This window comes from Urtica dioica, chromosome 6 (genome assembly GCF_054948205.1).
Source record: "Urtica dioica subsp. dioica isolate 48M chromosome 6, U.dioica_male_clone48M_v1_H2, whole genome shotgun sequence".
Classification (NCBI taxonomy): domain Eukaryota; kingdom Viridiplantae; phylum Streptophyta; class Magnoliopsida; order Rosales; family Urticaceae; genus Urtica; species Urtica dioica.
Window position 1 is genome coordinate 9,652,595 of NC_142761.1, and position 72,089 is coordinate 9,724,683.

Sequence of the window (72,089 nt, forward strand, 5' to 3'; positions counted from 1 at the left end):
GACGAAATGGTAAGTAAAATAGGGTTTGTCATCATAGTTGCACTGTGGTAATATCGTGACCTTGATTTTTCTCATTTTTTTAAACTGGTTTTAGTTACTTGTGCTTTTTTTTTAATCTAAGACCAACTTCAACCCAAATTTGGTGTGGGAAGTGACACATTTAGTGTGGGTTTGCTCCAACCCACATCAAATTTGGTGTAGATAAATAGTTCCCCACAAAATTTGCATTGATTTTAATAAACTTACATTGACCTATTTTTGTCGCCAATAATTCTCAAAATAATAACAAAACATGCACAATTATTTATCATGATTAAAAGCAGCTTCCATTCTTGAACAAAAGCCTATGACCAATCAAATTAGGATACTTAGGCGTGTTTGGGCGAGAGTTGTGAAACCCCGAAACTTAGCCATCAAGAAATTAGAAATTTGTGATGTGAAATCATAAATTTAGATTATTATTTATTATGGGAATTACTCTCTTGATAAATTACTTGGAAATATATTTCTAAAGTAAACTTATGTTATATAAAGAATAGCTTGAACTACATGATTTGTGTATACACTTTTACAAATGCCGTGTATGTGTATTTGATAAATCAAAGAATTTATGGTTAGGATTAAGTTTTGATTTCTTTTTCATATTACTTGCAATAATTATATTTTCTACTTTAGGAATCATGATGTGTTTTCTATTTCAATGAATTAATATTATGATATATGTATAATATTTATTTTATATATAGGGAAAGTAAAAAAAAAAAAAAAAAAAGTCATAACGTACTAATGGTATCATGGAGCAATTATGACAAAAATATAATTGTTTTCAATTGCTTAAGTTATAAGATGGTTTTTAACGGATTGTCCTTTTATTTTGGGAAGAAATCAAACATTTCCAATTCTATATTTTGTTAACGTGTGACTTCCTTAGCATTAATCCGAGAGAATTAATGTATAGCTTTATAGAGAAATAGAGTTGTTTCAAAATGATTCCTTAATTCTTTTGTCAGACTATTCCTCTATCTATCTTCCCCTTCTCTATGTTCCATCTCTCACTTTCTCTTCCTATACATTTTTTTTAGAAAAAAAACCCCTAGTGATAAGGTAGTCTATCTCCACGTATTGACGTTCTCCATCATTAGAGACGTATCTCTTCCACCAATTAAGAGGTTTTGAACCGAGTAGAGCGTTTTAGCCGTTCACGATCAAAGATCGTAATTTCAATCCCCAGGTGAGAGCAATCTCACTACAGCACGTATTAGTTTTAAATAAAATTATGATGGGTTTTGTGATTCATGACGTGATTGTTTGATAGTATTATGTGGTTTTGTTTATAGTTATAAGCCACGTGATACATGATATGATATGCTTAAGTACGATGATATGATTTATGAGTTGTTATATATTATGCGATGATTACATATCTACGTTTATGAATTTTAGCTTATGATATGTTATGATATGATAAATGATGATGATGGAGTAATAATGACATGTTTTTAAATTTATATGACATTATGTATGTTGATGTTTGCGCATGTCTTTATGCTAAGTAAATTTATGTATGATGTATGAGATGCTAGTTAACGTTTTCTATTGACCTATGTTATGTCTCATATGCATTGGTAAGCTATGTCATGTTATTTTTTTTAAGTTAGAATCATGTCACGTCTGATGTTATGTATGATGGTTATCTATAGTACATGTCATATTTGCATGTCACCTAAATAATAAAGTGAAAAGATAAGCAAGAGAGTCGTACCGCCTCGAGCTATGGAGGTCTGCAAGGAGAATTTTCCGAGCCGACTTATGGGCCCAAATGGGGAAACTTCTCATATGTTATAAGTTCATAAGATTGAGCTAAGTATGGGACCTTGCAACCCCATATCTTTGTTTCCAAAGTGTACACTGAAATTGGTACAACTACTCTAGGGGAGCCCCGAATAAAATATGATAAGATTTATGTTAAGAAAGACATTTTCACCTTTAGAATGAAAATACTAATAATCGGTTCATGCATTGCATTACTCATCTTGTTTTGTGAGTTTTATATTGTTCTCGCTGAGCGATAGCTCATTTCCACGAAAATTTTACGTATGTGCTGTAGGTAAACAACTTACTGCTAAGTGATGAGTATGGACCAGCGGCATCGATAGCAAGAGGGTCGGGTTATGGTTGCAACTACGTAAGAAAGACTTCCGCTAAGCATAAGATAAATTAGATTTAATATAATTTCTAAAATAAAGTGTTAATATAGATTAAGTAGTATGTTATAGTTTTGTATCATTTTATCCCTAGCTTGATTAACAAATTTATTATTATTTATTTTCTATTAAGTTGGTATTAAAATACCAGTTTTCAAGTAAAGGTCAAAATATTTTCAAGTCAAAGATTTACCACGACCAAACTTAAAGTTTAGTTTTTATTCATTTATTTGTTATACTTTTGACCAAATTATTTTGATAAGGACTAGTATGATTTTATTGTTTTATGGTATTTGAGAATATATGTATTAAAATATATATATATATATATATATATATAGATATATATAATCCGCGAATTTCCAGATTTCGATTTTGTAAGAGTATAATATGATAGAAAAAAAATCCTCATATTGTTTTTATACATAATTTTGATAAGTAAAAGAAGTAAGTAAAGTAAGACGGTCTGGGAATCCGGGTCATCACAAGAGTAGTACTAGGATGAGTGCCCTCCCGAGAAGTACTCTTGTCGCATCCCTCCTTTTGAGTTTAATAGTCCGTAAAAGATAATTTAATAGTCAGTATATCATTTTTTTTCTCTCTAGAAAGAGAAAACAGATCTGAAACTTGCAACTTAGGGTATAAAAAAAACCCATTTCTTGCTTGGCTCGTCGCCGCCCCCCGGGTTGCCGGACGCTCCCTGCTGCTAGGTGCCGACCTGGGGGAGCCCAACCCCATCCTTTTCCTTCGGCTAGATTCTTTATAAATTTTCCAACTCATCTTTGTCATCCCTCCTCCATAGTAGCTATTTCCGCACCATCGTTCACGGTGTCGATGATAGCCGGAATGTTGTCCCTTCTTGGTGTTTCCATGTTTTTTGAGGCTGCGGAGCTTGCCGACGAATGCCGAATCTTCTCCGGTCTATGCCTGATCTCCGACCGCCTTCCATTTCCCTGGTGCTTTATGTCTTTCCTAGCTACTTTATTTTCAGGTTGGCGATGTGGAGTTTTGTTGCCGCTTCAGCAAGTGGTCACTATCTCAAGAATTCTGGTGGTCAAACCCGCGTTCGCCGGAAATATTTATGAGGCCCATCAACCTCGGCATCACTCTTCTCTACGACGAGTTAGACCTTCTTTTGGGCCTTGCCTCGATGGTGGTCCCCAACACTAACAACCATTGGCCATGGCTGAGGCCTACGTTGCGACACATATGTTGTCAATGGTGCCCACAAGAAGAGTTGTAGTCTTTATATTGTACATTTGATATAATAAAGTCTCACGAAGACTCTTGCTTGTAATTGCTTATTCATTAATAAAAAGTTGAAATGTTTATTCATTCTTCGTTCTCTGTTTGAAGCTTTATGATAAAACACTAGTCTTTAGTCCATAAACAAACTTAACAACTTACGAAGAGACAAATGTAGATTTGGATGAACAAACTCTTCGTAGTTTGCTTAAAACGATATATTCGCAATCTAAGGGTCAAAGGACTATTGACCTCAGTACGATTGTTAGGAGAATCTATGATGTCTGGTTATGGGGCATTGAGAGTTGGAGACTCTATAGTTCTTCTAGGTATCTTCCGAAGGTACTGAATCGACCAGTGCACTTCTAGAGACAAGATAAGAACAAACCATTTAACCTCTTATGTCTCGAAGTCACTACGTATGAATTGCATCGTGCTTACCTTAATCCTGAAATGAGACATGCCATTTCATAGCTTACGTATTCTCATTTGAGAAAGTCAGAGTTCGGACTCACTATGTGATTCCGAACAGGACCTATTGATGAAGTACCAAGTTATGAAGATGTCATGAGTAACTTTGTGAAGTTCTCATAGATATGGAATTCATGTACAAGATTGCTGAAATGCAATGTATATCACCTCATGCTTTGTTCCTTGGAGTGTGAATAAATGAACTGGCCAGTGTCCAAATTGAGTCCTGACTCTTTTGGATGAAACAATGTGACTTGTTAGCTCCTCGTCAATACATTGTTTCTAACTTATTCAGAAGCGACAAAGAAGTTGAGGAAATAACAGCTAGAAGGGTAAAATGGTAATTTTTGTAAATCCCGACTAGATGATGATATTCATGAAGGGTAAACATAGATTATATTCAGTGGATCCGCTCATCATAATTTGGTTGAATTCTTGAGTAGAAAATAAATTCATTTGAACCGAGAGATTTTCATTGTCAACTCTTTAGTGGAGTCAGTTGGCATTAAGCTAAACTTGGAAAAGGTTTGTGAACTTTTGAGTCCAAGTGTTTAGCTCAAGCTTGGTTCATTTGGATCCATGAGGTCACTGTCACAAATCATATCGAGTAGGAATAGTTAAACTAGAAGCTAAGTCAAAACAAGAACGAGACAAGTTTTACAAAAATTGTCAAAAGGGTAAATTTGTGTTTTTGGACATAGCATGAAATGAATGTCAATAAATTTTTTTGACATGGTCATATGATGGCCTAGATCACTTGGCCATGATGTGTTCATTGGGCCTTGTGGATTAATTTCATTTCATAGAATTTTACTTGAAAATTTTCAATGGGCTTTTCTTATGTTGTCATGAACAAGTAAAGAAAAATCTAGAAAGGCTTTCTAGAAGCCCTTTGGCCGTCCAACCCAAGAGAATGGGAGACTAATTTCGTGCAGCCCAATAGAGAAAAAGAGAGTTTATTTCAACCCAAGAGAATGGGAGACTAATTTCGTGTAGCCCATAGAGAAAAAGAGAGTTTATTTTGTGCATTAATGTATGAAGATACTTGCCAAAAGAAAAAGAGGAAACAAATTTCCTCTAGCATAAAAGTGTATTTTCGGCCAACTAAGAGAGAACAAATGAGGAAACAAATCCAAGGACTTGCATGACATGTCATGAACGTCCAACATGGGTAGAAAAGAGGAAATAAGATTTGCTCATGAATATATGATATTCTATAGAGAAGAGGAAACTACCTTTATGAAGGTAATCCCTCATAGAGACCTCATTCCTCTCATTTTATTCATCCAAGTTATAGAGATGTAAGAGCTTCTCTCTCTAGCTTGGCCGACTCCTCTCTCTCTCTCTCTATTCAATTTTGTTTTTGGTTTTGGCACCTAGGTCCTCATTTGACCTAGTGTTTTAGCTCTTCGACTTCAAGACTTGTTCTTAAGTCGTCGTGTTAAAAGTGCCCACACACTAATTCCTTTCTTTCTCGAGTGATTCTTATGATAGAAACTTTCGTGGTTGCTCGAGTTTGCGAGGAAAGAGGAAATACGTGTTGCGAGGGGAGACGAACGTTATCAATCTTTCGAAGGCTCATCAACGTTCAAGCGTCTAAAAAGGTTAGTAAACTTCTATGCTCATAATAGTTTTTATTTACATGGGCTTGCTCTTTGTCTAGGTTAGTAAAAACGTTTTACTTGTGACAAGAAAATTTTTAAAATTCCGCCGCTTACCGAAGCGTTACACTTTTTCTTAAACCCTAGATCAATTCCAACAACATCATCTATGATCGAGGCCTTCTAACACCGATGCTGCCCCCGATGGTGTGGCTTGGCTGCTTCTAGGATGCCGACTCTGAACCCCCCCCCCCCCCCCCCCCCCCCCCTACTTTCTTTGAGTTGTGGGTGATTAAAGTTGGGTTGTTCTATAAGTGTAATTTATATTTTTTTGCTATTTTGTTTGGTTGAACTGCTTTTTGGTGTAATTGTTAGTTTAAATTATCTATTACACTACTACAAAAATATTGATTGAAGGCGCTTTATAAACACCATAAATGACTAAAGACTGCGCTTTTTAAGCGCCGTCTTAATGCATGACGTTAAAATTATTAGACGGGGCCTAAAAAAAGTGCAGTCTAAAGATGTGCCACGTCGGAGCCACGTAGAATTTGGGACGAGTGGGTTTTTAACGGCGTTTTAAGATAAGCGTGGTGTATTCTTTTAGATGGTGTTTACAACAAGCGCGGTCTATCCTTCTCCGACGTGGCACCCATGTGACATGCTTGTAGTTGTTCAGTTCTGACAGCATTTATATATAAGCACCGTGTGATGTACTTTTTTTTTAATATACAAATTTGAATATTACCAAAATTTTCTGCACAAGTGTAAATATATCAAAATCCGAACCCAAACATCCCATTACACGTTCAAACATTTCTAATTACCCATTCAATATTTCCAAAATCAAAGTCTACCATTCGTATTTCTAGTTGGACCAAATATCCGAACCAAAACATACCAAAATAATTTCAACGTGTTCAAAACGAATAAACGTGAACCAAAATCATACTCACTATACATTTGACGTTTTGGCTTGGCTTGCGTGTTCATACGGTGTAACAATACTTGGTATCATTCTTCTCGATACGCCTCTATTGCCTCATCCGTATGTCTTTTAACTTCTCAAACTAATAATATGTAAAATAATTTGCTAGTGACAGTAAAAATATATTAAGTATTGAATATGTATATTTGAATGTGGACATACCCTCTTGCAATTTTTTTTTTTGAAAATTTAGACTAAAATATATATTAATTCATATACTACTTTAATCATGTGCATACCTTTGCAATTCTCAATGAAAGTTTTTTCTTACCGACAAAGTCATCGAATGCTCTACATGCATATATAAAAGTTATTAAAAAATCATCATAACTTTTGGATTTAAATTTATAATTTAAATTTTAATACTTACAAGTCCACTATAGTATTCATGGAATCAAGATAGTATGTCGTGCACTTGCTAACATCTACCACCAGGAGTACCCAATGAAAGCCATCAAAAAGTTCATATGCCTGTCAAGATAAATTTAACTGGGATTAATAAAATGTTTGAAGTCTAATTACTTACTCATAATTATAAAAAGATATTTGAAGTCTAATTACTTACTCATAATTGTTAGTCAAATAATTTATCATAACATTATTGCAACAATCAAACATATGAAAAATAACATAACAAAATTTAGAAATTGAAGAAAATTTAACTCAAAATGGCAGGCCGAGTAAGAACGGGGTCGGAGAGTATGAACACACTCAAATCACACAAACACAATGGTTCAAGAACGCTGTAAAACAATCAAAATAACTTAGAATACTAAAACTTCTAATTATTTTCGGCATATAAGAACATAAAACATAAGAAAAAGTTACAAACCCTAAATCAAGGTTGGAGGTAACGTTAGAGGCCAAAGACAAGAATCCAACACTTCAAAACGGTTCGGAATCCACACTACCATCTACACAAACAAGAAATTTCAGAAATTTTCAAGTACTTGAAAGAGGAAAAAAATGCACGAACTTGGCCGACCGACGCACAAAGCACAAGAACAATGAGGAGGACCGCAAATTAGGGCGCGGTCGGCTAGGCAGCATGTGGTCGATGGAGACGGGTGAGGACTGATGACGTCAATGAATTTTTAGGGTTAGAGATATCCCGAGAGAGAAAGAACTAAGAAGATGAACGCAAGAATGAAACAATGAAGACGAAGAGAGAAATTCGAATAAGTTAAAAGTCTGACATGCCACGTGTCATTGTCTAATTCGATCGCAACTATAGACAACGTTTATGCACATGCCAGTGTGACGACGTTTGATTGGCCGGAAAGAAAAGATCGCGCTTATAGGTAAGCGCCTTCTATTCTTTTCCATGACGCTTATAAAAAGGTCTACGTGTTTCATTCCTATTCGTTGGTTTGAAAAAAAAATACATTAGACTGCGCTTTTTTCATCAAATGGAGTATAAAGAATTGTCGTGAAACACATATTTTCTACTAGTGTTATCTTTAGTGTGTTTTGGCTATGAGGCCGGGTCCACAGTTCTTTGGTGGTTTTGTTGTCCCAGAGATGTCATTCATTTATCGGGTTTCTAGTTCGAGTTTTCTGTTGGGTTTTTGGTCGTACAGACACTGGACAATCTTTCTCCACAGTTGGTGGTCCTCAAGTGTTTTGATCCACGCATCAACTTCTGAGGGTTTTACGAAAGAGCCAATCAGTTGCTCGAATTTCAGTGTAGTCAATCTTTAGTTCGCCAAAAGTTCACACATAATGTGCGTTCATTCGAATCTAGTCGTTAATCTTTGTTACCTTTAGGTCTTATTCTTCTTGGTGGTAAGATGTCTAATGTTTGTATCTTTGAGTGTTATGCCAATTTTCTAATTGAAAGCTTCGAGCTATTATTAAAAAAAAAAATCAAACTAAAACTACAAGACCTAGAGACCAATTTTCAATCAGACAGAAATCTTCAGGAATGGAAATGGGTTCAAAATGGTAACAATCAGCCACAAGCACTGAAAAACTTATTGACTTGCTTAATGAATTCACACAACTTGCTTTGCCAATACATTGCTATTGCTTGATAAGAACCAAATTGCTTATTTTGGATACAAATTTTATTCTTAAGCAAGAGAATGATCGTACCAAACCTGTTTTTCAAACTTTGAATTAGTCCTTGCCTCGCCGTCTTCGCTTGGTTTCTCGACCACCTCGCCGGAATCAACGGATCGCCGTATCCTGGGACAATGACAGAGAGAAAATACGTGCTAAATAGTCAAGGTAAACTAGATAAATTTCTAGGCATATGTGTCTGAAAAATCTCATATGTTTGTGATTCTTGCGATTCCTATCAGTTATCTTCATAATCATCTTCTTCTGTTTGTTTTTCTCTTAGATAATAAATACGTCAAAATTTTTAATTCTAACCACAAGTGAAAATGTGACGACCCGACTTTTCGGACCGTCTTACTTATCTTACTTTTTAAACTTCAGAAAATTTTAAAGAAAACTTAGAGGAATTTTTTTTTAAAACACTTCGAATGAAGGCGAACCAAAATTTTAAAGATCTTAAAAAGAAACAAAAGCATTTAAGAAAAAAAAAACATGAAGATTGCATAACAAGCATTTCATGAGAAGTAATTAACCAAAATTGAAAATACGAATTTGAAACAAAGCATAATAGTAAACATACTAAAACATAATCCATAACCTAAATCTCAACAAAAATATAAAACTCTTTGAAACTTCGAAGTAAATGCAAATAAAAACCTTTAAAAATTATTTCTTAAAAACTCATAGCGGAAGACTTATTTCTTAATAACGAAAACAAAACTTGAAACTTTATTTCTTAATAACTCGTAGCGGAAGACTTAATTCGTGAATGGAAACCATGACCCAACCATCTCGCTATCGACACCGCTAGTCCGCCTTGCTCAGTTCTTTGCAAGTTGTTTACCTACAACACAGACACAAATTTTTTTCGAAGAGATGAGCTTACGCTTAGCGAGAAAAATATAAAGCTCACAAAATAAAAAGAGTAATGCAATGCATGAACCGGTTATTAGTATTTTAAAACTAATTGATGACTTGATCTTTCTTTTCTTGATTCTATCAACTTTTAGTTCGGGGTGCCCTTAGGGTAGTCGTACCAATTTCAGTGTACACTTTAAATACGAATACGTGGGGGTTATAAATATAAAGTCCCACACTTCGCTCTATCTTTTAAACTTATTACCTAGGCCCGAGAAATTTCCCCATTAGACATCGGCCCAAGAAACTTCTCCTTAATACCTCTCGAGGTAATACGACTCCCTTGCTTATCTTTATTTTTTTCACTTTTAAAATAACATTACATACTGATATGACATGTACATAAAAACTTTCAAACATACGCTCATACAATACATGATTAAAAATATAAAACATGTACATTCTCAAATCTACTTTAACTTAACACTGCATAGTTGGCCAAACATAAATCCAACTACTACAATCAATCACACAATCAAATAAAGAAAAACATCACCAACATATAAAGCTTTAAACAAACTATAACATGAATTACAACTCATCATATTTAATTTTGAACTAATCTGTTTTGTAGTGAGATTATTCTCACCTGGATATCGAAGGTTACGATCGTAGATCGTCGAAGGAAAAGGACGCTCAAAACGACTCGGAACCTAATCGGGATAAAAAATACTACCGAGGATCAGCTAAGGAAAGGATTCAAGACATACTGTAGGTTCTGGAAATTTTCAGAAACGACATTCAACGTGAAATTACGAAAATACCCTTGGCTATTAGGGTTTCGGTGAAAACTATAACTCTGAGAAAACTTCTGTAAAAAATTCCAGTACGTATAAAACATAATTTTGATCACTTTTTGTAAAGGCACTACGGTCAAAATAATTTATTAAAAATAAAAGAAATGCTAAAATCTAACATTAAATTTTTTGCGAAAAAACTGTCTGCGCACCATTTTTAAAATAATCAGAAAATATTCTGTATTTCATAAAAATATTTTTTGATTAAAGATTTAGATAGAAGATTTTAAACCTAACTTTTTCTAAAATAATCAAAGCAAAATAAAAATTGAATCCACAGTAAACGTTTAAAGTCTGAAAATCGGGAATAGGTCTCAGGTCTGCGCACTGATTTGAAAATAATTGGAAAATATTCTTTATTTCATAAAAATATTTTTCGATTAAAGATTTAGATAGAAGACACTTAAACCTAACTTTTTCCAAAAAGAATCAACGTAAAACCATATTTTTTGGAACCAGGGCAAGCGTTTTAAGAAACCGTTTTCAAGGAATCCGAACCAGATAGAAAAGAAAGCATACCTAATTAGAGCTACGAATTTCCAAACAAAGAGGGGGATGAGGGAGTGAGAGCAGAGAAGAAGCGTGAAAAGAAAAAGGATGAGATGTTTATATATGGCTTAATTAAACCCTAAAAACCCTAACCAAAAACTCAAACCGTAATCCTACTTCTAATCTTAATATATTAATTATTATTATTATTATATATATATATAATATACACGCTGATCTTATATATATATATATATATATATATATATATATATAAATAAATATAAACGTAAGATGACTTATATAAATTATGTTATATAATATAAAGTAATATGTATATATACTATTTATATATACGTTAATTTTAATTTACTATAATATATATATATGTAAAGCATGTATATATATACCTAATTATATATATATATATACATATATATATATATAAATATAAACGTAAGATGACTTATATAAATTATGTTATATAATATAAAGTAATATGTATATATACTATTTATATATACGTTAATTTTAATTTACTATAATATATATATGTGTAAAGCATGTATATATACACCTAATTTATTTATAATATATAACTTATATATATTATAGAACTTATTTGTAATGTCAAGAGTATATTAAATTCAAAAACACTCTAAAGCACACATAAAAAATAAAACTTCAAAAACTACCACATAAATAAATCATTCACTACTACTTTATTAAAAAAAAATTACTAACGTCACTCGAACATTAATATTTTAGTTTTTAAATTAAGTTTAAAATTTGGGATTTCACAGAAAATGTATATAGTAAATAAATATTTATTTAGCACGTGACTTTTCCTAGTATATATGGTGAGGAGATGGCAAAGAATGTAATTTTTCTTTCTTCTTATATATATATATATATATATATATATATATATATATATCACGTTCATTAACATAACATTCTATACTAATCATTATTTTAGCATCTAAATCTGATTGTGTAACTGGAAATGTTAATGTAGATAAATATAAAATAAGGCGGAATATTCATATCCAAATCAATAGGTGACATTTTGTGAAATATCATAGGTTCGAGCCCCAAACAATTAATCCATAATAAAATTTGTAAAACCAAATCAATAAGCACTTTTTAGATCCTATTCTTAACCCTGCAAAGACCAAATTCTTAACCATTTATATTAGAGAAAGAGAAACCCACGCGGCTCAAATGGAAAGAACACAGCTTGAATTTCCTGCTTATGCCTTGAAAATGTAATAAAATTCCAAATCTATTCTCCGTTTTTTTTTTCATGTAGAAGTTCATGTTTTCCCACAAAGAAAATAACAAAAAGAAGAAGAAAAAAAAAAGACAACAACAAATGGAGATAGTGATAAATGTGACATTGCCAAAAAGATCCACAAATCTCCTCAACTAGAGGCCGCTTGTTCGATTTTTCGAATAGAATCCATCAGAGCTTGTTGCTCTGTTTGCCTCGACGGTGTCAAAACAATGTCGTTCCAAATCGAACCAGGCTGATATATAGATTCCGGATCCGCATAAAGCTCGTAGATCGATTCAGCATCCGAATTCAAAGTGCTGAATTGGTTCAGACATCCGATTTCATCGGGGTCAACGAGCAGCTTCTTAGATCCATCTTTCCATCCAATGAGCTGTGAAAAAAGAATATAATGTCTGCTTAGCGGATTTGGTTACCAAAATATCACATCTGTTCACTTTCACTCGCGATTTGGTACACCATTAGGTACAACCCTCAAAAGAGATATTATTAATTAAAATACAGGCATTTATTATATGGTTGGGGCCTTGGGGGAGACTCATTAAAGATGGATACGACAAAAATAGTAGAAAATAAATTTGATTTATGGTTAGTTATTGACATTAACATAAACATGTCTCAAAATGATACCTGTGGTGGGCCTCCAACAACATTTGTTGAATACAGCTTTGCATTATCAACAAGCGGACAATACTGAGTAAATGCACTCGCAAATCTCTGATGGGATTTCAATTGAGAATTCACCCTCACTGCTCTGCCAATCATTATGGCCCTCCTGTTTAAGCACGTTTAAAAAAAAAAAAAAAAAAAAAGAAGAAACCCTATCACTAATTGATCAAAATTTATGGTACGACTAAAAAACAATGGATGAAAAAGAAAAAGAAGACCTTATTCCTCTGACCACGGCCATGTAAGGATCACAAACAACGCCAACCAACTCTATCCTGTAAGGCTTCATTCTGTTGTGCCCTTCCTTGGCATCTTCTTCCTCTTGGCTGAGCTGTTCCCAGTAATTCTCGGTGACGGTCCCGTCCTCGGCCACCTTGTAGCCGACCCCCATGCGGTACCGGCGCATGTGGACGTTCCTCGCCATCGCTATCGTCTGCTCCACGAACGGGACCCACGAGAGCGTCCCGTCCAATATCACATCTCGCCCTTCGTTCAGCGCCGTCACTAGAAGAGACGATGCCGCGTCCGTCGATGATTGGTGCACCTAAGAATGCATATATGGTACGAATTCATTGGAAAGAGCGATAGAGAGAGAGAGAGAGATGGGATTTCTTACCAACTCGGAAGTTTGAAGCAAGTCGTTGTGGTTACCCATAGACTGAAGGGCTTTGTAGATCACATCGCTTTCCTTGAAAGCATCTGCCTCTACCACCACCGCCTTCTCCGCCGCTTCTGACCAAAATGCGCTGTCATCGTCGGGAAACAAATTTATTAAGCAGCAGAGAGAGAGAGAGAGAGAGAGAGAGAGAAATGCTGATTACGAAAGATTTCTACTAGAGAAACCATAACATGCCAACATTCGCCCTTACCACTAGACCAACTCCTCGTGGTTAGAGAAATAGACATTTCGACTGTGCTAATTTTTTACTTTGTATATGGTATTCTGCTACGGTTTTGCTGAGTTATGTGACAATGGTGAAACTTCAAGTGTTTGTTATGGATCGTTAAATTTCTATCAACCGAAATATAAACGAAAGGAAATACAAGAGTAAACAAATCGGACATTGGAGACGTCCATGCTCACCCCAACGAATTTCTTCCACCCGCTAATCTTTCACAGACCATTTTCACACCCTTTTCAAAGTATTCTACATCTAACTCCTAACTATCCACTTATCGTTATGGAATCCGACTATTTATGTTCCTAAATTGTTGTGCCAAAAGTCTAAAAGTTAAACATATATATTACTCTTTGAGGATGTCTTTGAGGACGGTGCTCTTGCCAGCGCCCATGCCACCGCCCATGAGGAGCAAAACGGGGCTGCGATCGCAGTGGGCAACGGGAACCATCACATCGTTGCTCGAGTCTCCTCTATTGCTGCTTCCCCCAATCACCTTCATTTCTTCCACCAAAGTCGAGAACACCCGAGTCACCTTCAAGTTCTTTGTCACCCTCTCAAACCTCTGTTTTCTGTCCCACCAACAAAACAAAACACGAAATCTCACATACCTCGTAAATACTTTTTTTGACTTGTAAAATAATTCAACAAACTGTTAGGATTGTGAATGTCTGGTGTCACTTTCTGTGTGTCAAGCTTGTAGGGTCTATATGGTCACCACCACTAATTTTTGTGACTTCTGGTTAAATCATGTGTTCTGTGCCTTATCTATAGCACACTCAGACTTTCTTTATAAATGTTTTTTTTTCTATAAATTTATAAATGATATACAGCATCAAGAATTCACGAAATTAATCACACTTCTTTTTTTTCTTTTTTGAGTGAAGATATTTTTTTGTTTTTCTTTTGAAATAATAACAGTATTACTTATTCTCACCACTGAATGAAGAATTGCTGTTTAGAAAGCATTTGGAAGGGACAATAGTGAATGCCTCAGCAAAAATTAATATAATCAGTTTCTGTCTCTATATATCTTTGGCTTAATTACTAAGCACTAGAAACCCTAAATTCCATATCTAAATTTAGACATACCATATACGAATAGTAAAACACTTACCTAGTGGCTTGTAAAACAAATCCCTTGAGCTTTGTCTTCTTTTCGGACTGTTCATTAAAGATCTGCAAACGATACCACCCAAACAAACACAAAAGTGGAATCACAATCAGCTAAAAACGACACTATGAAATTGACAAAATTAGAAATCTGGACTTATGAATTGTAATAAAACCTGGCTAATCATGATCGAGGTATCGCTCCAGTGAAAGGCAAAGTAGCTGAGAATACACCTCTCAAACTCTTCAATCAACTTAACATACAGAGAATCCACATCTTCTTCATTATCAAAGAATTCATATATTTTTTCTTCACATCCTTGGGGTTTTCTCAGATACTCCAGAGCTAATTTGCATAGCTGTGGACACTCATTCCCATCTGAAAATCCCAGTTGCCTAGCTAAAAAAGAAAAAATAAAAACACAAAAAAATCACTTTTTTTTTATTTTATTTTTTTATAAACGTTACAGATTGGTCAAATCCGAGAATCCAGTCTCAAGGTTTACCATTATAATGGTCCTAATTAGTTATAATTATTGAACCTCTATAATTAATACGTACAAATCCACTAGATTTTTAAATCGTTTCCTACGAAGGAACTTCTAAATACAAAACCCAATTTTGCGCTCTCTCTCTCTCTCTCTCTCTCTCTCTCTCTCTCTCTCTCTCACACTTTGTTAGTTTTTTTTACAAAGGGCCTTTTTTCACGCCACCCACAAATTACATTTAAACAAAATTGAACCAAACTAAAAACACGCACACACACATTGTAACAATAATACTAACAAAAGACTAAAAGTTTTATTTTGGTATAAAGAGATTCACCACACAAAAATGAAAACCTTACCGACGAAATGAGAGAATCGCTCTAGGTTGTGGCGACCAGATTCCGTTTTATCAATCTTCGGAACGTACACGTGGCGATGTCCCCCGGCCAGCACCGTCACCGGACACTGAGAAACGCGCCTCTGCTGATACCACGCGCCGGCGACCGCCCCGGCGGCGGCGAGCCCCGCAATCGAAGCGATCAGAGCTCGCGTTGTCTTCACGTTCTCATCTGAGTTAAATAAACAACAAAAAAAAACTTAATCATTGAAGGAAAACTAAGAATGAAGAAACAGAAATACAAGCTTTGACTATTTCTCGGTTATTTTTAGTACCGTGGTGAGTCATATTCTTTTCGTTCTAGGTCTTCGTTGACTCGACGCAACGGAGATCGATAGATGGAAGTCAGACGATTCTATCGACACTAATTAGAATTAGCTTAGCTCTGCATTTACAGAGCTTGCAATGGTGTGGTTTTAATGGCTGGCTTTTATGTTTTATTTAAAGAGAATTGAGAGAGAGTCCTCAGAGACTATTTTTTATTTGTTTGTATGTAGAGTAGACATTGCATGATTATATCTTATTTAATTGGAAAACCTAAAAAGTTGTATAAAATAAATATTTGAAACTATCTAATTTACTTCTAGAACCGGGGTCATTTAGCGTGGCTCGTCGAAGCCCTTGGTATCTTCAAAACACTTTTCATTATTGTTTGTCCTTGGTGACATGGTTTCAAATTTGGAAAATAATTGTGTAATTGTTCTTTTTTTTTTTAGAGAAAACCGAGAATTCCATTAGAAAGAAGTGATTACAATCACTAATGCAGACTTTGAAAGTCCCGAAACAGAGATGCTCATGGTCTCGAACCGAACCCAACCCATCGATATGATCAAATGAAAGCGATCAAGGGGTTTAAACGTGGCTTGGAATCCAACAATGGAAAACCAACAAAGCACACAACTAATCGAGCACAACATCGGCTCTTTGACAAAAACCTCTATGGTTGATAGGCAAACCCGAACAACCAAGAGCACAAGATCTCGGAAGAGAGTCTCAAACCTGCATAAACGCTTGTCTAACAGGAATTCCATAACGGAAGGCTGAACGATGGCTAATCCAACTTCAGAAAACAGATAGCTATTGCAAAAAGCAAAGAAAACAGGGAAATTACAACCAAAACAAACACAAAAGACCCCACCAAAGAACCAACGTAACCAAGACCCAAACAACCCATCACTCGACAAGCTTCAAAGACTCGAACCCACGGCGTGGAGCACCTTCAGGAAGCGACGACGAAGGAGGGTCGAACCGCCTAGCTGGCGGCGGCGCTTGGGCCGGCGGTGGCGAGGCCGGGCCTGGTGGTGACGCGGTGCCGACCGGAGCTCTGGTGATGGAGGGGAGCTCGCCGGGGCGGGGTTCTTGGCGGTGGCCAGCCTCTGGAGAGTGGTCAGAGAGGTTGGGATCGCCGGATCTGAGCTCGGCGGTCGACGGTCGACGGGCCTGGGCTCGGCGGTCGACGGTCGACGGATCTGGGCTTGGCGGTCGACGGTCCTGAGCTCGACGGTCGATGGTCGCCGGATCTGAGCTCGGCAGCCTTCGAGCTCGGCAACCTCTGCGACGAAGAAGAAACGAAGAAGAACCGGCCTCTGCGACGAATCCACTGAGAAGGGTCTCGTGGAGAAAACGCCCTCCCCTCCGGACCGGAGCCGCGACAGCGACGGCGTCCGAGCCCAGAGGGGCGGCGGCGGCGCTCACCCCCGCTAGATCTAGATCTAGATCTAATTTGCTAGAGAGAGAGAGAGAGAGGGTTTAGAGAGAGAGCGATTGTTGGAATCTATCAGTCGATAATTGATATGCCTATAAAATATGAATATGGTAGATTTCAAGCTAACCCACACATGTAAGTTCAGGAGGAACCAAAAACTTAATTGTGTAATTGTTCTAAACGTTATGCAATAAGTTGTTCAAGATATCGGGTTACTCTAACTACATTTCATCCCGTGTGAATTAAACTGAGAACATTCTATTTTTAGTCCGAGATTTATGGGTAGATATGATCGGATTTGGTTTTCGATTATACAAATTCTCGGAAGATTTAGTTGCAAACTTAATATAACTCTCCTAGGGTTTTAATTAGGTTTGACACTTCTAATTTTAGTCAAGACACACCGTTTTATTCTTCAGCCAATCTCTCTGCCTTGGAGATCTTCATCGACAACTTGTTCAAAAAATTGTTTGATGTTATTGTGCTTTATTTGTACAGAGCTTGTGAATAACGTGTTTTTGCGTTGATTCGTTGATACAATCTTTGGGAGAGGATTGCGGAGAAAAGAGAGTGAGCCTCTGATCTAATGGGATCTTAAATTGCAATATTTTGGAAGATCGAAGGAGATGGCTGTTTGAGAGGGGGTCTGCAAACCTAAGCCCCTCTATATTTGATTAATTATTATTGGAGTGCTTTTCACCACTTGACGTATCAGTCATTCTTACTAGGTGCTTAGTCACGGAACGGGTACAAATCTATGTGTATTTTCTTATTTTATGTTTGTTTGATTGCTTTTGTTTGATCTTGCATAAGCAATTAGTTGCTCAACTAGTTGTCATAACCAATAGTTGAATAATCATCTCATAAATTATGCGTTTAATAATTTCACTCACAATCGAGCTTGATTAAAGGAGGGTCATTATCTAGTTGGATTACTCTTTCATGATCGAGGATTGCTCCAATAACATCTACTTATCTATCGATCAAGAGGGTTGTCAACATTAAAAAGGCTGAGTTCCACCTAATCCTATTATCCGTGTGGAATGTCCTCTCCGCAAGGCCGATAAATAAGAAACGCCTCTTTAGCTCCTCGTCTACCCTTTGTTGCAAAATTCTCGCACACGCAAGTGCACGTAGTCGCTCAAGTAGTAAAGTTTATAAGTACGAGTCGATCCCACGAGGACTAGGCTAAATTAAAGATTCAATTCTCACTAGCACGAAGAGAACTTAGGAAACTGTTGTTGAATGGAACACCAAATTTATAAACGAATAAATAAATAAATAAACAGAAAGCAACGGGACGGGTTGTATGAATAGCGAGAAGTAAAGACTATGGTTTCACGAGTTCATTCTACGGTTTGGATTCATGGAAGTTACGCACTATCATTATCATTCATACTTTGCTAATCACACTCACATTGATCGTGTCACTAAACCTCTCTCAAGCATCTAGCAACCTAAGCCTATGCTAAAGTTTTATCTTTCGATCTCAACTAATAAAAACAAGGCAAGCAATGAACACAGAAACGTACCACGATTCTATAACAACCTATCTATATCTAGCATAGGAATGTATTATAGTAATTCAAATCATGAACAAAATCAACCTAATCTCTTTCAAGCATTAAATTGAAATACGAATCATGCACAAGGTAGCTACTCTTATACAAGCATTAAATTCAGACTTGAATTAAACAAAGCGGTAAGAACGATAACAATTCTACACTATCATAATATAGAATCCATAACCGTTTCATAATCTCGCTACGCCATAGCCCTTAGATGGTTTAGTTCATGATGATGAGAAGAAGAAAGATGGAAGAAAAAGATGAATTACTCAAAAACAAATAGAACAACGACATGATTTTCATTAATAAAAACTGGAGTTCAAGAGATTAAAGGAAGGGAATTGGAACTGTGTAAATAATGATGAACGAAATCGATGAAGACGGCGCTTTAATCTCTGTCTCTCCAAAAAACTCTGATTAGCCAAACAACCTAAGAAAAAATAAAAACTAAACAAAAGATGTCTTTCTAGGTTACAAAGGTAGGATTTATAAGTTTCTAGCCTAATTTCGGAGTCATCTTGGCCACTTAATGAGATCCAATGGCCCAGGTTAAATCAAAAACGCGTAATCAGTTTCCCAAATCGCATCCATCGCGTCGCCACAGTCAAGAGTCGCGGTATATTGCGGCGCTCTAAGTATCCATCGCGCCGCGCTGCTGAACGGGAATGACCGCCATATGTGACAGGTTTTTCTAGCGCCGCGCTGGTAACTCATGGCGCCGCTCTGATTATCACCGCGCCGCGAATAGTCAATATCCAACGTTGACTTTCTTTATAAACCTCAGTTTTGCTCCGTTTCGACTCCCGTTTGCTCCGAAAATGACTTCTTAAGCTTCTCTGCTCCTTTGTACCTGTAAATCATCAAAAACACACTAGAAACTATCAAAGACACTTGAGAACTCGCTCGTTTTAAGTCGAGGGATAGGAGTTTTACGCGTGATTAACGCACCTACCAAATCCCCCCAAACTTAAACCGTAACTTGTCCTCAAGTGACAAAAAGAAACAAAACACAACCTACTCCTAGGTGAAACTTTATGCTTACACACCTTGACTACTAGCACTTGCCTCAATGTCAAGTCTCTCGATTAACAATGACACGGAAACCCACGATTTCAAACTTCAAGCTAACTACCCAATGCGAAAGACCTCATACAAGTGAATGTTACCCTAAACCGTTTCAATGTTTCCCCATCTCAATAGCAATCGGACAATCAGGTTTCGTAGCCCTCGCAACCACCATCAAAAGAACACAAAAATCGAACAATGAATGGGAGTTTATTTCGATTCGACACATCCATATGCCCCCTCATCTCCCTTGATCTCCACTAATGTGCGCATATCCTCTCTAGCTCGTCAATTAGGTCTTAACCGGCTTGTAATGTTCAGGCTTGGGTCAAAGGTATGGAGTGGAATTTTTGACGGCTTAAACACTAACCTTAGCGACTCAATTTCTCACCAAAATTCGTACGCCTCATACAAAGTTTACTCACTCACTTTTTTTTTACTCTTCCCGTGTTTTCCCCCCCAAACTTCAATCACGCTCACACAAGTCTCTAATTTAACTCACAAAACACCATGCCAACATAAAATTAAACTAAACACATTTTTTTCGCTTTCTTTCTTTCTTTCTTAGCGTCGCGACGATAGCGCTTTCTTTTTTTTTCCTTTTTTTTTACGATAATAATCGCCGGCATGGTGCCTTTGGATCTAATGAACATGTAGAGACTAGTCAACGAACATGTCACACAATCGTAGAAGATTTCACTCATATTGACACTCAAGAGTCGCTAACGTTAGTGGGGTTCTTTGTGGGATTTCAAAATTATTGGCTCGGCTTTTTCTGACTAAGTATCGAGAAGGGTATGACGTTCGGCTTTTTGTGAGTGGGTTCTAATTGATAAATATTTCCGGGTTGGCTTTTTTTGGCTCGACAGGTTATTCCTAATGCCTATATCATTCTTACTAGATCAATGCGCACTTAATTTCGCTTCAACTAGGGATCAGAGAAGGTTCTAATGTGTTCGGTGTTTTCATTTCAAATAATTGGTCGGGCTACTCATCTAGATTCCCTAAGCTTCGAGACATACATCATTCGGGTCTAACACAGCAACACAACTCAACAAAGTTCTTTCACACCAGGTAGCTCATGCGTTAAATTCCACAGTAAAAAACTTAAGACTTTCTAGATCATCGGCAAGCCAAACATTAAAATTCACCTAAGATTTACCTAAATGCACAAACTGAACAAACTCTACCTAATATACAAAAAATTTCCCCCCGTAAATCATTAAGAATTATATACTCCCCCCCCTCCCAAACTCAGAACTTACATTGTCCACAATGTAATCGAGGGATTGGGGATCGCCCCTAATCGTCTCTGTCTCGCCGAGATGGTTCGGCATGGAATGGGTCATTGAAGCCCGGCGGTGGTGTTTGGCTATAGCGATATCTCGGCGGCGTTTGGAAATATGATGGCTGGCCCGGCTGATATGGCGGAGTGTGATAATAGGACGGCGGAGGTTGGTGATAGTGAGGTGGAGGCTGCTGGTAGTGCTGTGGTGGTGGCTGATATTGCGGTGGTGGATATTGCACGGGTGGCGCGTGATATGGATCGTGGTGATAGGGCGGTGGGAACGGGGCCGTGAGCTCCGTTGGGTAGGTGGGGTAGAAAGGCATGTCCGGCTGAGATGGGGGGTCTTGACGTGCGGTCCATGTATCGTAAATGGACCGATGGAATTCACCTTCAACAACGTGTCGTTGCCCATAAGCTTCTTGAAACGCCATGATTGATGCTTGGCCTCGACCGAGCTCATTTGAAACGCCATGATTGATGCTTGGCCTCGACCGAGCTCATTGATGTTGTGTCGAACTTCGGCTTGAAAAGCCTCGTATGCCCCGTGTCGTGAGCGCATCTCTGTTCTGAATGCCTCGCTTGCCACCCGCTCTGCTTGCATTTCGCCACGGAGGGATTGAAATTCGCCGGTCACCAGATTCACCAACTCGTCGTAGTTGGCTTGGCTTTGCGGCACGTAATCGTCATCCTCCTCGTCTTCTTCTTCCGCCTCGGGCTCGTCTGGCTCTTCCTCCGCAGGCTCCGCTTGTCGAATGTTGATGAATCCCCGCCTGTTCGGTTCGGGGTCTCCTCCCTTCCAGTTCGGGAATTTCAAGAACTTTGCCGGATCTATTGGCCCCGTCAATGCAATCAACTGCTCATTCGCTAGAAGTTTGGCGCCGGCTGATCCGCATATTGCGGTGATCAGACTCCCATGACCGAGCGACCCAGTCTTGCCCCGATTTGCCGTTCGGATGATGTGATCATGAAGAATCTGCCCAAGATTGATGCCTCGACCCGTTGCAATGCAATATAGTAAGGCGAGTCTCTCAAATGTGATGTGGTGCTCGTGAGTGCTTGGCAGTATCGAGGCGTTGATCCAATATATCCATGCTTTGGCGAAGCGATTCACTTTCTTGATCGAGAGATGCTTTGGAGACTCTCGATGCGTATAACGGCTCGGTTTGGAATCGTAGACCTCACCGGGCTTGCAAAGTGTGGTCAACATCTCCGGGAGTGGAGGGTTCAACACCATCGGTGTGTATGAGTCGGCATGTGGAGGGGTAATCCCGAGGAAAGCGTTCATGGCGCTCGTGGATATGTTGACAATTACCCCTCGGACCCGCACTTCACCAAGTTCCGGATCCGTGACGGCTAAGTTGGAGTAGAATTCTCGGACTAACCGAGGCACGATCGGAGCGTCAATGGTTGCCAATTTTCCCCATTTGAGAGCGTCAAGTTGAGCTTTTGCGTTCCCACATATTGCTCGATCATCGGATGGTAAGAATTTGCACTCGTGAATCAGGTTGAACGATTGGAAATCGTCCCACTTCTTCTCCGCACCTTCGACGAGCGTGATTGGTCGACCTCCCGTTGCTTGGCTCGAGGTTCCCGCCGTTGTCTTTCGCTTCTTAGTCGATGTGTCCGCTGTCGATCGCCGGTCTCGTCCCATTCTATACACTCAAAAGATAGTATTAGATAAAAAAAACACACGTCAGGTTTAACCCCGACGTGATAACGTTCATGATAACCAAAACCCAAACTATCCATATCAACAAATCACCAAACGAAGACAAACGGCACGTGAAATCTACTCAAGGACCTAGACAAATTCGTGCAAAAATAATTCTCGATTCTCTCGGGCTTTTCATCAAACACGTGGTGAGCAAAAATTTTATCAAAGGAATCCTACTCAAAACACGTTTCTTTAAACCCCCCAAACTATGAACAATCAACCTACATTCGATTGAAATCACTCAAGCACAACCAAAGTAAGCAAATCACATCTAAATTCGAAATCCAAAATCTTACCTTGTGATTTTCGGATTTTAGCAAGAACACCACTTAAACACCCAAGAATAGAGAAGAGAGAGTGAATAAAGTCGCTAATCACACAAGTAGGAATGAATTTCGTGTTGAAATCGGGTGAAAACGAGGTTGTGAAGTGAAATTTGGAGAAAAATGGGGTTAGGGTTCGTGCTCAAAGTGAGAGAGAATGTAAAAAAAATTGAAAAAAACACGAGTTTGTCTTTTAAAACCGCCCAGATTTTTCAAAAGTCTCGAATCATTGCGGCGCGCAGATTTTAATCGCGCCGCAATGATATTTTGTCGCGCCCCCACAGTGAACGCTTAGTAGCGCCATCTATTTCTGGCTTTTATCGCGGCGCCATGATTTCCATAGCGCCGCGACGATAGCGTCTTTTTTCTGAAAAATCAAGAAGAAAGAAAAGAGAGAAGAAAAGGACAACAGAAAAAAAAAATTAAAAAAATAAAACTGAAAAGAATAAATGCGATGAAAGAAAACGTAGGTTGCCTCCCACGGAGCGCTTTAGTTAACGTCAATAGCTTGACGGGGTACCATGTTTTATTCGGTGCTGTTCAGGTACGCCACGACTTTCTCGTTTTCAAATACTCCACCATAATACGACTTCACTCGTTGTCCGTTCACCATAAATTTCCCGCCGTTGATGCCTTCGAGCTCGAACATTCCCGATGGGAATGCTTGTATGACTGTGAATGACCCGGACCACCTTGATTTGAGCTTTCGGGGAAAGAGTCTCAACCGGGAGTTGTAAAGAAGGACTTGTTGTCCCGAGTTGATCTCTTTCGGTACGATGTGCTTGTCATGCCATGCTTTCATCTTTTGCTTGTAGATCCTCGCGTTCTCGAATTCCTCTAAGCGGAACTCGTCGAGTTCGTTGAGTTGGAGGAGTCTCTGTTTCCCGGCTGCCTTATGGTCAAAGTTGAGGAGTTTCATTGCCCATAACGCTCTGTGCTCAAGTTCCACTGGGAGGTGGCACGCCTTGCCATAGATGAGCTTGTATGGCGACATTCCCAACGGGGTTTTGAAGGTTATCCGGTAAGCCCAAAGTGCGTCGTCGAGTTTGTGCGCCCAGTCCTTCAATGAGCTTCCCACTGTCTTCTCCAAAATTTTCTTTATCTCTCGGTTGGAGACATCAGCTTGGCCGTTGGATTGCGGGTGATAGGCCAGAGCTTTCCGGTGGTTAACACTGTACTTCGCGAGGAGTGCAGAGAATTGGCGGTTGCAGAAGTGAGAGTCTCCGTCGCTCACGATCGCACGTGGTGTGCCGTGCCTTGTGAAGATGTTGCGCTTAAGGAAGTTTATCACCACCTTTCCGTCGTTTGTTGGAGACGCCTTTGCCTCGACCCACTTTGTCACATAGTCGACCGCGAGGAGGATATATTTATTGCCGTATGAGGATGGGAATGGTCCCATGAAGTCGATTCCCCACACATCGAACGACTCTATTTCCAGAATATTTTTCAACGGCATCTCGTTCCTGTTGGAGATATTTTCTTTTCTTTGGCATCGATCACATGTCTCCACGAAACGCCAGCAGTCTCTGAAAAGGGTTGGCCAGAAGAAGCCACTCTGAAGCACCTTTGCTGCCGTGCGGTTGTGCCCGAAATGCCCTCCGCACTCTAAAGAATGACAGTGTCTGAGAATAGAAGGAATCTCATCATCGGGGACGCACCTTCGGATTATTGAGTCAGCGCATTGTCGATAGAGAATCGGCTCTTCCCAATAGTATCGGCGCGCATCGGAGAGAAATCTTTTCTTTTGGTGGTGAGTATAGTCCGGTGGCATCTCGTTGCTCACCAAGAAGTTGATGATGTCGGCATACCACGGCGTTGCGCTTGCTTCAACCGCCATTACTTTCTCGTCCCGAAAATTATCATCGATGGGCGTGCTTCGATCGGGTACGTGCGTGAAGTCTTCAAGACGCGAGAGATGGTCGGCGACGTTGTTCTCTGCTCCCTTTTTGTCTTTTATCTCCACATCGAACTCTTGAAGAAGGAGAACCCAACGAATGAGCCTTGGCTTTGCGTCTTTATTCTCCATTAAGTACTGGATTGCTGCGTGGTCAGTGTAGACGATGATCTTATTGCCGATGACATAGGGCCGGAATTTGTCAAAGGCAAAGACCACTGCGAGGAGCTCTTTTTCTGTGGTAGTGTAGTTGACCTGAGCCTCGTTGAGGGTTCGACTGGCGTAATATATCGTGTGGAACACATTTCCTCATCGTTGCCCAAGGACTGCTCCAACGGCGAAGTCGCTGGCGTCGATCATGATCTCAAATGGCTCACCCCACTCGGGTGCGACTATTACCGGGGGCGTGCTCAACTTCTCTTTTAGTGTGTTAAACGCCTCCATGCACTCATCGGTGAAGATGAATTTTGCGTCTTTCTCGAGGAGGCCACAGAGAGGCTTTGTGATCTTCGAGAAGTCTTTAATGAATCTCCGATAAAACCCCGCATGCCCCAGAAAGCTCCGCACGCCTTTGACTGAGATGGGTGGGGGTAACTTCTCAATCATTGCAATCTTTGCTCGATCCACTTCCAGCCCTTGTGATGATACGCGGTGGCCTAGAACGATCCCCTCCTTCACTATAAAATGACACTTCTCCCAATTGAGGACGAGATTTGTCTCCACGCATCGATCTAAAACCCTGGACAAGTTCTAGAGACACACATCGTAAGTGGAACCAAAGACAGAGAAGTCATCCATAAATACCTCAATCGTGCGCTCGATCATGTCCGAGAAAATGGCCATCATGCATCTCTGAAATGTCGCCGGTGCATTACATAAACCGAAGGGCATTCGCCGAAAATCGAAGGTGCCGTACGGACATGTGAATGTCGTCTTCTCTTGGTCCTCGGGCGCTATAGCAATCTGGTTGTATCCGGAGTAGCCATCAAGGAAGCAGTAATACTCGTGGTCGGCGAGCTGATCGAGCATTTGATCAATGAAGGGGAGAGGGAAGTGATCTTTTCGAGTAGCGGCATTGAGCTTCCGGTAGTCCATGCAAATTCTGAAACCGGTGACAGTTCTCGTTGGGTTGAGCTCGTTGTTGTTGTTCCGTATCACCGTCATTCCACCTTTCTTAGGGACACACTGGACCGGGCTGACCCAAGAACTGTCAGAGATGGGGTAGATCACTCCGGTGTCAAGCCACTTCAGAATTTCTTTGCGCACCATTTCCTTCATTGCCGGATTGAGCCTTCGTTGATGCTCTACGGAGGGCCGAAAATTGTCTTCCATAAGGATGCGATGTATGCAATAGGATGGACTTATTCCTTTGATGTCGGAAAGAGTCCATCTGATTGCATGCATATGGGCCCGCAACACTCGCTACAATTTTTCCTCTTACTCGGCGTTGAGGTGATCGGAGATGATGACAGGTAGCGTTTTCTTCTCTCCGAGAAACGCGTAGCGAAGGTGACTAGGCAGCTCCTTTAGCTCGAGCTCCGGGGGTTCCTCTATGGATGGCTTGACTGGTTTTGAACTTGCCCCCAATTCCTCGAAATATCTCCTCTTGTTAGCTTCGAACCCGTCCATGTACATTGCGTACTCTAAGGCTGCACATGTAACAATATTATCAGCAAATTCACTTGACTTCAGAATGCATACCTCAAGGGTTTCTTCAAGGCGACACGAATGATCGTTGATGATCGCATCACAGACGTCTACTCAGAAAATGTCATCGCTCGCCTTTGGGTACTTCATGGTGTCGAAAACGTTGAAGACGACTTATTCGTCTTGCACTCGTAGCTTGAGTTCTCCCTTCTGAACATCGATCAATGCACCTCCTGTGGCTAGGAATGGTCTTCCCAGGATGATGGGAATGTTCCTATCTTCCTCCATGTCGAGTACCACAAAATCTGCGGGGAAGATGAACTTGTCCACCTTGACGAGGACATCTTCGATTATCCCTCGGGGGTGCTTGATGGATCTGTCCGCCATTTGAAGCGTGACCCGTGTAGGTTGTACCTCGCCAATGCCAAGTTTTTGGAATATGGAGAACGGCATGAGGTTGATGCTGGCTCCCAGGTCGCATAGGACTTTCTCAAAATATAGATCTCCGATGGCACATGGCACAGTGAAACTCCCCTGATCTTTCAGCTTCGGAGGGAGCTTTCTCTGGATTATCGCACTACACTCTTAAGAGAGAGTGATAGTGCTACAATCGTCGATCCTACGCCTTTTGGAAAGGATGTCCTTCAAGAACTTTGCATAGCTAGGCATTTGCTCGATGGCGTTAGCGAATGGGATATTGATTCGGAGTTGTTTGAGCATCTCTAAGAATTTCCCGAATTGCTTGTCGAGCTTTGCATTCTTGAGTCGATGAGGAAATGGCACTGGAATAGGTGCGGGCAATGGTGGTGGTGGTGCAATCTTTGGTGATGGAGTTGTTGATGATGCTACTTCACCTTCGGCTTTAGCTTTCCCTTTGTTGATGTTGTCGACCACCAACCCACTGCGAAGAGTGATCGCATTACACTGGTCCTTAGGATTGACATTGGTGTTGCTCGGAAGGGTGCTTTGCGGTCGCACGTTGAGAGCTTGTGCTATCTGCCCCATTTGCGTCTCAAGGTTTCGGATATGCGCCGATTGATTCTGGATCTGCATTTGAGACGTGGAGATGAACGATGTGAGCAACTCCTCCAGCTTATCTTTAGGGGCGGGCTGATTCTGTTGATGGCGCGTTTGGAACTCGTGTTGGTGATGCCCTTGTTGCTGATTCTGGAACGCATGAGGAGGTCGGTTCTGAAGGAAGCCTTGTTGTTGTTGAGGTGGTGTTCTCCATCCTTGGTTGTAATGATTGTTCCAGGCTCCATTGTTATAGTTGTTGGCATTCTGAAATGGGGGCCGGTTGTTGTAATTTCCCACGTAATTGGCGTTCTCTGGAAGAACATCATTTGCATGAGGGCAATCGTCGGTATAGTGTGGCCCAGTTCACCAAAAACACTGCTCCGGTGTAGTTTGTGCGACGTTGCCAGTAGCTCTCATCTCTTGAAACTGCTTCTTCAGATCCGCCATTTGAGTCAGCACTTCTTTTAATACTTCTGCTTCACTGTCAGTCGTAGCCGCTTGTGCTGTCACGGGGCCAGCTTTCATGAGTCTCCTCTCCACCGGGCATTGCTCATTGGAGCGTGCTAGTTCTTCAAGAAGGGCGTGGAACTCTGATGGAGTTTTGGTTAGTACCGTGCCTCCTGCAGCGGTGTTAACCAATGTTTTCGTCGATGTAAGGAGTCCGTAGTAGAATGTCTGGAGCTGGACCGGTAAGGTGATCCCATGGTGGGACACTTCCTCAACATCACTTTGAATCTCGCCCAGGCTTCGGGAAGCGATTCTCAATCCCATTGCCCGAAACTGTGGATCTCGTTTCTCAGGCGAGCAGTCTTCTCAAAGGGGAAGAACTTTGCTAGGAAGGTGTTGCACAGACCTTCCCATGTGTTGATGGAATTGGCAGGCAGGGAATTCAGCCATGCTTTCGCTCGGTCGCGAAGCGAAAATGGGAACAAACGAAGACGGATAGCGTCAGCGGCAACGTTATGGATCTGGAACGTGCTACACAATTCGTTGAAGTTCGCGATGTGTTCATTCGGGTCTTCGCTTAGGGCTCCTGAGAACTGATTCTGTTGAATCATATTAATCGTTCACGTCTTGATCTCGAAACCCTGGTTCCCATCAATGGCTGGATTGACTATGGCTGAGCGATACCCATGAGTGGTGGGTAGAACGTAGTCAAGGAGCGGTTTCTCTTCTTCAGCCATAATCAATTCTTCGATGTATTGCTTCTTCTCTTTTCTGTTTTGCTTGCACGTTTTCTATATTTCAAGATCGATTGGAAGAAGACTGGATTCACCGTCCTTTCGCATGTACCTTCACAAGTAAACACGAAAATAGATGAGAAACAAAATTAAAATAAAGTTCAAATTGAAACTAGTGAATTGAATCTCAATTGAAAACTTAATCCACGGTAACGGCGCCAAAAACTTGTTGCGAAATTCTTGCACACGCAAGTGCACGTAGTCGCTCAAGTAGTAAAGTTCGTAAGTACGAGTCGATCCCACGAGGACTAGGCTAAATTAAAGATTCAATTCTCACTAGCACGAAGAGAACTTAGGAAACTGTTGTTGAATGGAACACCAAATTTATAAACGAATAAATAAATAAATAAACAGAAAGCAACGGGTTGTATGAATAGCGAGAAGTAAAGACTATGGTTTCACGAGTTCATTCTACGGTTTGGATTCATGAAAGTACGCACTATCATTATCATTCATACTTTGTTAATCACACTCACATTGATCGTGTCACTAAACCTCTCTCAATCATCGAGCAACCTAAGCATATGCTAAAGTTTTATCTTTCGATCTCAACTAATAAAAACAAGGCAAGCAATGAACACAGAAGCGTACCACGATTCTATAACAACCTATCTATATCTAGCATAGGAATGTATTATAGTAATTCAAATCATGAACAAAATCAACCTAATCTCTTTCAAGCATTAAATTGAAATACGAATCATGCACAAGGTAGCTACTCTTATACAAGCATTAAATTCAGACTTGAATTAAACAAAGCGGTAAGAACGATAACAATTCTACACTATCATAATATGGAATCCATAACCGTTTCATAATCTCGCTACGCCATAGCCCTTAGATGGTTTAGTTCATGATGATGAGAAGAAGAAAGATGGAAGAAAAGATGAATTACTCAAAAACAAATAGACCAACGACATGATTTTCATTAATAAAAACTGGAGTTCAAGAGATTAAAGGAAGAGAATTGGAACTGTCTGATTAGCCAAACAACCTAAGCAAAAATAAAAACTAAACAAAAGATGTCTTTCTAGATTACAAATGTAGGATTTATAAGTTTCTAGCCTAATTTCGGAGTCATCTGGGCCACTTAATGAGATCCAATGGCCCAGGTTTAATAAAAAACGCGTAATCAGTTTCCCAAATCGCATCCATCGCGCCGCCACGGTCAAGAGTCGCGGTATATCGCGGCGCTTTAAGTATCCATCACGCCGCGCTGCTGAACGGGAATGACCGCCATCTGTGAAGGGTTTTTCTAGCGCCGCGCTGGTAACTCATGGCGTCGCTCCGACTATCACCGCACCGCGAATAGTCAATATCCAGCGTTGACTTTCTTTATAAACCTTAGTTTTGCTCCGTTTAGACTCCCGTTTGCTCCGAAAATGACTTCTTAAGCTTCTCTGCTCCTTTGTACCTGTAAATCATCAAAAACACACTAGAAACTATCAAAGACACTTGAGAACTCGCTCGTTTTAAGCCGAGGGATAGGAGTTTTACGCGTGATTAACGCACCTATCACCCTTTGGTTGGAATTTTTTTACCTAAGCAATTGTATCTCTAATCGTCGTAAAACATTCTGCAAAGTGTTCAAACCCGGCTTTCACGATAAGGTTAATGATAGGTAGCACATCTTTGGTGTAAAATGCTCTCTTGACAAGGTATCATACGTTGTAAAACTCTAAAATGGCGTTGTTGTTTATGCCATTGTCAAGGGTTATATAAATGATTCTCTCACATATTTTTCACTTGTCTCTGACTTCAGAAGGATTTCTAAGATGACATCTGCAGTGTGACAACCCTCTATTCTCTTAAAGCTTATGATTCTCTTGTTTAAATTGCAAGTGTCATCTATGTTATGAAACATACATTCATGTAATCCATTTTTTTCAGTTTCCAACCAAATATCAGAGGTAACGCTACTTAGTAGACATGAAGGCTTTAATTGTATCTTTTTGTTCATGAAAATGTTTTATAATGGCCTTATGTAGAGTTGTTCTATAAATGATTTGAATGTGCGGAACTAAATAATGCACAAATCTACAAAAACTTATATCTAGGACATGTGAAAATGATTGATCCGTAGAAATTATATATCAAACAAGTTCTCTTCTCAATTTTTCGGGATCATGAGAACTTACTTGAGCCAAGGAAGACTCAGCCGCCACTCACATCTTGTAGTGCTTGATCAACGAAGAAGTCTCTTGCTTAGTGTAGGCGGTGTTGATCACCTTCCTACATTTGTATTGCATTGACATTGTCGTGTCTTGCTGTTGCGATATTTTCGTACGCAAGTGCACGTATTTGCCCAATAGTAGTATAATCGTAAGAGCGAGTCGATCCCACGAGGAATATTAACTAATTTGCATAAAATAAAATAAAAACACAAATTAAAACACGGGTGATGGGATATAAGGAAGGCGAGGGCAATGGCTTCACAAGTCTCTCCTATTGTTTGGATTCACGAAATTCATGCACAATTTATACACACTACTACTTTGCTAATCACGCTCACGTTAATAATATTGCTAAATCTTTCTCGAGCATCTAACAACCTAAGCATATGCCGGAATATCATCTCTCAATCTCAACTCCTAAAAGCACGGCTAGAGGTTAAACACAAGAATGTACTTAACCTTACTGGTTAAGGCCATTAACAATTATCACATTAGACGGCGAATAAATAGCACGACTCCGTAACAGCCTAGTTATATCTAGCCTAAGAATGTATTACGGTAATTTAATTCAAAAGCACAATCAACCTAATCTTTCTCAAACATCAAGTCAATTCTAATATCAATTCTAATATCATGAATGAGGTAGCTAATCACATTCAAGCACTAAGATGAGAATTAAATTAAACAAAGAAAGATGGAGTGAAAATAAATAGTAAAAAGAATCTATAACCATAATCAAAACTTGCTACACCATCACCCTCTCGGGGATTAGTTCATGGTAACGAGAGTAACAGAAAAACAAAATAAGCAAAAAAGAAATCATAAAAACAAAATTAAACCAAAGCATAAATAAAAGGGGATTCCACCGAATAAGATTAGAAGGAAAAACTCTGAATTCGCGGTTGTCAATCACGATGAACGGTGATTTGCTTCACTGGTTGCCTCTTCTCTCACAATTAGACAAACACTATTATGAAACTTAAAATAAAACCTCCTTTTTAAATTCTGTATATATTATATATAGCATTTTAGTGTGTTTTCAGAGCCTTTGGAATTATTGGATTTGATCGAACGGTAGAGAAAACATAAAAAACGCAAAGTTGGAAATTGTTGTTTTCGGAGCTGCGCGGCACACCAAATCGATTTTAACTTCTTTGCGCTCTGCGCTTACTCCTCAGATGCTCGTTTCTTCGATTTTCTCGTTGGCACGGTGCGCCTCTTTTTTGGCGTGGCGCGCTACCTTTTTTCTAGCGCGCACTACTTTTGAAACGGTCATAACTCATAGCTCCGATGTCCGGTTCTTGCAAATAAATATGCGTTGGAAAACTGAGAGAAAGATTTATCCAAATGATGAAAGAATTATTCTATAATGTTTGATGGAGAATCTCAAAATCATGCAGAAGATGACGTCATGGTTTTTGTTCCGTTCTACTTGCTGGAAAAGTCTTTGAATCACCTCAAAATTGCTCCATAACGTCAAGTGATGCTCTACTAACCTCCTTAATACACAAATAATTTCGAAAACATGATATCAATTCACAAAACCACTTGAGAACGTGTGAAATTCAAGTCGAAAATAGGAGTTTAAAACGTACGAAACGCACCTATCATTGGCCCTCTCCAATCTCCATGAAATATTGCTACATTTTGGAACGTGGTTTCTTTTTTTCTTTGGTTTTAGAGGTTGGGGATTTGGTAGGGTTTTTTTTGGTCTAATAGGTTTTGTGGGGGAGGTGGTGGACTTGCTGGATCTTGTGGTGGAGGTGGTGGACTTGGTGGATCTTGTGGTGGACGTTGTGGAGGAGGTGACTCCTCTTTTTGAAATGTACAAAGTTGTTGCTCTTTTTTAGGGAACAAAGTTGTTGATAAACCACGTAAGTGTGTTTGTATAAATGTTGTTCTAGGCTATAAGGATGTTGAGGTAGTGGGTTATATTGAGATAATACTGATGATGTGGTCGAAAATAAGGGGAGGATGTGGCAAATTGGGATATCTCTTGAGAGTAACTTGGAGTTTCATATGAATATGTCGGAGATGGGACATAAGTATATTCGGTGTTTTCATAATAGGAAATTGAGAAATATTTAACCAATTTTGTGGATATTAGATAGCGGGAGAGGCGGAATTTGGTTGTTGAACTTCGGGTTGCTCATGTGGTGGTGGTGGATGTGTGTGAGAGTGAGTGCGGCTCGAACTTCGACTAGACATTCTACATACTATATAATTTAGATTTTATAAACTTCAACTATATAATATAAATTAAAATTTCTAATTGAAACTATATAATATAAATTAAACTTATTATCGAAATCTTGTTACATAAAACTTATATAACTTGAGAGAATTATATATTAGCTTTGAGATTGAACGAATAAGATTGAGAGAAATCGAGGTTGGTGCGAAGAAAATGAGAGGAAAATGAGTATATATGTAATATAATTATGAATTAGAGATTAAAATTTAATTTTTTAAAACAATTTTGAGCCCTAACGAGAAATTAATGACTAGTTTTTATTGGTCATTGATTAAGCCAACGGATAAATAATCAATGGCTGAGATTAATTTAAAAAAAAAAAAAACTTTACTTCAATCACAACGGTAACTAATGTAAGAAGTTTGTTCCGTGGGCCCTCTGCCGCTTCCGCTTGTCTGATGGAAGTCTTCAATCCTGTAAATTTTCTTCCGTTGGAAGAAAGTATTCGTGTGGAACCTACACTTCTAGTAATTTTCGTTACCAATGTCTAGGTTTATCGACGACAAATGCAAAGATATAAATGTATTTTTATCGATGCATTCAATTTTATGATATGTCGACGATGTACCGTTGATATTTTAGTCTTTGCTATAATTAGAACTCGACTTATGTATTTAAAACGTGGGTCTCAAACTTAATAGACATGTTTTACGAAAGAAAATGACATTTCGTTAACTTAGCTCTACGTTAATATTTTATTGTTCATAGAATATGCACTTACGAGGCATTAACCGAGGACTTTATAGATCCGAAGGTTCATAACAATTTCCATGACGCCTGTGAATGTGAATACTATAAGAATTGTAAAATAAATATGAGACCCAATCATTGACTCCCACGTGCCATCGGGGTCCGAACCATCCACTTGCTCTATATAAAATTATATCGCCATGGTCAATCATAATACCCCATTAATAATATATATAGAGTAAATCGTCCGGAGGATCTCGTGAATCACGATGTCCCAAAGTCTTGGTTACAATTGTGAGCAAAAAAAAGTTTTGGTTATAAAGAATTAAATTAAAGGATAAATAGAAATATGGTCTCCATGTTCTCGTAATGATTAAAACCGATAAGCTAATGGTTGAGAAAAAAAATACCTACTTTATATGTGGTCCCTGAATTTGTTAATAGATCGTTTTTTTTTTTACTGATAATTCCTTAACTACTTCTCGTTTACAAAAATCCTTTAACTTCTAGAATTTAGACACCCATCATGATTTTACTTGACCTTCGTTACTTTTTGAACGGAATCTATTATAGAGAATGCGTGGACTTAAATGAATAGTAAATTTGGACATTTGGACTCGAAAGAAACCAAAAATTATATACTAATCGATATTTCTAATTTATTGATTAAAATCGAAAATACACATTACCGATCAGAACACGTTTATTCTAGGTGTGTCATTGGGGAAAAAGAGTCGTTACTTATTTGAGCAGTTGAGTTTCTATCTATTAGTGATCCAACGGTTCGAAAAAAAAAAGTTTTTACTTGTCATTTTAGGTTCCATAAGTTAATATATATATATATATATATATATATATATATATATATTCATTCTGTTTTTTTTTCATATGTATAAATTTAATTTTTAACCCCTTAAATTTTATTTTATAAATACACCATCTCCCCTCAGTTTTTTTTTTTTTTCATAACCAAACATTTTCTCTCTAAAATCCTCTCAAACTTTGAAATCCTCTCATATTTGTTAGCAGTTCAACCACAACAGTAAACAAGATTAAGAGACGTTTTCTACTTAATGGACTTCATAAGGGAATAAGCTATTTACACAACAATATTAATTCGAACTAAACACTTTAAATGCTAACCAACTTTTGTCCCATCTTCAGTACAAAGTATTCCATCATGTGTAACAGTACACTGACCCGGAATGATACTACAATGGCTAAGGTTTTTTTTTTACAATTTTTTAAACTTGCAGTGTAATTATGAGAGAGAATTTTAAGAAATATTGGATTACCAGAAAGTTTCCTTATTTGTTTGAATTTGCATGCATTTTAGATACCCGATTAAATTTGATGGACTTCTAAACTTTTTGTGATACTTGAAGGATTATAGTGACAAAGATTACGTTACACACACTCACAAGTGAAATATTTTTATGATCTTTTCATTGATCATTAAGGGAAAGTCACACCACCTCCTAAACCGAGCCCACAATGCAATGAATCAACTCGTGTAACTTTTTGAGTTCTTAATTACTATGTACGTGGGTGAAAATGCATCTCCAAGAGAGACAAGGGAAAATAGCTCAACGACTCGAGAATACTCTGAACACAACGAGATAGCAATATTCAATTCCCAACAATTTACTTCCACGAGGCAAGACCGTCTTGAAAGCTTAGACTGGTGGAGGCAGCACAAACCATGTTTTCGATATTGTCAAGTATAGGCATGACATATTTACGATCATGGTATGAATTATTTCATTTGAAACCGTGTTCACTAGTTCATGACACATTATAGATTAATAGTTGTTACAATTTGAACTCCGAAATGGTCGAGTTTTAAAAGATGTGTAAATATTAGATTCTTCATTCGGACCCTAGAAATAGATACTCTGGTGAATAGGAAGGCACGACCCTAATCATCGTGTGCATCCAGTGTCACCCAAGTTTGATAGTGAATATCGATAAGTATAAAGAATTCTATCATTTTTGTTAGCCATACTGTAAAGACTAGGAGTTTAATGGATCATATTGTCGCTGAGGTTTTCTATTAGAAACCAATCAACTCGATTTTGCTTCAAATGAACTCAGACTTGTCAACGTCCATCTTTCAGAGGGTATCCACATAGAGGAAGTTTATCGAGCTTCGCTATCCACCAGAGTCTTGGATACCTCGCAAACAAAGACATAAGTTAAAACGTAGATATGTCTTGTGGTCCATTGAGTGGCCTAGCGTCACAGTCCTTGAGAGAGTATTTATGGTGCTTACAATTTGCAGTTGGATGTCGAGTCCATGTGTTGGACCTTTGGCACAAAATTTCTATTTGGCTTTCCATCTTCAATGATGTTGAATGTGAACTCAGGTGCATTCTTATTTCCTCTCCTTTCATTATAATGTTGTTGTTGATGATGTAGACCTTGTTCCCATTTGGGAAGGAGAAGATTATCGAGTTTTCAGGTGTTCATAGGAAATTTGCATGGCCAAAAAAAGTCAAGTGGAAGCCGATGATCTGGGTAGCGGTAATATTGAGACGTCAAATCTCAATGGTGGAAAAATCGCTCGTATTTATAGAAGACTAAACAAGAGATACTAAACAAGAAGCAGGGTTGACGATCGTTGATCATAATATAAAAGAGAACGGTTGGAAGTTGATCATATCTTCTCAAAATGAGACCAAAAGAAAAGTCACTTGAATTAATAAAGATACCATTATACATATAACTAAGAATTGATCTTAATAATGAACGAATAGACAAGATTTCTTTAATATGTTATTCACAACAATCGGATTTTCGATGAGATTTAATTACAAGCTCAATCCGAACACAAAGACGTAAAACAATTATTTGTAAATCATTTTCCAAATTTAGCCCCTCAACTTTGTCACCTGTAACAAGTTGGTCTTCGAACAAAAGAATGTGCAGCGCTGCTCCCTCGTGGTTGTAACTGAGTCGCTTTAACCCCTTATGTTAACATTAGCATCAAATTTGGCGGTATTAAACCACTTGGCTTTCACATGTTGGGCCCAAAAAGGTAAATTATGGTTTTTCCCTTCTTTATTTTGTTATATATATATATATATATAGATATATATTGTTGTATATATGTACGTGTAAAAAGGCAATCGAAGATAGTGCTCGTCTTCTTTGTTGAAGAAATTCCCCAAGTCAAAGAGTAAGGGCTGAAGACGAAGATTACAATTTGTAGTTCTTTTGTTGTGCGTTTTGAGCGCCGAGTAGAAGATAGATGGAATCTAGTAACATATCGTCTTCACGAAGAAAATCTCGCATAGAAGTCAACAACATCAGTGGATCGACAAGTGTGCGGCGGCGAGCTCCGGCATGTTTCTACAGGCTTAGTGGGGTCGAACGCACGTCATGGACAGCGGATAATCCGGATCGAAGATTTTATAGATGCCCTGAGTATAAGGTGCGTGTTTGTTTTCAATTTAGAGGTTTTTAATTTTTTAAATCGTCGATTAATAGTATTGAGTTTTACCAGAATAAGGAGATGCCAGGATGTGGATTTCATGAGTGGCTTGACCCTCCAATGTGTTCAAGATCAACGATGATGATTCCCGGACTGTTGAAGAGGATTAATGCGTTTGAGAGGAATATGTTGGAGTCTGTAACGGAAGAATTTCACAACCACCAAAGCACCGCAGTAAAGGAATCGAAAGATCTCAAAGAGATTGAGATTAAGTTGATGATATGGCTTGTATTATTGATTGTTTTTGTACTTTTGTTCAAGTAATTGATGATGATGGTTTTGTAATGCGACAATTTTTGGAACGCAAATTATTGTGTCTATGAATGTTGATTGTGTCGTATTAAATCAAGACTTGGTGTGTCGCTTTAGTTAATTATTGTGTTCGAGTAATTATTATGGTGTTTTGGGTAGTAAAAAATGCTGGGAGTGTGTATAGGATCATGGACATAGTGATGGGTAGCCGAATAATTTTAGGATATGAGTTTGTTACATTGTGTTATAAAAGGCACACCAAGTATTTGTGGTATTTTCCAACTGAAAGAAATAAAAAGAAACCTTCCTAGACTTTCAGTTTATTTTTCCAGTATCTTCGTTCCTTTGAATCTTCTCTAGTATCTGTTTCAGTGTTTTGATTCAAGTGCTAAAACCAAAAGAGTATGGTGTATGCTTGGTGTTGTTGTTGTATGAAAATGACATGAGTTGATCAAATATCATGGAAAAGACCTGATTGAAGTGATACAGATTTGCACATTCTACTCACAAAATCTAAAAATAAAATGGTCCAAATTTACAGTCAAAATAAGAGATGCGCTGATCTTATGTCATGAGTTTAGCAAATAAACCAAAAATACATAATGTGTGTACCAAAATATCAGCAAGTACTTGTCTAGTTTTTTCCCATGACACTATATTTGAACACCTAATATACAGACATATATGCAAATTCTTGAACACTATTTTAGCCTTTTTTTTTACAAAATTACAGACTTGTACATAAGCAAAGCCGTAAACCAAAAGAGTGACAAAACAAGGACACAAGAGAGGCTTGATCTTAGTCACGTCGAAACCATCTACGCATCTCTGAAAAAACCCCGAGGTTGCATCAGATCTTGTCTTGTGTTGTGAGTCCTGAATATCGGGCTTCTCTGTACAATCCAAAGTATTATGTCATGTTCAGAAATATGGAATGAGAACAAAAAAAAATTCAAATATGAATGAGTATTGTTTTACCCTCAATGGCTATGTATCTTGAGTTGGTGGTTGTGTACCTTGAGGCGAAGGCTGTGATGGTCGAGGTGGCTGTGTAGCTTGAGTCGAAGGCTGTGATGGTCGAGATGGCTGTGTAGCTTGAGTCGAAGGTTGTGATGGTCGAGGTGGCTATGTAGATGGTTGTGTAGTCCTTGTGTTTGCTCTTCCATGCCTCTATGAGACTTAATAAATGTCATATTTTTTATGTACACTCAATAATGATAGGATTACCCGTGATTCTTGCTCCCGCCGGAAACAAGTTTTTATGTTGTGGCCCACTTTGCCACACTGTGAGCACCGTTACATGACATTTTTTATGTCATCTTTGTAGCCCGCCTTGGAACTACCTCATCATGAGCGAGTCGTCGGAGCTTCTTTGGTCTTCCCAGTTTGGCACGGTCTGGTGGCATGGACATATGGGTCATTTCTTTGAAAGGTTCCATATGTTACATGAGCACGTGTGTCGCGACATATTGACAGCCTACATTGAACCGAACATGTTCGAGACTTGGTAATCGGATCCGTCAGCCCAATATGGTATATTTTGTGTACTTAGGACTTTGTTGGTTTCCAAAATCTTGTAAATTTGAGGCCCAATTTTTCTATTCCACTTATCTGCAGCCAATCTTGATGAGTGTGTTTTATACGTATAAATCGCTCGTTCCTGGAGTTGAATCGAAGCGAATCCTTAAGTGTTTTTTGATATATTTTGTGTTTTTATTTGTTATTATAGGTTTTCATGATCTAAAAGTGTTTTGAGGGCAATGGAGCAACTTTGGGATGATTTGAAGATTTTTCGGACGAGTTAGAGCTAATCAAGAAACATGGCGTCTTCTTTTGCATGATTTGAGATTCTGAAGTGATTATTCTGGTTAAATTATTTATTTCATTGGATAGAGCTATCTCTTAGCTTTCCAACACATATTTATTTGCGAAAATCGGACATCGGAGCAAGAAGATACGGCCGATACAAAAACAGTGCGCGCGTCCGGAAGCATCCTCTCGCCGCGAGGAAAAAAGTGCGCGCCGCGAGGATCTCCAGACTACCAATGCGCGCCGCGAGTATTTGAAACGCGCGCCCGCGTTCCTTCGGGTTTTGATGGACTTTCTTTCCCTTTTTTATGTTTTAGGGCTATTTGAACCATTCCAAAGGCCCAATATGCTCCGAAAATCACCCATTGACCTATATATTCGACTTTAAGCTCTCAAAAACACATATTCCCTTTTGATTAAGTTTCTCTTTTATTGTTTGGTTGTTCTTGAGAGCTTTTGAAAGAGGAAAAAGACGTTCTTCAACGGAATTGACAACCCGACGAGTCCTCTTTCTCCGAATTCATTCATTCTTCTTTCTTCTCTTCTTTTATTTATTTTATTGCTCTAAATTATTGTTGAAAGATCAGTTTTTTTTAATATGAATTCTATTTTGGTTTCAGTCTTATTTTATTGCTTTTAATTATTCTGTTATGTTTAGCGTTGATTATGAACACCATTAGAGGCTAAGTTTCTTATGAGGTTGCGATGTAGCCGGGATTGATAATGGTTGGGGGGTTCGTTGGTTAGATAATTATTGTTTGCTTCATTATTATGGATTGCTTGATATGAATTGTTCCTTATTCTTTGTTATTCTTGATCACCATTAGAATTGTTATCTAGGATTGTTTAGCTACTCGAGAGAGAGTAAATAATCGTGCTTTTGTTCATGTCTTCATAGTTGATCCTAGGTTAGAAAATCTAGGAAATTTATGTAATCGTTTAAACTCTTGTTTCATTGCGTGTGATTGTTTTAATAGGATTAGATGCCGAGAGGATAATAATCCGTCAATTACATAGGTTTGCTAGAACACTCGAGAGAGGCTAGTGAATAATTTTGACAGCGTGAGATTAGCATCAATAGGAGTAGATTTTGTTGCTCAAACCCGAAACCCCCAACCTAGTTAGTTCCGGTGAAATCGCGACCCCTACCTTCTCTTCTTGCAAAACTCGTATTTGACTCTCTGCTTTAGTTTTATTATTCCTCTTGTTACAAGCATCTTCGTAATTTTCCTTGGAGTTAATTAGCATCAAGTTTTACGAAATCGTTATTTCTTTTGTCTCTGTGCGTACGATACTCGAATTTACATTCTTTATTACTTGAGCGACACACGTACGCTTGCGTACGAGAGTTATTTCGCAACAAGTTTTTGGCGCCGTTGCCGGGGACTAGTCTACAGTAGTGATTGAATTTACTTGCTCTTGCTATTTAATTTCTTAATTTTGTTTTCAAACTTTTTGTGTCATTTTCTTGCTTTCGAAGGTACATGCGGAGTGAGGGAACATCAAACCTCGTTCCAATCAATCTTGAGATCGAAAAATTCTGCAAGACGAACAAAAAGCAATCAAAGGAACGAGCAATGGGAGATCGAACGAACAATGCAGCGATCGAAGAGCCAAAGACCTTATTTCAATATGGGTTACCACCAGCTGACGCCGCGCAATCGGCAATCGCTCTCCCGGCTCTTGCGGGTAATCAAAACTTCGAGATCAAGACCGGCATAATACATATAGTCCAAGGGATTCAATTCTCTGGATCACATGCCAAAGACCCGCAAGATCATCTGACAAACTTCGTTGAGATCGCAAACACGTTCAAACTCCATAACATGTCCGACGAAGCTATCCGCCTTCGTCTCTTCCCGTTCTCTCTACGGGACCGAGCCAAGACGTGGCTCAACTCACTCCTGCCGAGCTCCATCACCTCATGGGAAGACCTGCGCATCAAATTCATCTCAAAGTTCTTTCGGTTCGAGAAGATACACAAGAGACGCAATGAGATCCACTCGTTCGTGCAATACGACGGGGAGTCTTTATTTGAAGCATGGGGGCGCTTCAAGGAGTTAGAGTGGAGGTGTCCCATTCACGACATCCAAGGGTGGATGATGGTGCAGATTTTCTATGGCGGTCTCTCGCCATCGTCCCGTACCCTAGTCAACACGGCCGCTGGAGGGTCGTTCTTTCAGAAGACGGAGGAGGAAGCTTACAACATCCTCGAGGAGCTGGCATACAACAACGATCAATGCCCGTCCGAGCGGCGCATCTTGAAGAACATGCCAGTCACTCCTGAGATGGAGCTGATGAAGGCACTGGCGGCACAGGTGGCGGATCTCACAAAGTCAGTCCAGGGACAGAAGGCCTCCGTCCAAGCCGTGCACACACCTGAGGCCTGCTTTTGGTGCAATAGGCAGCACAATAGCGACGGGTGCGCTTATGGGGACAATGGCCAACAAGCAAATTTCGTCAACAATCGGCCGCCCAACCAGAATTATAACAACTACAACCAAGGCCCGATGAACAACTACCAGAATGAGGGATGGAGAGGTCCCTAAAACAACATGCCAATGCAACCTGCGCCTTAAGCTCAGCCCCGACCACCGCCATACCAAGCCCCTCCATTCCGGGCATTTAAGGGCGAGACCAATCTAGAGGAGCTCATTGCCAACTTGGCCATATCAACAACCGCCTTCATAAATTCCACCACCGAATTTATGCACGAAACGAAGACGTCTCTCTCGAACTAATCGGCCCAGATCCGAAATCTCGAGTCGTAAGTGGGGCAACTCACCACCGCCATTCACGCACGACCCCACGGCACACTTCCAAGCACCTCCGAAGTAAATTCAAGGGAGCATTGCAATGCAATTTCACATCAACACGTTGCAGTCATCGAGAGCCCGAAGAGAGAAGAAGAAGAGGCTTCCCCAGTCACCAAAGCTCCTAAGCCGCCCTCGTCAGTCCATATCTATACGATGCCACTTCCGTTCCCGCAAAGGCTCACGGTGGCGCTTTCCGCCGAGTGTAACGCACTTCTGAAACACGAGCTCCCGCCAAAGTTAGAAGACCTGGGCAAGTTCACATTGTCGTGCACTATTGGAGACATCTTTATCTAGAATGCTTTGTGTGATCTAGGTTCGGGCATCAACCTCATGCTGTCGGCCGTCTTCAACAAACTCGGGGTGGGTGAACTAAAGCCCATGCGCACCACTCTCCAACTGGCAGATCGGACCATAAGGCACCCGCGCGGCTTCGTGGAAGACCTCCTCGTAAAAGTCGAAAAATTCACTTTTCCGACCGATTTCTACGTCATCGACATGGACGAGGATCGCGATATCCCCATTCTCTTTGGAAGAGCTTTCTTAGCCACTTGCGGTGTTCGCATAGACGTGCAAAAAGGCGAGCTGATGATCTGTGTGAATAACGAGGAAGAGACGTTCGGGATCTATAAAACCCGAAAGCGCGAGAATGAAAAGGAAGAGGTCTACATCCTCGAGACTGACGAAGTCACTACTCCACCACCCACACCTCCGCCACGTGCTCCTCCAGAAAAATCAACAAAAAGTGCGAGCAAGGGTGCAAAGCCGAAGTCTACATTCAAGCCATGCGCGAGGATATTGGCCGAAACCGTTCAAAGAGTTATGGAGGAAGAAAGAGCGCGTAAAAGAAGATCCACCGCTGCCTGAGCGCGGCGGCGATGAGTAGGGGAGTTCTACCACCCCCGCGAGGTAAGTTCTCTGTCTCCCATGTTTTTTTTAAGGATCTACATTGAGGACAATGTAGATGTTAAGTTTGGGGGATGAACTACTTTGTGGGGGATTTCTGTTAGATTAGATTGTTTTTATTTAATTTTTATTTTCTTAATTTTGTTTGGTGATTGCTTATAAGTGATAATATTAAAGTGTTTTCTCTCGTTCTTTGCCAATGATACCATGTTTTTTTTGAAGAAATCCGAGTTTGAGTCAGTTTTAATATTTTTGTGCTTCATTGTGATTGACTAGTGGTTTGAGTAACGCATTTTGGTTGATTTTTCCCATTTTTGCACACACGTCCGTCCCGGGTTTTAAGTAGTCTCTCAGAGGTTCGATCACATCTTTAAATGTCTTTTAGCTCACGAACACTAAGAACCACTCCAGCCCTCTTCGAGGCGAAATGACCTGACACGAACCTAGGAAAAATGACATAGGCCTTCATTTGAACCGATCAGAGCCAATAAGCCAACCCTAATACCTCCTTGAGCACCCTTTCAGAAAAAGCCGAACGATTAATCCTTTCTTGATACTTAGTCAGAAAAAGCCGAGCCAATAATATTTCAAATCCCACAAAGAACCCCGTTAACTTAGCGTCTCTTGAGTGAATTTTTTCGATTTTGTGACAGGTTTTTCGACTAGTCTCTACGTGTTTTATAGTTCATTAGACACCACATCGGTGATTGTTCGTTTTTATTTTTATTGTTTTGTACCAGAAAAAGAAAAAAAAAGAATAAGAAAAAAAAAGAAAAGAAACAGAAAAAAAGAGAAAAATACAAAAAATACAAAAAAAGAGTGTTTAATTTATGCGTTTTATTATTTATTTGTATTAGCTTTTGGCGTGGTATTCTGTGACATTAGTTTTAGAGACTAGACGTTGCATAGTCAAAGTTTGGGGGGAAAACATTGGGAAGTAAAGACTTAGGAAAAAAAATGTTCTCGAAAGGAGATATTTTGTGCCATGAATGTGGGAATAAGTGAGTAATTAATAATATGTGAAAGTTGGTGGGTTTGGTGAGATTGAGTCGCTAGGTTGACGTTTGAGCCACATTTTGATCATATCCTACCGTTGACCCTAGCCTAACATTACAAGCCGACAAAGCCCTATTGATTTCCTCGGTAAGTGTCTTGCATTAGTGGAGAGTGAGCGGCAAAAAGCATTATGGTGTTCGATTCACATTCATCTCATTATTATTTGAAAATTTGACATTAGAAGACGTGAACGAACGTATTCAGTTGACCTCTCTCTCTTTCGGGACATATTTCACACACGGGGGATTTTTGATCGGAAACGTGTTGCAAAAGGCCATTTAGTCAATCTAATTATTTTGTTTTTGGTTTCATATGATGATTGACTTGGATTCGGAAATTTTTGTAGGTTGAGGCATTTAACTAACACTTGACATTGTTGCTAAATTTTGTGATCACCATTCATTTTTAGTGTAACTTCTTTGGTGTGTTTATTTTATTATCTAGTTTTTTTTTGTGTTGCTTGAGGACAAACAATGGTTCAAGTTTGGGGGTATTTGATGGGTGTGTTTTATACGTACAAATCGCTCGTTCCCGGAGTTAAATCGAAGTGAATCCTCAAGTGTTTTTTGAGATATTTTCTGTTTTTATTTGTTATTATAGGTTTTCATGATCTAAAAGTGTTTTTAGGGCACTGGAGCAACTTTGGGATGATTTGAAGATTTTTCGGACGAATTAGAGCTCATCAAGAAACATGGCGTCTTCTTTTGCATGATTTAAGATTCTGAAGTAATAATTCTGGTTAAATTCTTTACTTCATTGCATAGAGCTATCTCTTAGCTTTCCAACGCATATTTATTTACGAAAATCGGACATCGGAGCAAGAAGATACGGCCGATACAAAAACAGTGCGCGCGTCCGGAAGCATCCTCGCAACAAATCTCTATTTGGTAATTTTGGCATTGGTGTCCACAAGAAGAGTAGTAGTCATAACTTATATACATTTTATGTAATAAACTCTTACGAAGACTCCTGCTTGTAACTGCTGAATAATTAATTAAAGTTGAAATTTTCATTCACTCTTCCTTGTCTGTTTGAAGCTTTATGATAAACAATAGTCTTTAGTCCTTAAACAAACCTAACAACAAATGAAGAGTCAAATATAGATTTGCATGAACAAACTCTTCATGGTTTGCTTAAAACAACATATTCACAATCTAAGGATCAAAGGGCTATTGATCTTAGTATGATTGTTAGGAGAATCTATGATGTCTGGTTATGAGACATAGAGACTTGGAGACTCTATAGTTCTTCCTGGGTATCTTCTGAAGGTACTGAATTGACCAGTGCACTTTTAGAGACAGAATAAGAATAAACCACTTAACCTATTATGTCTCGGAGTCACTATGTATGAATTGCATCATGCGTACCTCAATCCTGAAATGAGACATGTCATTTCATAGCTTACGTATTCTCATTTGAGAAAGTCAGAGTTCTAGATTCACTATGTGATATAGACAAGACCTATTGGCGGTATACGAAGTTATGAAGATGTCATGAACAACTTTGTGAAGATCTCATATATATGGAATTCATGTACAAGATTGCTGAAATGCAATGTATATCACCTCACGCTTTGTTCCTTGTAATGTGAATAAATGAACTGGCCAGTGTCCAAATTGATTCATGACATTGGATGAATCAATGTGACTTGTTAGCTCATCAATGCATTGTTTCTAACTTATTCACAAGCGATAAAGAAGTTGAGGAAATAACAACTAGAAAGGTAAAATGGTAATTTTGTAAATGCCATCTAGTTGATGATATTCATGAAGGGTAAACGTAGATAATATTCAATGGATCCACTCATTACAATTAAGTAGAATTCTTGAGTAGAAAATATATTCATTTGAACCGACAGATTTCAATGTCAACTCTTTAGTGGAGTCAGTTGACATTAGGCTAGAACTTGGAAAAGGTTTGTGGACTTTTGAGTCCAAGTATGCTAGCTCAAGCTTTGTTCATTTGGATCCATGAGGTCACTACCACAAGTCTTTAGAGTAAGATTAGTTAAACATGAAAGCTTAGTCAAAACAACTTCAAATGTTGAACTAGACAAGTTTTACGAAAATTGTCTAAATGGTAATTTTGTCCTTTTGGACATGGGATGGTATGAATGTCAATAAATAAGTTTTTTTGACATTTTCATATGATGACAATGAATTGGACCACTCTGCCATAATGAAATAATTGGGTCTTGAGGATCGAATTTCATTTCATAGAATTTAATTTGAAAATTCTTAATGGGCTTTTCTTATGTTGTCATGAACAAATAAAGAAACATCTAGAAGCTTCTTCTAGAAGTCCAAACTGTCCATCCAAGCAACAGAAAGAGAATTATTTTGTGCACTGATGTATGAAGATATTTTCCAAAAGAAAAATAGGAAACAAATTTCCTCTATGAAGAAAGTATAAGGGGCGGCCAAGAGAGAGCAAGCAAAAGAGGAAACAAATTTACTTCTAGAAGCATCGGAGTTGGACGTGTTACATGAGGAAAAGAGGAAATGAAGATTTGCTCATGAATATGTGATATTCAATAAAAAAAAAAGAGGAAACTACCTTTTGAAGGTAATCCTCCTCCTATAAATACCCCACCTCATTCACAACTCACAACACACAAATTTGAGATTGAGAGCCTCTCTCTCTAAGTTGGCCGCCCCTCTGTCTCTCTCTAGACCTCTCTTCTTGTTCTTTTATTTTGGCACCTAGGTCCTCATTAGACCTAGCATTTGTTTTAGCTCTTTGGCTCAAAGACTTTTTCTTGAGTCATCGTGTTTAAAAGTGCCCACACACTAAATCCTAACCACACTCAAAGACTCTAGTGGTAGAAACTTTCGTGGTTGCTCACAGGTTCAAGAAGACTGGTGCGAGAGGCGAGCTACGTGAGGAGATGAACGTTTCAACCTTCCTAAGGCTTCTCATCGTTCAAGCTCTATTCGAGGTTGGTAATGAGTAAAAACTAAATTTAGTTTTGAAATTTTAAATTATAGGTTCATGCGCTCGGTGGTGGAGTTGCATGGAAGAGATGGTTGTTGTGGAGGCCGGAGATGGGTTGTTCTTGTTGTTGAAATTTTTTTTTCCTCTTTGTTCTTGCAGGTGAGGCGCGCGGCAATGGAGAAGGAGAAGAAAAAGAGAAGTATCGGGAAGAGAAGAGAAGAAAAGAAGAAGAGGGAATGAGGAAAAATGAAAAAAGACCGCTCAAAATTTTATACAAAAGGGGGGAAAAAGACAGCTTAAAACATTTGGACTTTTGGGTGCGACCAAAAGGTAACCTTGATTTTTAGGTGCGACTTTGTCGCACCCAAAGGTATTAATGAACTTTTGGGTGCGACTTTTCGCACCCAAATTAAAAAAAATCAGCGAATTTTTTAGTTGTTTCAATGTCTTTTGGATGCGACTTTTCGCACCCGAAAGTTTTTTTGGTGCGACTTTTAGGTGCGAAAAGTCGCAGCCAAAAGTCATCCGCACCGAAAGACTGTATTTGTAGTAGTGTGTCTAGGTTGTAAAAACGTTTTACGAGTTTTTAAATAAATTTTTTATATTCCGCCGCTTGCTAGAAGCCATTAATCTTTTCTTAACCCTAGATCTATTCCAACAAATGGTATTAGAGCTATGGTCAAAGTATAAGCATGTGCATATAATTTGAAATACGAGTTTGAAAATCGTTTTCTTGAATTTACTCGAGTTATGGTTTTGCTAGAATTGTTATTTTAGATTTTTTTAATTTATTGTTCGTGTCTTTAAATTAAAAAGCATGTTGATTTTCTACAACCTTGGGATGATATTAAAACACATTGAAGTCAATTCTAAAAGTTTTACTTTTTTCATAATCAAAATCACATTTTGATAAGTTTGAGAAATTTCGGGTAATTTTGTGACAAGTAATATTGTCTTGCTTGCTTTGCTTATTTACTCGCTCGTTTTATTTTTGTTGTTATTATCTCTTGTGCTATACTATTAATATGTTAATAATACACATCCAAAAGAATTAACAACACAATAAAACGTTCCGTTACACTTAAATCTTTTGCACTTAAGTCCCGACCGAATTTCTGTCCAAATTTTCTTGAGCTTAAAAAATACTTACTGTAAAAGGGATGTATCTTTCTGCTCGAAATTTGGATTTGAATGTTTCTTGAACCAAATTAAAGGTCTATGAGTCTACTATCCAAAACAGTTAGAATTAGCTCAATTGGACATCGGAGTCACCATTTACGGTATTTTTACTCCGAGGTGTTCGCTGCCCGTGATTCCAGGATTTCTTGAAAATTTAATATTTGAATTCCGAATCCCGACTCCCATTCCAAGAGTTCTAGAACTCAAATGGAAAAATTTCCTTGAGAAATGTTTTTTTTTTCTAAATGTTATAAACATAATGTGTAATATTGAAAGTTTAGATTTTTGAATATTTAATTGAAATTGAATTTTTACAAAACTAGTTTGAATTTTGAAAAACCGTTTCACTTTCAAACTTGAAAATATTTTGTCATCCAAATCAAATAAGTTTTCAAATGTTTTCAAAACTATATTTATATCACTTATGTTCAAAATCTCTTTGCTCTTGAAAATTTAAGTGGGAGGTCTCCTCGTAGACTAGTCGAAAAACTGCAAGAAGATGTGTAATCTCAAACTTCAAGTGTTCGAATGAGTTAGAAGTTCACACTTCCCTCATACACTTTCCCGAGTAGAAAATATAGGAAAATGTATGAGTATGTACCTTGTGCCTTTATGCACTAACACTGCTCTTCCTAGAAGCATGACAATCTAATGTTCAACTTCTAGAATTCCACTCTATCTCTCTATATACAAGGAAATGTGTTTCGAACTTATAAGAGACAATGTACCAACTCTAAAAACTAAGTGGAAGTGTTATACTTGTTGTTTGCAACCCACGATCCCCAACACTAATGAAAAGTGCAAGTTTCGGCAGACTAAGAGTCAACCTCGTGACCCTCTCTTAAATGAGAGTACTCAGCGGTGCTTTGCTCTGATCATTGCTCGAAGAGCTAGGTCCGAGAGTGAGACAATGAGACAAGACCTCCCCTCGGTGGATTATTTTTCAAACTCGATCTCTTGGACTAAGTGGTTGGTTACACACTTAGACTCAATCCCTAGTAATCCTCCCTCGAGGCCCTGCGAAATGATATGAGTGATCAAACTTTTTTACAAGGTGGCTAGTCAAATTTGATGTATTGACATCTTGGCTATGCATTAATGATGAGTCATTTACTTATGAAAGGAGACTCTTTGCGGCCTTCCCTCAAAGGAGTAGAGTGTCATTTCATTCATAACACCATTGGATTTTTCCTGTCTTATTCATCCTAAAAACTTAAAAAAAAGCTTAAATCCTAAATCAGAAGACTAATCATAAACTTGTCTCAACTTAACTTCAGCAAGATGTCTCTCAACCCTGTCTCAACCATCCCTTCCTCAAACAAACTCGAAACCGAAAACTACGTTGATTGGAAACATAATCTTGACATCGTCCTTACCATTAGCAAGCACAAATGGGTACTCACCACCGCGTGTCCTCCTTAGACGAATGATGATTCGACTCAAGAGGACAAGGATGCCTTGGCGGCCTGGCTCCGCTCCGATGAGATTGCGAGGTGCTATGGCCAGACAAAAAGCAGTCCGACAGTTTATGAACTATCGCATGAAGGCTGAGACTCCTATCAGAGACCATATGATGTTGATCATTAGTTATCTGAATGAAATGGAAATCCAAGGATCAGAGATTGATGGTGAGACTAAAATAGATATGATCTTGGAAACTCTCCCCGAATCTTTCGATACCTTCAAGCTGAACTACTCCATGAATAAGCTTGAGTACACTGTTAGCGAGCTTATGAAGGAGCTTCACACTGCTGAAGGTCTCTCTAAGAGAAAGAGGAACGAAGGAGAGGTACACGCTAATGACCACAAAGCCTCCACCTCTTGATCTAAGAAGAGACCTCACAATGCCGAGAAGAAGAATTGTCCTGCCTACCTCAAAGCAAAGGAAAATAGTAATGTACTTATTATCAAAGCATGCTTAGTAGCCGATAATGTATCACGTGGATTCTTGACTCCGCTGCTACTAACCATATTTTTTGTTCCTTGATTCCTTACAATTCGGTCATGAATCCGACATTGTTCAGCAAGCTGGTCAACACTTGCGTGCTCCATAAGACTTGCTCTGCAACATGAAAGAAGTATGCTCATAATTAATTGTCCTCATAACACTTTTAGGATATCTTTAACCATGAATTTTAAGGTATCATACTAGAATTCTTATTGATTTTCTCCAGCTCAGCCAAGTACAAAGGACAATGCATCTTCCAATGGCCATTACTATAGCAATGGTAGCATTTACTAATGCTTTCACGCTTCTTCTCTTTTCCTTTTCCACTCCTCTTGAAGTTTCTCCTTTCCTTCTTGGCGGAACCTTTCCCCTTCAAAGAACTAGGGGGTGCCTTAGATTAAGCGGCACCAGAAGTCTACTTCTTCTTGGCTTTTGGCGAAGAACTATTGTCAGCATAATTAGCCAACCCTTTGTTATTCCCATGTCGAGTGATAGACTCGAAAGTCTGTAACTTATTCAACAGCTGAGACCGTCTATAACTCAACTTATTCATCATGTAGTTGGATGTGAACTGTATGAAGTCACTCGAAAGAGAATTCAGAATGATTCCCACCCGAGTAACCTCATCCATCTGTGTCCTATGGAGTTCAACTTCGATGAAGTAGTTTGTCATTTTCATGACATGATCCCTCACCGGAGTTCCCGCAATCATCCTAATGCTAGTGCACTTACGGGTGAGTTCAATGCGGGCTTGCTCGCTCTGCATCCTTTACATTTCTTGCAGCGATCAAGGATCTCCACTGCGGTCTCCTTTCCTTTCATCTTGGTCCGGATTACATCAGATATGCTTGCGAGCATGTAGGCCATGGCTTTGTTATTGGCCATGGTCCACTTGTCATAGTCATCCCTCAATTTCTAGGAGGCAGCATGACCAGGATAAGGAGGTCTCTCTTCAGTGGGGATAAAGCGGATTCTTTCACTCACTAACACAATGTTCAGGTTCGACTTTCACTTAGAGAAGTTTTCACTAGTGAGAACGTCTTTCGACAACAAGGCCATAATAGGGTTCGACATGATTACTGAATGTATAAAAGCAATTTTATTAGAAATATAAAAAGAAACAACTATCAATTTAATTTAGGAAATAAAAACCTTAATGCAATCATGCACGGGATAAAATACTAGCAAAAGAACCCAGTTTTTATATTCCACGGTAATTCAACTAATAACCACAACCCGTGTCACTCAGGTGACATAACGGAGTGCACCTAGTGAAAATGAGAACCATCTCAAATTAGTGAGCAATCAGAGTACATGCACATTCATAACTATGCTCATTAACTACCCGTTTTATAGGAATCTTTGGCCACATGAACAACCACCGATTGTTTCATGCATGAGTAAACCCAACATTTCAGCAGAAGAAAGGTTAGCCCATACGTCCTAGAGAAGTTCTAGGCCACGCAGAGATCCACTCCTCCCACCTATCACCAGAGACACAACTTTGGTATTGGAATCAGAAAAGACCTTCCGTTCGGAGTAGACCACCGTGGCGTTCAATTAAGAAGACCCACCGGTCACGAGGGGATCTTTCATCCTCACGGTGTTGTCATCGATGTTGGAGGCCTATGACTTAATATACTTTTAGTATTTTAATTTTCTACCATTAAACATTAATCTAGGTGATACACTCGGGTTTACTAAATCATATTAAAACCCAAGTGGTTCTAAGTTACCCTTAAGAACATGAGTTTCGATATACCTTAGTTATTAGAAATTTCGTGACATCTAGTCTTGGTTATCCTAATAGTATTCCATCATGGAATAGTTCCCAGTAGGGTAGGAAAGGCACTAGGCCTTTTAACAACCTCTCAGCTTTGCCTCGTATCGGCTTGGTGACAAAGCTCTCCGATCTGTTCAACTCATTCATTAAAACTATCCTAATCCAATTAGATAATTTAAATAAACGAAAGCCCATGATAACTATTAATCCACGAAACAATTTCTAAGTTATAGCATACGAGCATGGCTAAGTAATTAAATAAAGAAGCATAAACAAGCAAGTATGGTTTGATTCGGTTTGATCGTTTCCTATTTGATCGTATAAATAAAAACAAGATGAGCCCATTACAATTGACATATGGATTTGGTTTGGGCATTCATATGTCCCATGAAAAATATATCAATATCAAATTATTTATTTTTCCATATGAAAAATAAATCGATATCATAATCATTTACGTTTCTATGTTTTTAATTAAAAAATCATTAGGCCCCAGCCCATACAATTAATTAAATAAAACAGTTAAAAAATTAATTTTTTTTTAATTTGTGGCCCAGCTACCTGGCCTTGACCCGGACAAATCCTACCAGCCCTAACCAGCCATGGTAGGGCTGGACACGTTTGAACAAGAGCCGTCACAAAGGACGGCTCGAAGGAGGGCCGTGAGGCCGTGGCCGTGGGGCTGGGTGGACAACCTTGTGCTCGTTCCTCCATAGCCTCGCCGCTGTGGTCTCGTGAGCCGTCGGGCTGCTCCGGGTCTCCGTCGTAGTTCATCGGTGGGTATGGGTTATGGGTTTATTGTCATAATCACAGTTCATCAATCTTCGAATTACAAACAATAATAAAATTACATAAAACGTATACCCTTTGAATTTCGGGTGTACATAAAATCTAAAAAGCGAGAATCAAGTATACTACTATCAAACCAAATAACAATTAACATATCTTCATATTGAATTGACTGGACCAAATTGCCACCCCTACACCCACTAACTCAAAATCTCAGTAATAAACATGGAGACCCTACACTTTATGCGTACTCGACAAAAACGACACTATCCTCGACAAAAACTGAAGAAAAACACCAGTGGTGCTGTGGTCTTTTACTCTATTCTTTTATAGTGTAAAATTAAGCAATAAAAGAACCACTTACCATAACACCCAGATTGCATTGGGGTTCTATTTCTATTAGCTGCAGATTTCTTTTTCAAAGGACTCTTGCTCGCTCCTCCCGCTGAATGACTTGACATCGAAGGCATATTCCTTGCCGGCGATTTCTTCAGCGACGATTTTTGCTTCGTCTTCGCCATTCTAAAATTAGGGTTTCAACTCACTGCATCGATAACAATTTTCAAACATTTTCATTTGTTTTTCCTCTCAAATAATTCATGCCAGAATATCCTTTACACAACTACATAACATTATTATTGATTTTTCATCATTTTCTAAATTAAATACAAAAGTACAAATATATCCTTTCTGGGCCCAACATATGAAAGTCACATGGTCTAATACCCCCTAAATTGACGCCAATGTTAACATAAGGGGTTAAAACGAATCAACAACAATCACGAGGGAGCAACGTGCATATTTTTTTGTGCGAGGATCAATTTGTTATAGGTGATAAAGTTAATTGGCTACATTTATTATTAATTCTATAACTAAAATAAAAGTGAGATTTCACTATAAGAGTAACAGTAAAAAACGGGCCTACTAACCTTATGCTTATCGGCCACGTTTACTAAAAAAAAAAACCTTATGCTTATCGGCTGTAATATCTATGTTGGCCCTACATATTCTTATTGTCTTAAGCTTGTTAATATCTATAACAAATAATAATATCTTAAAAAACAAAATATCAATGGACCACTAATTTCTACTGCCCTTTGTTACTTTTAAATTGTTTCTCACATAGGCCCCACAAAGTGCTTTGTTTTTAAAGCGATTACACGTACATATACATATACTAATTCACAATTGCACACCGATTTAAATTTTACTCATGTACCTACGTGTAAGACCTTATCCGCTATGTGTAGAGTTTGACCCAAAATAAATGGATAATAGGTAAGGAACGGCTATTACTCATTATAAATTATATAGATACGAGAATGATATAATTTTTAAGTACCTTACGACCCTTCATATACCCTACGCCCGTTTAAAATTATTTTTATATTTATGAATTCTAAGCAAATTTTAGTGTACGCATTTATTAATAAAAAAAATTAGGAAAATAGTAAACTTAAATGTTTGACATTCCTAAATAGCCAACGTTTAGTAAATCTTAGATAAATAGCCGTAAATAATGACATGGCCTAATATATGGATGTGATTATTTATCTAATATTATGTCTGTAAATACATGAAAATTGCTATTTACCTAAGATTTAACAAACGTTGACTATTTAACAATGTCTAACGTTTAAGTTGGCTATTTTTCTAATGGACCCTTTATTAATTTAAGTAATTTTTTAGATTTATTTAATTTTTTTTTATTAATAAATCATGGGTAAAAAAAATTCCCATAGGTTTTACCGTATATCCTTTAGAATTTAACCTAGAGCCAAACCCATTAAAAGTAAATGAATATATGTATGGTATGATTCTAAAAAAAATGTGGATAGAGTTTGGTTTTATAAGACCAGGACCTTACCCAGTATCACATTTTCAATATGATTCTTATGTTTTCAATGTGTGGGCATATATATATATATATATATATATATATATATATATATATATATATATATATATATATATTATTTCTCAATGGGATTGAAATCCAAACTTTATTTTATTATATTATTTAATTTTATCGATACGGGTATATAATACAAACAAAAACCCTCAATTTTCTTAAAAGAAAAAAAGCAAAATTGTTGTAACTAATAGTTTCATATAACTAATAGTTTTTATAGTCAAAGACTATTACAATATATTAAAAAAAAAAAAAAAAAAACTCATGAAAAAAATAGTACACACAAAAATTGAAATAATGTCTGATTTATTTATTCAAGAATATATTGCAACGGATCATTTCCTCATTTCCTTTTACGATTCTAACCAAAGTTTCATTTTATTAAAAAAAATAATACACATCAGGCTCACAATAAATTAATTAAATAAAGAGTAAATTAAACTTACTCTTTAACTAATTAAATTTATTCTTCCGTTCATTAATTTACTGGGACTTGGTAAACTTTTTTTTTTAATAAAATGAAAGTTGGGCTACTTTTTGAAAGGAGGGTTGACTATTGACCTACTGATGTAACTGCCCATTATTTATTTGAACATTTTAGGATTTAAGGTTGAGCGCTAAAGAATTGACTCGACGGATTTAATTAAATGTTTAATCTATTTCATATGTTCAAAACAAATATTCTTATGTAATCATATCGGTATTTAATCAGCCTATGGATACTGGTTTTTGAAATGCATAAATGTTACAACAATTGTCCTGCGACCAACACTAAGATTCGAGCTACAAGCTGTCGAGCACATAAAAGTTACAGGCAGGATTTTCTCTAAGTTTAGATGAATCTAGTAAAAGTGATAAACTAAATTGAGGGTGTTGTGTGATAGGTGAGACTTCTGGCGTGTACTTGTATTCAGCCTCCTTTTCTTTGTTGCTTTGCTTCCCTTTTATTGCGGGGAGTTTAAGATCATGGGGTGATCAGTCCCATGATGTGGTAGTTACTTTGTTACTTCTCCCAGTTTCATGTGAGTGAGTGATTATTTTGTATAACCGCTTAGGAGTTATTTTATCGAGGTAACCGTTGAGCACGTCTTCTCAGACAGTTATTATTTTAATTACGAGGCACGTTTTCTTAGTTTGATTAGACATTGACATACCAGCTTCTCTTCACTTCGAAGTTCTACTCGGTAGCGTTCGTTCTTCCCTTATGAATGAGTTTGTTCCTAATTTCATTTGTCCCTCGAGCCTATTTGACTCAGGCTCGATGCTGAATTTCTACTATTCTCGGAACCTCCAAGCTCATGCTCGGATTATGCTATTGATAAGAGCAACAACAATTTAGTATAATTTTCGGTTCAATCATACATATACACTTTTAGTGATTTTATTCATCGGTATATTTTGATGTTAGCTATTCGCCAGCTTGAAGACCAAGCATCAACTGTGGTGTCTTTTTAAATTTAATTTAAGTCTTTTTGCTCTTGACTTATGAGCAAAAATTATTAGTTTATTTTTTTTCTTTAATGTTGTGCTCATACTATCCGAGAACATACTTGAAATTTCTTTCGGGGTAGCTCTTACCTTATGAGCTAACTAATTTTTATTGAAATTTCATCTAATTTTTTTGCTCTTGACTTATGAGCAAAGATTTGATATTATTTTGAAATTCCTTGTATGTTGTGCCCATACCATTCAAGAACAAACTTGAAATTTCATTTGTGGCAGCTCTTACCTTATGAGCTAACACTTATTTTATTGAAGTTTCTTATACGTTGTGCTCATACCATCCGAGCACGAACTTGAAATTTCATTCGTGGTAGCTCTTACCTTATGAGCTAACACTTATTTTACTGAAATTTCATCTAAGCCTTTTTCTCTTGACTTATGAGCAAAGACTTTAATATTTTTTGAATTTTTTTTATGTTGTGCTCATACCATCAGAGCACGAACTTCAAATTTCTTTCGTGTTTGCTCATACCCTTTGAGCTAACACTTACTTCTATTGAAATTTCATTAAAGTTTTTGCTCTTGACTTATGAGGAAAGATATGATATTATTAGAAATTTCTTTTATCTTGTGCGCATACCATCCGAGCACGAACTTGAAATTTCTTTCATTTTTTTCTCGTACCCTTTGAGCTAACGCATACGTTTATTGAAATTATCTAAGTCTATTTGCTATTGACTTATGAGCGAAGACTTGATAGTTTTTTTATATATATAAAAAAAATCGTGTCTGCTCATACCCTTTGAGCTAACACATACTTTTATCAAAATTTCATCCAAGTCTTTTTGCTCTTGACTTATAAGCAAAGACTTTATATTTTAGATTATTTCTCTTATGTTATACTCTTACCATCCAAGCACGAACTTGAAATTTCATTTGTGGTAGTTCTTACCTTATGAGCTAAGTCTTTTTGCTCTTGACTTATGAGCAAAGACTTGATATTTATGGAAATTTCTTTTATGTTCAGTGCATACCATCAGAGCACACACTTGAAATTTCAATTGTGTGTGTTCATACCCTTTGAGCTAACATATATTTTTATCAAAATTTCATCAAAGTGTTTTTGCTCTTGACTTATGAGCAGAGACTTGATATCTTTTGAAATTTCTTTTACGTTGTGCTCATACCATCCGAGCACGAACTTGAAGTTTCATTCGTGATACTTCTTACCTTATGACTTAACACTTATTAAATTGAAATTTCACGTAAGTCTTTTTCCTCTTCACTTTTGATCAAGACTTGATAATTTTTGAAATTTTTTTCGTATCTACTCAAATCCTTTGAGCTAACACTTACCTTTATTGAAATTTCATTTAAGTCGTTTTGCTCTTGACTTATGAGCAAAGACGTGATACTTTTGGAAATTTCTTTTATTTTGAGCTCATACCATCTAAGCATGAACTTGAAATTTCTTTCGTGTTTGCTCATACCCTTTGAGAAAACACTTAATTTTATTGAAATTTCGTCCAAGTGTTTTTACTCTTGACTTATTAGCAAAGACAATATTTTTTAAATTTTTTATGTTGTGCTCATATCATCGAAGCAAAAACTTAAAATTTCATTCGTGGTAGCTCTTACCATATGAGCTATCGTTTATTTTATTGAAATTTCATCTAAGTCATTTGCATTTGACTTATGAGCAAACACTATAATTTTTTTAAAATTTCTTTTGTCTAGTGCTCATACCATATGAGCACAAATTTAAAGTTTCTTTTGTGATAGCTCTTACCTTATGAGCTAACACTTATTTTATTTAAATTTCATGTACGGTTTTGCTCTTGACTTATGAGTAAAGACTTGATATTTTTTAAATTTATTTTATTTTGTGCTCACATTATCCGAGCACGAACTTGAAATTTCATTCGTGGTAACTTATGAAAGAAGACTTGATATTTTTGAAATTTCTTTTGTGTTGGACTCATACCATCAGATCACGAAATTTAACCTTCATTCGTGCGCTTTTAGCTAATGAGCTAACATTTATTTTATTGAAATTTCATCTAAGACTTTTTGCTATGGACTTATAAGCAAAGACTTAATATTTTTGAAAATTTCTTTTATGCTGCGCTCATACCATCCGCGTACGACCTTGACATTTCTATTGTATTTGCTCCCTTTGAGCTAATACTTACGTTTATAGAAATTTGCATCTAAGGCTTTTTTCTCTTGACTTATGAGCAAAGACAATTTGTTTTTGAAATTTCTTTTATGTTTTGCTCATACCATCCGAGCACAAACTTAAAAATTTATTCGAGATAGCTTTTACCTTATCAGCTAACATTAATTTTATTAAAATTTAATCTAAGTCATTTTGCTCTGGAGTTATGAGCAAATACTTGATATTTTTGAATTATTTTTTTTTTATGTTGTGCTCATACCAACCGAGCAGGAACTTGAAATTTCTTTCGTGTTTTCTCATACCTTTTGAGCTAACACTTAATTTTATTGAAATTTCATCTTAGTCTTTTTTTCAATTGACTTATGAGCAAATACTTGATTTTTTTGGAAATATCTTTTATGGTGTGTTCATACCATCAGAGAACGAACTTAAAATTTATTTCGTGCATGCATATACCCTTTAGCTAACACTTAATTTATTGAAATTTCATCTAAATTTTTTTTGTTCTTGACTTTATGAGCAAAGACTTATAAGTTTGGAAATTTATTTATCTTGTGCTCATATCATCTGAGCACAAACTTGAAATATCTTTCGAGTTTGCTCATACCCTTTCAGCTAACACTTACTTTTACTTAAGTTTTTTCTAGGTCTTTTTGCTCCTAACTTATGAGCAAAAAACTTGTTATCTTTTTTTTAATTTCTTTTATTTGTGTTCATACCATCCGAACATGAACTTAAAATTTCGTTCATGGTAGCTTTTACCTTATGAGCTAACACTTAGTTTATTAAAATTTCATCTTCGTCATTTTTCCTTGAATTATGAGCAAAGAGTATATTTTTTAAAAAATTTGTTTTATCTTATGCTCATACCATACTATCACAAATGTAAAAAATATTTTGTGGTTGCTCTTACCACCAACACTTATTTTATATTGCACGTAAGTCTTTTTGCTCTTGACTTATGATTAAATACTTTATATTTTTTGAAATTTTTTTATGTTGTGCTCATACCATCCGAGCACGAACTTAAAATTTCATTCGCGGTAGCTCTTAACTTATTCGCCAACACTTATTTTTATTGAAATTTCATCTGTCTTTTTGCTCTTGACTTATGAGCAAAGACTTGAAATTTTTGAAATTTCTTTTATGTTATGGTCATACATCGGAGAACGAAATTGAAATTTCATTCGTGGTAGCTCTTACCTCATGAGCTCATATTTATTTTATTGAAATTTCATCTAAGAATTTTCGCTATTGACTTATGAGCAAAGACATGATATTTCTGAAAATTTCTTTTATTTTGTGCTTATACCATCTGAGTACGAACTTGAAATTTCTTTCGTGTTTGCTCATACCCTTTGAGCTAATACTTACTTTTACTAAAATTTCATCCAAGTCTTTATACTCTTGACTTTATGAGCAAATACAATATTTTTTGGAAATTTCTTTTATGTTCAGCTCATACCATCCGAGCACAAACTTAAAATTTTATTTGTGGTACCTCTTACCTTATGAGCTAACACTTATTGTATTTAACTTTCATCTAAGTTATTTTTCTCTTGACTTATGAGCAAAAACTAGATTTTTTTAAAAATTTGTTTTATGTTTTGCTCATACCATCAGAGCGCGAACTTGAAATTTCATTCGCAGCAGCTCTTAACTTATTGGCTAATACTTATTTATTGAAATTTCATCTGTCTTTTTGCTCTTGAATTATGAGCAGAGACTTGATATTTTTGAAATTTCTTTTATGTTATGATCATACCATCGGAGAAAGAAATTGAAATTTCATTCGTGGTAGCTCTTACCTCATGAGCTAGCATTTATTTTATTGAAATTTCGTCTGAGAATTGTCGCTATTGACTTATGAGCAAAGACATGATATTTTTGAAAATTTCTTTTATTTTGTGCTTATACCATCTAAGTACGAACTTGAAATTTCTTTCGTGTTTGCTCATACCCTTTGAGTTAATACTTACTTTTATTAAAATTTCATCCAAGTCTTTATGCTCTAGACTTATGAGCACAGACAATATTTTTTTTAAATTTCTTTTATGTTCTGCTCATACCATCCGAGCACAAACTTAAAATTTTATTTGTGATAGCTCTTACCTTATGAGCTAACACTTATTATATTTAACTTTCATCTAAGTCATTTTTCTCTTAACTTATGAGCAAAAACGATTTTTTATTTTAAATTCGTTTTATGTTGTGCTCATACCAACCCATCACGAACTTGAAATATATTCCGTGTTTACTCATTCCTTTTAAGCTAACATATAATTTTATTGAAATTTTATATGCCTTTTTGTTATTGACTTATGGGAAAAGACTTGATATTTTTGGAAAATTTTTATTTATTTTGTGCTCATATCATCCGAGCATGAACTTGAAATTTATTTTGTATTGCCTCTTACTTTTTGAGCTAGCACTTACATTTAATGAAATTTCAAATAAGTCTTTTTGCTTTGGAGTTATGATCATAGACAATTGAAATTTTGTTTATTTAGAGACAAGATGTCACACACAATGTAGAGTAAATGCATTCAACAATTTGTTCTGATGCGATTGATGGACAAATATAAAATATTGCGTAAAATTAAATGACACAAGAATGGTTACCCAGTTTGGTGCAACGTCTCCAACTTTGGAGGGTAGTGTCTAGTGGAATGGAAATTCACCATATGAAAAGTAGTCAATAGTACAACAATGGAGTTATATGAACAAACCCCGCTTTAAGGCCATATTCCTATTACTACCCGTGAATTCAAACTCAGGCTCCCCCTGAATCTGAGATTCCCGAAATTCCACTCTCAAACACTCTCTTAGTGTTTGGTATTCTTCGATGTTGACGCTCGTGAAGACTTCAATCAGGAAATCACAGAACCCACACCACTTTCTAACACTCAATATATCAAGAGTAATGTGTAGAGAATAAAATTACACAGATCACAAATATAGTTTTCAGTCCGCCGATCATGCACGTCTAAGAACTCTAAAAGCGTGAATGAATGCATCAAGACTATTAAGGGTTAAACCTTCAGATTTTATGGTAGTCAACACTTCTGGAAGTCGAATTATGGTTTATTTACCCATCCACGCGGAGAAGATAAATGTAGAAGGTCTTCAGCGAAGCATGATGGCGAAATAGGAAACTTGTTAGAAATACAATTAAACAAACAACGGATAAGATGTCTCAACATATCGTGGAGCATGTTGCAAGACATCTTGCGAAACAGACTTGCACTAAAAAATAAACCAACAACACACGTAACAATACACTCCCCCTTTGGCTTTTTTTTAAGCAAGTACTTCCAGAGAAGCACTCATCATATAAAGTCTTAGTAAGAAATAAATTGACATTCCAAACATGAGATTGGTAGATAAAGTTAAAATAAATGACAAATTAATTACATTTCCCCCTGATTCTCTAAAAAACAAACATAAGGCAATGATAGACCAAAACAGAGGGAGGCATAATCTGATAAACACACAAGAGAATACTGAAACAAGGCAACAAAAAGAACAAATGTATCCGAAAAAATGAAGTCTTAATACACAAACCAGAAGAAGAGAGGATGATCACACCGATACATTAATCTAACTAAACATGTTACTAATTAATTAATTAACCAAATTTTCAACAAATTGCAATCAAATTAAACCAAATTGTTACAATTACTTTAAATTACACTAAAAATGTTACTAATTAATTTAATATGTTACTTTTAACTTAATTAATCTAATCTACCATGTTACATATTTATAATCAAACTAAACATATAAGTTACTTTTAATTTAATTTAACTAATCTAACATGTTACTATTTAATTTTATAACATATTACATATTAAATAATCTGTAAATCTTACTAATTACAAATAACAACTAACCTTCACCGAGGCGACAACGAGACGAGGAGGAGCTGCGAGGCAGTGAGCTACGATGCGGGGCTGCGAGTGACCGGGCTGCGGAAAAAGAGTGAGAGAGTGAGAAAGAGAGTGAGACTTACAGTGGGCTGCAGCGTGGTCGGGGATGGCCTGGACTCGCTGCTTCAGGCGACTGCGAGCGGGGCTGGGACGTCCGTCAGGCCGAGGTGAGGGTTGGGCGGGCCGAGGGGCTAGGACGTCCGTCGGGCCGAGGGAGGGTTGGGTGGGCCGAAGGGAGGGGCGGGCCGAGGAGAGACCGAGGGGAGGGGCAGTTCGAGGGTGCTGGGCCAACGCATGGGCCGAGGGGAGGGTTGGGCGGCGGCTGGTCGGAGATATAGAGTGAGATTGAGAGAGAGGGTGAGACAGAGAGAGAGAGAGAGAGAGAGAGAGAAAGAAAGAGAGAGAGAAGGGTCTACTGGAGGAGGATGGCGAGCAGGGCTGGAGAGGGCTGGGCGAGGAGGCTGAGCCAACGGGGTTGGACGAGAGGGCTGGGCCGTGGTCGCCGGAGAGGGAGTTGCAGAGAGAGAGAGAGAGTTGCAGAGAGAGCGAATTCGGGCGAGGAAGAAGAGGCTCGGGTATTTATAATAACCTACACTTATTCGATGCGATGCCGTCGCACCGAATATGTATATTTGGTGCGACATGTCGCACCCGGCGTCTCACCAAATATGAAATCGGACAATGAGAAAATTTTGGGGGGGTTTTTCAGACCGTTTCAAATTTTGAACCTTTTAGGTGCAACAAAAGTCGCACCAGGTATTAGGTGCGACTATATCATATCCAGTGCGACAATGTCGCACTGAATACCACTTAACTTCAGCGAAATATTTAGTTATGTGGATGGGTATCCGATGCGACATGTCGCAACTAATACCCTTCCGGATCAGAAAATTGAATTTGTAGTAGTGATTATGATATGATGAATGAGAGAATAAGTAGGATTTATAGTCAAGATCCAATGGTTCGTGCTTAACTACAAAGTAGGAAAGAATATAGGAGAATAAAACATCTCTAGGAGCTTCCTAGAATATCATCATTCTACCACTATAAATAGGGGTCAAGGAGAACACAAAAGACACACAAGCAAGATGATAAAAATTCGCCCATCACAACCAATGTGGCCGAATTCTTTTTTCTATCCATCTCCCTCAAAATTTCATGATTTTAATCCCATAATCACGATACGGCATGAATCTCTAAATCAAGTCGTAGTGAGATAACGAGTGAGCCCACACTTTCTTCTTATTCCATCCGGAGATTACGTTTCGAGATTAAGGTATCATCTCTAGAGATCCAAATGACGAGAGTCCTATTATCATTCCCGAAGATTAAAAGCTTGAAGATCAAGTTATTGGAGCTCAAAACAAGATCTTGAAGAACTCATTGAAGAGTTAGTAGCAGATTGCCAAACATGTAAGTAATATGAAAACTCGTCTTTTAATCGGTTGGTTGAATCGATCTCTAGTTTATCCTATTCAAATCTGCAAATCGAGATCTACTTTTTATAATCGTATAAATAATTAGCTTGTTAGCGTAGCACTATTATTTTCCGCATAGTTATAGGGATGTCTGATTCCCAACAATATGTTATTGTGTTGAAAAAAAAATATTTTCAGACTCATAAACACGTGTAAGTGTACCAAGGAGGCATGTGGGATTCTTGAAGTTGCCCATGATGGGACTACCAAAGTGCGTAGTTCGAAACCTAACATTTTTACCACTAAATTTGAGGCCATGAATATGCTTGAAGAAAAGACTATTGCGGAGTTCAATGTGCGCATCTGTGGCATTTCTAATGAGTCATTCTCACTTAGATTTCCCATGAGTGATGAAAAACTTGTTTGAAATATTTTGAGAGATCTCCCTGAAAGATTAGGATGAAGATAATTGTTATTAAAGAAGAGTATGATCTCTTGCATATGAGAGTTATGAGCTAATTGGGTCTCTCATGACCTATGAGTTGTCTCTTCCCAAGCCTAAGAAGAAGAACAAGGGTTTGGCTCTCAAGACCTCAGTCTCTGATCAAAATGAGTAGGTATATTCTGAAATTGATGATGATATTAATAACACTATTGCTATGATTGCCAAGAACTATAACAAGGTGATGAAGAGACTTGAAAATATGTCTGGGAAGAATGTCTCAACTGTTGTAACAGACAATCAGTCTTAACAATAGTATTAGAAATGAGGAAATTCTCAGAGAAATGTTTGTGATGGTGATAAATTCAACTCCAACAATTCTAACAGATACAAATGAAGTCAGTGTCGTGAATTTGAAGGGTAGGCATATTAAGATAGAGTGCCTTTTTTTAGAAAGCGTAAAAGAGGCTACAATGCTACCCTATCTGATGATGAGTCTAACGAAAGTGAATCTAATATAATAAGAAATTTTGTTGCATTTACTACCTCTACCATTACTAATGTATCTTATTACTACACTGTTGTTCCTAGTTCCTCTAATCATGTTCTTCCACTTGTTCTTGCTGATGATAATGATAAAATTCCCGATGAAGTACTTGCGGATCCCTAGAAAGGTATTTACTATAAGTGGACTAAAGACTCTCAGGTTCTGGAGAATCAAAAGAGGATGATTGAGTTTCTCACGGAGGACAAGACCAAGTTGCTAGAAACAATTGTTGAATTAAAGCGTGAATTGAGCCGTCTTAACTCGGAGCCTGAGAAGATAACTAAGTCTATGAGAATGCTAAACTCAGGCACTGATAATCTTGATAATATTCTCACTGCTTGTAAGCCTGCGAAGAACATGAAAGGGATTGGTTAACACTCATGGTGGCTCTAGTTCCATGACCACCTTTGTTCCTCTCACTCAGAAGGGAACTGAACAAATGCCTCTCAAGATGACTCTGAAATCTGGCAATGATATGCTACGATGTGAATATCATCATCAGCCTGTTAATAGATCAACGAGGTCTCCTGTCATTAGACCTCATTGGATCTGCCACTACTGTGGTCGACATGGTCATATACGTCCTTTTTGCTATCGTCTGTATTGAAGGAATCTTCACCGACCTCAATTCTACCATAGACATCAGTCTGTTCAGACTCCGGAGAATCACAAAGTCTGGAGAGTTAAAGCTGATCATCAGGTTTACATTGTATACACCTCTCTTTGTGCTTCATCCACTGAAGATTGGTATTTTGATATTGGGTGTTATCGTCACATGACCGGTGTTAAAAGCTATATGACCAATTAAAGCCACACCTGAATTGTCATGTTACCTCTAATAAGTATTAGTCAACTTTGTGATCAAGAATAATTGCTAATCAATATTGTATATGTTACCTCTAATCAGTATTGTCATGTTACCTCTAATCAGTACTTTGTCATGTTACCTCTAATCAATATTGTATTTGGTAAGCAACATGTTGAGCAATGAAAATAATCTGATCCACTAATAATAGCTACATGTGGACCCCCTTCAAAAATTCTCAAAGTCAACCTTGTTTCATCTCCAAGGTTGAAGAAGCTAAGTTTTGGCATAAAAAAAACTTGGACACCTTTATCTGAGATGCATGAAGAAGATCATAACTGCAAATGCTAATGTTGGGATACCTGAGCTCAAGATTGAGGAAGGAAAAATCTGTGGTTACTGCCAAGTTGGAAAACAAGTCAAGACGTTTCACAAGATGGTGCAACATCTTACTACGTCTCGTGTTCTGCAGCTTCTCCACATGGATCTCATTGGTCCAATGCAAGTGGAAAGTCTTGGTGGGGAGAGATATATCTATGTCTGTGTTGATGACTACTCCAAGTACACTTTGGTTGATTTTATTAGTGAGATATCTGACATGTTTGCTGCTGTTGAAGCCCTCTGCAATCAGGTTCAACGTTAAAAAGGTGAAAAGTTTAGGAAGGTTGTCAGGATTCGTAGTAATCGAGGAAGGGAATTTGAGAACTTTTTAATTTTTGCAGCTCTTAAGGTATTTATCTTGAATTTTTTTATCACATTACTCCTCAGCAAAATGGGACTATTGAGAGAAAGAATCGCATGATACAAGAAATGGCAAGAGTCATGATCCTTGCTAAAAACCTTTCTCTACTTTTTTGGGTTGAAACTCTTAACACTGCCCGTCATATTCATAATCGAGTGACTATTCATCCAGGCATTACTACCACTCATTATGAAATCTGGAGGGGAAAAAAACCAAATGTTCGATATTTTCATGTCTTTGGATCTTTCTTCTATATCCTTGTTGATCGTGATCAATGAAAAAAGCTTGATCCTAAGAGCGACGAAGGTATTTTTCTTGGATACTCTGAAATATTCGTGCTTATTGTGTCTTTAATAAGCGGACTAAATCTATGATGGAGTCTATTAATGTGGTGATTAATGATAATCCTGATGTTGTTGTGGGTTCTGTTGATGAGGATGATAGTCCTCCTAGTAGTACATATGACAGACAATGATACTGACGAAGAAGGTTCCATTGATCATCATGACTATGATAAAGAAGAGGAAGCGGCCAAAGAGAACAAAGTTCCCTCTATTAGTACCCAGAGAAATCATCATGTTGTTAGTGTTATTTGCAATCGGAAAGAAGGCATTCACACTCAACGAAAAGATCATGTTAATTACAGAGAGATGATTGCCAATGTGTGCTTCACTTCAAAGACTGAGCCCAAGAATGTCAATGAAGCTATTGAAGATGAGAGAAATGAAGTCTGGAAACTCGTCTAAAGACGTGAGTCTGTAAACATCATCGGAAATGAATGGATCTTTAAAAATAAGTCCGACGAACATGGGCATGTCACCCGGAATAAAAAAAAAAGACTTGTTGCTCAAGGTTACAGTTAGGTAGAAGGTGTATACTTTGATGAAACTTTTTCCCCTGTTGCACGTCTTGAAGTCATCATATTGTTGCTTGGTATATTGTGTCATCTTCACTTCAAATTGTACCAGATGGATGTGAAAAGTGTTTTTCTCAATGGGTATTTGAATTAAGAAGTCTTTGTTGAACAACCTCGAGGATTTATGGATCCTAATAATTCGAATCACATGCACAAGTTCAGAAAAGTTCTCTGTGGTCTTAACCAATCCCCTCGTGATTGATATGAAAGTCTCGCATAATTTCTTGTTTAGACTGGCTACACTCGTGGATGAGTTGACAAGACTCTGTTTGTGAAGAAGGAAGGATGAAGCCTAATGATTGCTCAAATATATGTAGATGACATAGTTTTTGGATGAATGTATTCCAAGGTGGTGGAACATTTTGTCCAACAGATACAAGCTGAGTTTGAAATGAGCATGGTGGATGAGCTAAATTACTTCCTTGGCTTCCAGATCAAGAGAATAGAGGATGATCTTTATTTCTCAAAGCAAGTACGTGAAAAACATTATGGAAAAGTTTGGCCTTGAAGATTCCTCACATAGTTGTACTCTAGCTGATACTCATGTTAACTCTCCAAGGAGGATAAGGGAGTTGATGTTCATAAAAGCTTGTACAAAATTATGATCAAAAGCTTGATTTACCTCATTGCCAGCCGCCCTTAACTTTCTATGTTGGAGTTTGTGCTTATAATCAAGCAAATTCCAAGGTTATTCACCTTACTCAAGTTAAGTGAATCATAAAATACATTGTTGAAGCTCTTGATTTTGGCATCTTGTATACTTTTGATACCAACTCCACTCTAGTTGGTTAGTCTGATGATGATAGGGCTGAAAATGCCAAAGGCAAAAAAAGTACCTCAGGTGGTTGTGTTCTTTCTTGGTAATAACCTAAACTCTTGGTTTAGCAAGAAACCAAACTTTGTTTCTCTGTCCATTGCAGAGGCGGAATATATTGTTGCAAGAAATAGCTGAACTCAACTCTTGGTGATGAAAGAGATGCTTGGTGAGTATGATGTTTCTCAAGATGTCATGACATTATACTGTGAAAATATGAATGTCATCAATATTCCAAGAATCTTGTTCAGCATAGCATAACTAAGCACATTGATATTCAACATTATTTCATTCGTGCGCTCGTGGAAGAAAACATGATGAGTCTTGAGCATGTTCCTACAGAGAAACAACTTGCTGATAAATTTGAAGCTCTTCGATCTTCTCTTAGTCTTTGTGTGATGTGCTTATACTAATAACTAGGTCTAGGCCAGTATTATTGTTTATCGGCCTATTTATCTGGTTAGCCCATGCAATTGTGCAGTGATTATACTTGTGCTTCTCTTTTTTATTCATGGGCCATTATTCTGGTTGGCCCATTCAAGCTTATTGTCGAAATAAGTTGTGGTTTCCTTTCTTGGTTTGGGCTAGTTATTAGGTTTGACCCAACTTCTTGTACTCCATCGTTTTTCGCATCATTGCCTGACAACTCACGTGTGAGGCGGTTTATTTCTCGAGGAAGTTTAATGCAGTTTTCTTATTTTTTTTAATTTTCACATCTCGAAATTTCCAAAATTTATACTTCCTTTCTCTATGAATTTTGTTCTTGTAACATCGTGCGATCGTGCTCTTTGGTTTTTCTCTTTTAGACTGTTGAGTGGTTTGAGAATGATGGGTACGAGAAGTGGTGCTAGAACTTCTGTCTCTGTGAAGAAAGCTCTGAAGAAGAAAAATGTCACGAAGGAAGTTATGGAGAAAGAGATGAACAACCATGGTTTTCGTGTTATGGGTATGACCTCAAGGGAGAGTACCGATGGTAAGGCCGAAGGTGCCCTCTCTGAAAGGATATTCACAAAGAAAAGATTATAGCACTAAAATGTTGGACTAAGCATTGAAGACATCATCGACAAGGTTATCTCCAGTGATTCCTCTGACGAGGAAACTGCGTCCTTCCCCGCTTCTACTAAAGAAGAAAGGATTCTTCTTGTCTCCACCGAGGATCATTCCACCATCTCTCGGATTGAAGCTCCTCATGTGATGGTGCAAGGTATTCCAGCCCCTAATGTCTATAATGTTGGTGTTTAAGAGATTGTAAGGACTAGAAACGATGATATTGTTCTAGAGAAGAGCACTGAGGCTAGGGTTGAGAATTTCAAGAATGTCGAGAAGGATTCATACAATTTGGAATCTCTCTTGGATCCCACTGATCCTCTTGTGCTAATGTTATTTGAGGAATTTTGGGTTTGTCACAAGTTGTGGTTGATCAAGCTGTTAAGAACCCTGTTCAGCATGATGCTCATAATGTCGAGGATCCCTTGAGATCATATTGCTACTGAGACAGTGAAAGTGGCTAAAGAAAGAAGTGTCGAGGCACCGGTTGAGTCTGCTCCTATTTCTTTAAAGAGTCCTCTCAGAAGAGTAAAGCTATTCCTTAGGATGATATTGTTTTGTCTTCTCCGCTGTCTAAGAAATACTAGTGAGAAATGGAAAGATATGTATGTTGATAAGAAGAAAAGGAAGGAAGAAAAAGTATGTTTGAACAAGAAGAAGTTCATGAAGAGGAAGCCTGCAAAGAAGGTTGTCGAGGAAGACGTTGCTACCTTCTTGGGCGACGTCTGGGAAGAAGAAGAAGAAGAAGAAGAAGAAGAAGAAGAAGAAGAAGAAGAAGAAGAAGAAGAGAAGCTTAGTGCTACACTTCCTAAGTCTGGAAAACACTCAATTTCTAAAAAAAAAGCTTCCTAAGAATATGCATGCTGGTCCTTTTGATAATGTGTCTTTCCACGCTGAAGAGAATGTGAGCAAGTGGAAGTTTATGTATCACCATAAGATCTTCCTTGAGAGGTAATTTTCCAAGGAGGCCAAAAAATTGGTGAGATCATGGAGCTGTTGAGTGACGCTCAGTTGTTCTTGACTATCATTGGGAACAGAACCCTATTATCCTAAGTTGGTAAATGAGTTCATTTTAAACTTCCCTCCTATCTCAACATACCTGAAAGCTCGGATTTCATGAAAGTGTTTGTGAGAGGTCAATGCTTCAGCATCTCTCCTGCTGTAATTAATGACTACCTTGGCCGAGGTAGGATCATTAATGTTGATCGACTGGCCCAAGAAGGGACTTCTGCCCTCTGCCTTCCCCAGTGCCAAGTATTATGTTCTTTACAGAATTGTAATTGTAAACATGGCTGCTTCTTCCCATGACTCCGGTGTCTCTCCTGCTCTTGCCAACCTCTTGTATCAAAGAGGTACTCGTTCTTCCTTTGTTGACTACGATGTTGTGGGAGTTATTTATGGAAAGCTGACCTTCAGTCGCAAGATGTTCGAAGGGAAACATGAGTGTGGCATTGTCAGGCCATCTGCTGTGACATTTGTCTCCTTTGCTGGTGAAACTCTTGATGTGGCCTCTCTGTTTGAAATATTTCCTAGTGGCATTCTGAGAGCACGTATTCAAGAGGTTTCGGCTCTCTAAGAGATTATCAAAACGTCTACTCATCAAAAAACAGTTTGTGAAGGGCTGATTAAGGTCATGACCCCGGTTGCTCGAACTGATGGTACTTTGACTTCTCAGCATGCGCCTCCTGCTCAAGAAGAAAAAGCTGGAGATGAAGAAGAAGTTGATGGTGAAAAGGGTGAGGATGATGAAGATGTTGGTTGTGATGATGGTTCTCTGGCTCTCTCTCCTAGTATTTGATTTGCTCTTTGGTGTGTACTATCTGGAATTATTACTTGGTATTTGGTGTGTATCTTCCGATTATTTTCTGCCATTTTGGATTGATTTGAGACTCTGTTCTAATAGTATATATATATATATATATGAATATGTTTTAAAATGAATTAGTAACATGTTAAATTTAATTTAAACTTATTGAAAATTTATTGCGACCGAGCCACAGAGGCTCGGTTTAGTATTTAGTATGTTAATAGGATAGTCCTGGTTGGTTTTATATGTGTTTTTTTTAAATTGCAGATTTTGGTTAATCAATATTATAGGGGAAACTCTGCCGAATTTTTGGTAGAATAAAACATATTTGTTAAAAAAATTAACTCTTTCGATGACATATTTTAACGAAATTAACTAATTTTTCAAAATTGGTTAACTCGTTAATGAAATCAGTAGTAAATTTGTATATAATAATGTATTCTAACAATTTTGTTTCAAAATTAATACATGTCTTTCATAATTTCTCTTTCTCTCTTACGAATTCGCTCTCGACTCTTTCAAATCTTAACGATTCATTTTTTCATCTCAATTTCCTTACAAAACGAATCCTAACGATTCATTTTTACCTCTCAATTTCCTAACAATTCACTCTTACAAAATGATTTTTAACGATTCATTTTTACCTCTCAATTTTCCCTTTCATTCAGCGGAATGTCAAATCCAAGTAGAGATTGGATTACCAAGAATAATCGGTTGAGTTTGCAGTATAAAACAGGGGTTAACGAGTTTATCCGCCTTGCAAGCAGACTCCCAAACGAACATGGTCAATATCGTTGTCCTTGTAAGTCTTGCAATAAAATGAGATGACACGACATCGGGGTCGTAAAGAATCACCTTTTGAACACGGGGTTTACCCCGGGATACACCGAATGGTATCATCACGGCGAACGT

General features: G+C 37.9%; 2 protein-coding genes across 2 annotated transcripts; both read right to left on the minus strand.

Moving 5' to 3' along the window:
* Positions 1 to 11,994: 11,994 nt before the first annotated feature.
* On the minus strand, positions 11,995 to 16,143 carry LOC149393322 (calmodulin calcium-dependent NAD kinase-like). The gene is made up of 9 exons (XM_089617146.1): positions 15,910 to 16,143; positions 15,597 to 15,806; positions 14,926 to 15,149; positions 14,754 to 14,815; positions 13,987 to 14,208; positions 13,354 to 13,483; positions 12,956 to 13,281; positions 12,699 to 12,843; positions 11,995 to 12,441 (listed from the first exon to the last, which is right to left on the minus strand). The coding sequence occupies exons 1-9, from the start codon at positions 15,920 to 15,922 to the stop codon at positions 12,199 to 12,201; spliced, it is 1,575 nt and encodes a 524-aa protein (XP_089473272.1). The 5' UTR covers positions 15,923 to 16,143; the 3' UTR covers positions 11,995 to 12,198.
* A 10,485-nt stretch (positions 16,144 to 26,628) lies between these two features.
* On the minus strand, positions 26,629 to 28,913 carry LOC149393323 (uncharacterized). The gene is made up of 5 exons (XM_089617978.1): positions 28,709 to 28,913; positions 28,260 to 28,664; positions 27,491 to 28,166; positions 27,069 to 27,415; positions 26,629 to 26,840 (listed from the first exon to the last, which is right to left on the minus strand). Exons 1-5 carry the CDS (start codon positions 28,911 to 28,913, stop codon positions 26,629 to 26,631), a joined length of 1,845 nt encoding a protein of 614 aa, XP_089474104.1.
* Positions 28,914 to 72,089: the final 43,176 nt, after the last annotated feature.

What these genes read in the sequence shown, in the direction of transcription:
- LOC149393322 (XM_089617146.1), bottom strand. An exon ending in TTTGTTTTACAAGCCACTAG is followed by an intron (nt 14,209 to 14,753) that starts GTAAGTGTTTTA and finishes TTGGTGGGACAG; the next exon opens with AAAACAGAGGTTTGAGAGGG. An exon ending in CTCAAAGACATCCTCAAAGA is followed by an intron (nt 13,484 to 13,986) that starts GTAATATATATG and finishes CGACGATGACAG; the next exon opens with CGCATTTTGGTCAGAAGCGG.
- LOC149393323 (XM_089617978.1), bottom strand. Translation starts at nt 28,913, where the DNA reads ATGATTCAACAGAATCAGTTCTCAGGAGCCCTAAGCGAAGACCCGAAT. An exon ending in TTCCATCAACACATGGGAAG is followed by an intron (nt 28,665 to 28,708) that starts GTCTGTGCAACA and finishes CCCTTTGAGAAG; the next exon opens with ACTGCTCGCCTGAGAAACGA. An exon ending in ACCATTCCTAGCCACAGGAG is followed by an intron (nt 26,841 to 27,068) that starts GTGCATTGATCG and finishes TTACATGTGCAG; the next exon opens with CCTTAGAGTACGCAATGTAC.